Source organism: the organism of the source record quoted next, unplaced genomic scaffold (genome assembly GCF_019419815.1).
Source record: "Pyrus x bretschneideri cultivar Hongxiangsu unplaced genomic scaffold, Pyrus_bretschneideri_v1 Contig81, whole genome shotgun sequence".
Taxonomy (NCBI): domain Eukaryota; kingdom Viridiplantae; phylum Streptophyta; class Magnoliopsida; order Rosales; family Rosaceae; genus Pyrus; species Pyrus x bretschneideri.
The window spans coordinates 86,015-158,103 of NW_025999822.1; the positions used below are offsets into that span (position 1 = coordinate 86,015).

At 38.2% G+C, this 72,089-nt stretch overlaps 3 protein-coding genes across 4 annotated transcripts; 1 reads left to right on the forward strand and 2 right to left on the reverse strand.

Moving 5' to 3' along the window:
• Positions 1 to 1,022: 1,022 nt before the first annotated feature.
• Positions 1,023 to 3,479, reverse strand: LOC125473287 (disease resistance protein RUN1-like). 2 transcript variants are annotated; one of them, XM_048575931.1, is made up of 3 exons: positions 2,213 to 3,479; positions 1,998 to 2,098; positions 1,023 to 1,934 (listed from the first exon to the last, which is right to left on the reverse strand). In XM_048575931.1, the coding sequence occupies exons 1-3, from the start codon at positions 2,455 to 2,457 to the stop codon at positions 1,735 to 1,737; spliced, it is 546 nt and encodes a 181-aa protein (XP_048431888.1). In that variant the 5' UTR covers positions 2,458 to 3,479; the 3' UTR covers positions 1,023 to 1,734. The 2 variants fall into 2 exon arrangements, with proteins under 2 accessions (XP_048431888.1, XP_048431887.1); XM_048575930.1 differs by having other exon boundaries at positions 1,023 to 2,098.
• A 143-nt stretch (positions 3,480 to 3,622) lies between these two features.
• On the reverse strand, positions 3,623 to 4,901 carry LOC103951176 (protein MITOFERRINLIKE 1, chloroplastic). The gene has a single exon (XM_009362491.3). The coding sequence runs from the start codon at positions 4,884 to 4,886 to the stop codon at positions 3,741 to 3,743; it is 1,146 nt and encodes a 381-aa protein (XP_009360766.2). The 5' UTR covers positions 4,887 to 4,901; the 3' UTR covers positions 3,623 to 3,740.
• A 20,720-nt stretch (positions 4,902 to 25,621) lies between these two features.
• On the forward strand, positions 25,622 to 28,748 carry LOC125473282 (TMV resistance protein N-like). The gene is made up of 5 exons (XM_048575890.1): positions 25,622 to 26,023; positions 26,175 to 26,717; positions 27,105 to 27,196; positions 27,903 to 28,200; positions 28,284 to 28,748. Exons 1-5 carry the CDS (start codon positions 25,622 to 25,624, stop codon positions 28,746 to 28,748), a joined length of 1,800 nt encoding a protein of 599 aa, XP_048431847.1.
• The last annotated feature ends 43,341 nt before the right edge of the window (positions 28,749 to 72,089 follow it).

Genomic DNA, 72,089 nt, shown 5'->3' on the forward strand with positions numbered 1-72,089 from the left:
TATGCAGTTGGGCAGTGCCAAATTCTTTGAAGGCAAAGAGAAAGGGAATGATAAGATGCGTACTTTTCGTGAAAACTTTTTCTAGTTTTTTGAGAAGGGAGTTATGTCTTATCTGATTAGGTGTAGTTTATTTTTTCGTTATTAAAAAAATTTCTCTTGTACTGTCGAGATTTCTCAAATAAAAAAAAAAAAAAATCGCCTTTTCTTTGCTGATGTGCATGTAGAGTTTCTGTTACTTTAACCAAGTGAGCTGTAATAATCTAGCAGCCAAATTAACATTACTTTTAGTTGGTGTGCACAATGTCTCGAGCCTTAGACGGATAGTTGGACCTGTCCACGACATTGTGCATGAACTCTCGCATGCATACACGTGTTTGTGATATAAAGAACTTCACAAAAATCATGAGAATTGAAGACGACGGACCTGTTGGGAGGAGAGAACGTCAACAGAGAGAAACGTATGCTTTGATTTTGGCTTTTTATTTTTTTTTGGAGCATTTAGATTTGGGTCTAAAAAATCAACATGATTATTATGTTAAGGTTAGTATTTTTTGTCTTCACTTTTATTTCTTTTATACTCATTTATATATTTTTTTTAAATATTAAAGATAAATTAAAATATTTTAATTTCATCTATTTTCTAATTCCAACAAATCTACTTAATATCTTCCAATAAAAAGAACTAATATACGATCACAAATCGATCCACAAAACTGTTTGGACCTAAATTAAAGGATTTGGGCCAAGTAAGATTATAAGCTCGGCCCATGGTTAGACAGGTTTTGAGTAAGCAACCAGCCCAAAGTAATTTACCCGAGTTTGAATTGATGAGGGACACTTGAGGATCAAGGGTAGATTCAGCTAAGTCCTAATTCAATCAAGAGTCTTCAAAGATTAGGATGACATAAGAATATTCATAATATTCTAAGGTCTGCTAGGAGAGCTTTTTCTAATTTAGTGCTTAAGCTATGTCAATGTTTTGTGTTAATTAGAAAGGAAGAAAAGGGGATGTAAATAGGAAGGAAGAGAATCCTACTCCGACTATGCCTTTGATTGATTTTGTTCCCTGATTAAAAAAGAATATGGGAGAATTAATTCCAGAATCAAAGTCATACATAACATGTTAGGAGAAATAATACCGTTCTCCGTATTCTTCATGAGTACATGAAAAATGTCTTTCCGAAGGAACAACCGACTACACCGACCAAGCTCATCATACGAATCTTGATGAACAATTTCCCATGCCATTTCTTGTATTAAATCATGCATATTTACATTGCTAGATTTGTTTCCATTGAGAGATTTCTCGACGGGAACATCCATCACAATACGACCACAATATCCACAGCTGTTTAATATTTAAATTACTCGATTCTGGTATATCCCCTTGCGGAAACATGCAACGTCGAGAAAAACTCTCTTTTGCAAAGCATCTAATCCATCATAACTTATTTTTAAAGTATAAAAAGTTGTTCTTAGGAATTTTCTTTGGACCATCCAACGCACCATTCTACGCATCTTGGTCTCTTATATACAGAAAAGACCCCAAAGTTTTGAGAGCTAATGGAAGGCCTCCTGCATACCACATAATCTTCTTCAGGCTGATCATTTCTAAAGGCTTTCCAACTAAAAAGTTGAAGAGCGTTTTTCCGCACAACGAAACCAACCTTTCTTTCCAGCCAATGTTTGTAGTTGGTTTAATTGATCTACATCATCTTTGTCATTGTTGTTCTACTATAAACGTCCCAAACTTGTGTAAACTTTTCCTTGTAGGCTGTGGAAAGAAGCTGTTTTTGTAGACGGGGGAGACCATGTGTTGCACAAAACCTCCCTCGCATTACCAAGAAAGCTGCTAACTTCACAATTATGGGATATTCTCTCATAAACTAGTCTAGCAATGGTTGTCTTGCCGATCCTACCCATCGACCATGTACCTATAAAGTGAACATCATTAGCCTCGGTATCTAAAAGCAAATCCAGTTGCTCGAGTGTCATACCAATTCCAATTAGTGTCTCTGTTTGACATAACCATGTGAATCTAGGATACGCTTTGTTCCACACAGCCTCAACGATTTCTTTGATAAGTTCTGTTTCATACCTAAGAGAAGGAAAAAGGAAATTAAAAATCATCGGACTCTATAATAATATGCGTAAATGTACATAACAAGGTAGTTGTGTTATGTTATTGAGAAACAAACATCATTATGCTTACCTATCCTTCGAAGTCCACCCAGCGATATCACCCACTTTTGTTAAAGCAGCTCCCCAGTGTTGCACCTTTGCTAAGTCTTCTCTGAAGTTTTTTTTCGTGCTTGTTGAAGGCTTCTGAAAAAGTCCCCATTTGGTTTCGAACATTGGAGGGATCCACATCATAAAATATTGGCAAAATTTTATTCCTAGCTTCCATGCATTCAACAATTTTTTAAAGTTCATCCAAGCATCAGGCGGATGAAGCATAATTCGCGGAGAGAACAATGATGGCCAACCTTGATTCTTCTATTGCGCGAAAGAGATCTGGAGAAATTTTTACCTCTTTCAAGCTCTAGGTTGTCTCTGAAAGTTTTAATTGCTTTAGTTTTAAATTTGTCATATAAATGATCTGTAAAATTCTTGCGGGTATCTTCACCCCTAAAGCTCAAGAACACGTCGTATTTCCATGGATGATCTGAGGAAGTAGGTGCGGAAGCTCTGCTCAACGCCATTGCAAAGTGATCCTGAGCAATCTGCTTCAAATACTGATCATTACCATCGAATCATTTCTAAACTGGTTCATAGAACAAAAGCTTCAAGACCAAAATAAACAAATAAATAAGAAAGGAAAAGAAAGGGCATTGTATCACCTATTTCCTTTACCACTAACCTAGTCTGGAACATTACATGATATGCAATCTGCTCAAGACAGTCAATTAATACACAAAAAGATGATAAATGACACTAAAACGAAAAGAATCATACCCTGACGGAGTTTTTTGGAACAGAAACAATGGAGAGAGAGAGAGAGAGATCAGATGCAGGGGAAACCTAAGAAGAACAGAGGAAGGGGTGATGCTCTTTGACTTTCATGAGAAAGAGTGTTGGAGCAGGAACCGCATCTACCCTCTCTGCATTAGCTCTGAAGACGCTCTCAACAAGCACCTTTCCTGTGACTTTTGCTTTACGAACAATGAAAATTTAATTTTGGTTTCCAGATGGGGGCACTTGATTTTTTAAAAGTTCTTAAGCTATGTTACCTGGATGGTTTTGTTTTTATAATTATTAAGTACTAGTAACTTGTTTGGATGGCTAATCAGCTTAGATAATGAAAAGTGTGAATGCCAGGCATTTGGAAATTCCTCCTGGCAGAGGATCTAACATTGTCGATCCCAGACCCCGTCTTCTGTACATACATGGTGGGATTGTACAGAGGCGAAGACAGCTTGCACATTGTCTTTTTATGTGGTAGTATGGCGATCTGACATTCATATCATCACCGAGATTTCATGATACATTGTTACTTATCTAGCCTTCAATTCAATATGTTGCTGTCTAGCAGCACTCAACAAACTTATTCTACAGCAACCAAAACCTTCATTATTTTGGCAAGGAAGGAAACATATATATGATTACTGATATCGTATCCAAATTGAACAAAGGAACACGAAAATTTGCATTAAGAATCTAACGTTAAAACGAAACAAAAATTGAAACAAAAAAAAAAGGATAAAGAGGAGAAGATTTCACCAAATGGATACATGAAATCATCAGGTGGAAGCAACACCAACATCGACACCCGACTCTTGTATTTGCTGCAACTCCTTCCTCCTAATATACTGATTCAGAATGGCAAGCCTGGCAGTCTCGAAAGCAAAGTAACCCAAGGCCGAAAAGCAAGCACTGTGAAGAACTCTAGGCCCCACTCCTCTAGTGAACCCCACCCACCCTTCCTCCATTATAATCTGCTTCACCGTCCCCGAAACTCCACCCTGCGCAGCACCCGTCATCAGCCTCGTCTTCACCACATCCAGCGGCGTCGTAATGGAGGCCGAAATCGCACCGGCCAACGCCCCGCACACCACGCTCTGTATCGGCTCCAAATTGGCCTGCTTCGTCTTGCTCAGAACCGCCGATTTCAGGTACTCGAACGAAGAATAGCTCAACACACCCGCAGGCAAGTTCCTCAGCAATGTCGCAGAGTACCCTGCGTACAGACCCAGAACGCCGTCGTTTTCTAGGATCTTCAGCAGCACCTGCCACGACCTCCCCTTGGCCCCGGCCTGCATCCGCTGCGTGATGAGCTCCTTGGGCACCATTATCGCGGAAGACACTATGTTGCCCATGGCTCCGGCCGTGGGAGGGATGAGGACGGGAGGGTAGTTGGGTAATTTGGAGAGAACCGACTTACCCAGTTCGCAGGTGCCGAAGTAGACAGCGGAGGAAGCGCTGGAGCCGACGATGACGGCGGAGATGCCGCTGTAAAACCCGGAAATGCCCTTGGTCTGGAATGTCTTGAGGACTGCATCGAAGGTGTTTGCGTAAATATCTGAGGCGCCTTTGGTCTGGAGCTTGGTCTTGATGGTGTCCAGAGGGTGGAGGCAGAAGTAGGTGAAGGCTCCGGCGATACCACCGCCGCCTGCGCCGATGAGGGCACGCTCGAAGACAGTGAGGTTCTTGAGCAGGACTTGGGTCTTGGGGTGGGTACTGGGTCGGGTAATGGAGGCCCAATTGGGAGTGGAGGAGGTGGACGCAAAGAAAGGGATGTGGTTTTGGGTAGGGGTGAGGGTGAGGGTAGTTTGGGAATTTGGAGTGATGAAATGGGTGAAGAGGTTTTGGAAGTCATTGGGAGACTGAAGGTGGTGGTTTTGATTGGTTGCGGGGAGGCCCAGAGAGGCTGAGAGTCTGCCCTCCATGGCTGGCTTGCTCAGTTGAGGCGTAGGTGAGCTTTTATTATCTACACCGACTAGCAAGAGGAGTGAGCGCCATGGAAAATGACAGAGTGGGAAGTCGGTTTGGATGAACAAGTTAAGTCGGCAGGGATATTTGGAAAATTAGCCAAAATTAGAAACACAGAATTTTAGGAAAACTAATAAAAAAATATGTGAAAATTTTGAGTATTAACGATCATGATAAAATAAAGAGTAAAATAAACAGTATCATAATTAACTTTTTAGTGTAAAAATATGTTTTTTCGTTAAAATGAAAAGTACCGAAAGCTTTTCGATAAAGTTGTCTAAAATTTTAGCCAATTATTATGTTTTAGATAATTCTAACCATATTTTGACATAAAAGTACTTAAACACCCTTAACTAAAAATTTTTAAAGCTAGCAACTTCTGTCGATGAAGAATCACCTAGAATGCCACGACCACCGTCAGAACCTCAACCATCAAGTACATCGCCGCCGCCACCACCACCACCACTGTCATCCCACTCACAAATCAATTAAACCCAATCGAAGCCACCCCACCACCATCTATAACCAATTAAACCACTATCACCATCCAAATCAATAAGGAAGGAGAAAAGCCGGTTTAATTATGAGCTTTCACATAGAAAGAAAATCTCGAAGAGTTATATGGATTTTTCATTTGATAGGTTTCTTCTGGTTTTTTTTTTTTTTTTTTTTTTTTGTCAAAAGGGAAAGATCTATCTGGTGAGCACTGGAGTCTGGAGTACGGAACATCTCGACTTCAAAGGAGCTTCTAAGGAGGTAGTGCATGGGAATGAATTGGCATTGGATTGAGCTGTGGGTGCTGGATAAAGTGCTACTGCAGGTAGTCGGAGTCGTGTGTCCTGTCATGAAGTAACTATGTAATAATAAATAATGCAACACCATGTGTCATTTATCCGGCTTGAGGCTTGTCTCAGCGCATGCGAGGAAAGGGTGGATTACAAGTTTTACAAATTTTGTGACAAGTCTCATTAGTTTTGTGGGACTTCACCATTTTATTCCAATTAGCTCAGAAAGGGTGGATTACAAGTTTTACAAATTGTTGTGGTGGTTGTTTAAGCTGGGTGGGCGTTAGTGCTTAGAGAAAAAAAATTTAAACGAATTCTCCGAGAAGAGGGCTAATAAAAGGGCATTGTAATTATATTGGTTAATAGAGGGTATTGTAGTGTATTTACATGTCAAATTTTGGTTAGAATTATGAATAATTATTTGGTTAAAATTCTATACATGATCCAAATTTGGGTTATTTTTCCAAGTTTCCCAGTCGGTAGGTACCTGTATCCTAATTCCTGAATGTGGAAATGAGAATTACAACTCGCTTGTATTTTAGACTAAACCCAAACTACGTTATCTAATTTTCTTTCTAGATTTTTCAAAAACCATACAATAAATTATACTAAATCATCTTAAACTATCAGGAGGAGATTCGAACTTGAGTGCAGAAAACTAGAGCACATTATGCTAACTTGATTATGCAAATTTCTTTCAAAATTTGTTATGGACCAATATGTTCGTTTTTCGTCTTCTTAGATAAGGGTGGACGATGATCGGTTTGATTTAGTTTGGCACATAAAATACAATAGGACCAACTAGCTAGCATTCAATGGTTGGATTTGGTTCGTTTTGACTAATACCACAATTGAAACCAAACCAAACCAAACCATTGTTAATCGGTTTAATTTGGTCAGTTTAAGACTATTCAACACATAAATAAAAAATGTACAACATTGTCAAGAGTTTTAACCTTCTAAACATCCATACATCTCATGCATTCCAATTCGATTGAAAGATTAAGTTTTTCGGATAAAGTACATCGAGTCAAATAAATTAAGTTTCAATTAAATAAAATCTCATGCTAACAAATGATTTATTAATTACAACCTCACATAAATGTATGATAAGACCTCTAAATCACCTATAATAAGTTGATATGTGTAAAATAAATAAATAATAATTAAAATATACATGATCGGTTCGGTTTGGTTTAGATTGATTTCAAAAGTACTAAAACCAAACCAAACCAAACCAAAAATAAATTGGTTCAGTTGATTTTTAAATTGCTTGACGTTTTTCTTGGTCATAACCAAACCAAGCTGATCGGTTTGGATCAGTTAGTTTGATGCCCACCCCTATTCTTGGGCCATACTTTTAATCTTGTGGTGTGACTTAGACTACATTATTATATTTGTGATCTTGTTCATATAAGTTATACTCTCGAAGTTTAGCTGGTTGTGTTACTTGATGGCTTGTGTCGCTTTGGTACATGTACAATCTTTCATGTAGAGGTGTCACTTTGGTAGTACGTATAGTTGGGCCGCTGAGCATGGCACGAACACTACACCGAGTTGATCGGAGAAATCTTCAAATTAATGTGGAGGAAGTGGAAGCTACATTCACGCTGTTAAATTCCTCACTAAAGTTAGTTGGAACTTCATTGCTTTTTCAGCAACGCTAGGGAACCAACATAGCTAGTTAAATCTTCATTCGTAAACAAAACAATCGAAAGCCGCATTGATATTTCTTGCCCATTCTGCAAAGAACCACATTATTTAAACAGTCACCCAAGTTTTATTAACAAGACCAGGTGCATCAGGTTAGGAATAAAAAAGCCTACAGTGTTGTAGTGAACCCTAGTCTAACAGAAAACCCTAATCACAAGCATACATAAAAGGAACTAGTTTGATACTTGTCAAAGACATTGTTGCAACTCAAGAATTTCTTCTACCCACTAGAACACTTTATTGCTGTTGCAATTCAACTTATAAACCTTCAGAAATCCTTAGTTTGTTTCAGTAGAAATGTGAAACGACCGGACCAGGATACACTAAGCAGTCTTCTGGGTGTGGTACGGGTGGACCGGCATGAAAAATATCTAGGATTACCTACTTTGGTGGGCTGAAATAAGAAAGCTTGATTCAACCATATACAGGAGAGGCTTTGGAAACGCCTCCAAGATTGGAAGAGGCGTATGTTGAGTGCAGCAAGCAATGAGATCTTAATTAAGGTAGTAGGGTAGGCTATACCCATATATGCCATGCAATGTTTCCTCTTACCTAAATACTTATGTGATGGCCTAAGTAAGATGGTAGCCAACTTCTGGTGGAATTGGAGCTAATGATTCCAGAAAGATTCACTGTATGTTGTGGGAAAAATTATGTTTACCAAAAAATAAGGGTGTCTTGGGTTTCAGGAATATGTACGCTTTTAATTTGGGTCTCCTAGCAAAGCAGGGCTGGGGACTTGTTAATGATTTGTCATCGCTAGTGGCCCAAACTTTGAAGGCTAAGTATTTCCCCACTGTATCCTTCTTTGAGGCAAAGGTGAAATCCAACGCTTTGCCCTATTGGAGAAGTATCTATGCCATGAGAACGGTGATTGAGATGGGCTCTCGTTGGCAGATTGGAACGGGTGATTTTGCCAAAATTTGGGATAACCATTGGATACCGTACCCTTCACGGTTCAAGGTTTTCTCACCCAAACCTTCTCACTACGGGCTAGTCTTTGTCAATTAGTTTATTTGTCCTGAATCACATCCATGGAAGGTTTCTTTAATCAGATCCCTCTTTACTGATGTTGAGTTTAATGCCATTGTATCCATGGCATTAAGCTTGCAGTGTCCAACTGATAAGCTCATCTGGCACTATGACAAAGAGGTCGATTCACGGTGAAAAGTGTATATCATGTGGCATGTGGAAGATTTGGGCAGCAAAACTCCTCCTTCTCCTCCTCCTCCTCAAGGTTAAGGTTGGAGTATGGAAAATCTGCCATGACATTATCCCCAACCGTCTGAACCTTATTAAGCGTCATGTCGCTATTGACTCACATTGTGTGCTGTGCAAAGGTTGTAAAACTTAGAACACTAGGGTTTTCAGATTTAGTTGCACACCCATATAATGATGAGTCGCAGTCTATTTATACAAAACTTTCAGATTACAAGTAGGGTTTTGAAAACCCTATTTACATGGAGAACTTTGAATTCAAAAATACAAAATCACAACAGCTTATCTTTGAAGTATTCAAAACTGAAATCTGACCTAGCAATCTTATCCTATGAAGAGTTTGTTACGGAGCTTAGTTTGGGATAAGATTGACTTGGTCTAACAGCCCCCCGCAAGCTGACAGGTCGAGCAACGACGGGAAGCTTGGAAACTAACAAGTTGAAGCGTGAAGAGGAGAGACCCTTTGTGAACAAATCGGCAATCTGGTCTTGGGAACAAATAAAATGAACCAAAAGCTGTCCACGCACCACCTTTTCTCGTACATAATGGTAGTCCACTTCCAAGTGTTTCGTCCGTGCATGGAAAACAGGATTGGAAGCCAAAGCAATGGAGGAAACATTATCACACCATATATGCGGTCGTGGCAGATAGAGATGGAGATCGCGAAACAAACTGCCTAACCATGACAACTCAGCTGCAGTATAGGCAAGCTGCCTATACTCAGCTTCTGTGCTAGATCGTGAGACAGTCTTCTGTTTCTTTGAACTCCAGGAGATCAAATTCGTGCCCAAATAGATACAGAAGCCACCAGTTGAATGGCGTGTGTCCGGATTTCCTGCATAATCAGCATCAGAAAAAGCATTTAACCGAACATCACCAGGTGTGTAGACAAGACCGTGATCATGTGTGGCCTTTAAATACCTCAAAATCCTCTTAATCGCCATCCAATGTGTAGTCCGAGGCATATGCATAAACTGGCAAACCTGGTTCACAGCATAAGACAGATCGGGTCTAGTGATCGTCAAGTATTGTAACGCTCCAACAACCGTGCGATATTCCTCTGGATGAGAATAAGGTTCACCATCATACTGGCTGAGCTTTTGTCCCGCAGGTACAAGAGTGGATACTGGTTTTACAACAGTAAACTTGGTGCGCTCAAGCAGATCCAACGCATACTTGGACTGTGTAAGATGCATATTCTCCCCAGAATAAGTAACCTCGACACCCAAAAAATAACTTAAAGGACCTAAGTCCTTCATAGAAAACAAAGTGCCGAGCTTCTCTATCAACCATTGCATTTGTTTCTCATTATTGCCTGTAAGAAGAATGTCATCCACATAGATAAGTAAGATCAAATAGACCCCTCGTTGATTAAACACGAACAAGGAATAATCACATAATGATTCTTCAAACCCAAGTTGAAGCAGATAATTCGAGAATCTTCGAAACCAGGCTCTGGGAGCCTGTTTTAATCCATACAAACTTCTCTGCAACTTACACACATAATTAGGATACTGTTGATCAAGAAAACCAGGCGGCTGTTTCATGTACACATCCTCATCCAAATAGCCATGCAAGAACGCATTCTGTACATCCAACTGTCGCACCGTCCACTTCTTCGACATGGCAAGACTCAAAACCAATCGAATGGTGCTGTGTTTCACGACTGGACTAAATGTTTCATTATAATCCACTCCGGATTGCTGATGGTAACCGTTAGCCACAAGTCGAGCCTTGTGACGTTCAAGAGAGCCATATGCACGTCGCTTGATTTTAAACACCCATTTGTTTGGCAGCAGGTTCATTCCAGGACAATAAGGAACAAGCGTCCACGTTCCACACCTTTGCAAAGCATTGAACTCTTGTGCCATTGCTGCCCTCCATTGTGGATATTTAATCGCCTGACTAAAACAAGACGGCTCAACAAACGTGGAGTCAGTGATTGCATGCAAAGCGTATTTTGGATTTGGCTTGTGAATCCCAGACTTTGACCGTGTTGTTATTGAGTGGGGAAGATGAGTCTGTCGAATGGAAGATGACGTGGTAGAGAAAATTGATGAAGGAGAAGGATTCTGAGTACTTTGCACGGATGGAATGGGAACCAAGTCTTGCTCATGAGTGGGACCTACTGTGGAACTAGGTTGAGGTGTCCTGGTAGGAATAGGTGCATTAGGATTAAGGTCCAAATCTGAAACAGTTTGTTGCGGAGGAAAAGGTGGCGTGATATGCGGCTGGGCACTAGACTCTAAGTTTGACTCAGGCTGGTGGTTGAGGCTAGGGTGAGATTCGACAAGATTGGGTGAAGATATGGAAGGTACCAAAGTGGGTGAGGGTGTTGTGGTTAAAATCAAGTTAGGGTTGAAAGGTGTACCTATGATAGTGTCGTCTTCCTTGGGAGATGCAAGTTCCTTGAAAGGAAAGGAACCCTCATCAAATAAAACATGGCGAGACACGTAAATGCGTCTCGTGGATAAGTCCAAGCACTTGTAGCCTTCATGATTCAGTGAGTATCCTAAGAAAACACATGGTTTGGATTTTGGTTGAAGTTTATGCCGTGTATAAGGAGTCAACAGAGGAAAACATTTTGAACCAAACACTTTAAATGCCTCATATTTTGGATTCTTTTGAAACAATGTTTCATAGGGAGACACATTAGATAAAACCTTTGTTGGAAGCCTGTTGATAATATAAACAGCTGTGGAACATGCATCAAACCAAAATGTTTGAGGCATATGAGCATGAGAAAGCATTGTAACACTTGTTTCAACTATATGACGATGTTTTCGTTCGGCAAGTCCATTTTGTTCAGGATGTTTTGGACACGAAAAACGTTGGAAGATCCCATGTGTAGCAAGAAAATTTTTTAAAGCATGACTCATGTATTCACCACCTTCGTCACATTGAAGGGCTTTAATAGATTTATTAAACATTTTTTCAACATGGGTTTTAAATGTCACAAAAATTCCAAACACTTCAGATTTATTTTTCATTGGAAAGATCCACGAATAGCGTGAGTAGTCATCTACAAACAACAAGTAATAACGAAAACCTTCTTTAGAAATAATAGGGGAACTCCACACATCAAAATGCAACAGTTCTAAAGGACAAGAAGACACGGACACAGACTTGCTAAAGGGAAGTTTAGTGCTTTTGCCTAATGGACAAGAGTCATAAAACGTTACAGTACTTGTACCAGATGATGGTACTTGGTTATTTGCAATCAAAAATTTAATAATTGACGAAGCAGGGTGACCAAGACGTAAATGCCATTTCTGAGGCGAGACTCTAACACCGACACACACTGAAATAGGATAGTTGGACAATCCACCGCCACTAGGAAATGGATACAATCCATTCTCACATCTCTCGCGGAAAAGCGTCTTCCGTGTTTTGAGGTCCTTAACAAGGAAGAAATAAGGAAATATTAGTATGTAGCAATGGTTATCTAGGGTGAATTTGTGTGCTGAAATGATATTAGTGGATGCGGATGGACAATGTAAAATGTCATGAAGGTTAAATGAGCAAGACTTAGTTGAAATTTGATTCGAACCAGAATGTGCAATGGAAAGTTGAGAACCATTACCTACTCCACCAATGTTTTCATTACCAGTGTATTCTTTTGGATTTGCAATATTCTGAAGGTCTGGGGTGACATGAGCATTGGCACCCGTGTCAAGAAGCCAATTCCCATTAGTAGGCATCACTTGAGAAGATGCTATGGCAGCAAGACGATTGGTGGGAATGCGTCCTTCATACGCTGTATTCATCCGCTGGTAACAGTCCAGAGCCGGATGGCCAGGTTTGCCACAAATTTGGCATTTAATGCGTTCACCAGAAAGGTTGCACCGGTCACCATTACTTGCAGACGCACCACCACGTTGATAGTTGTTGTTGCGAGGAAGACCACCTCTTTGATTGCCATTGTTGATGGCACCACCTCGATTGAACGGAGAGCCTCCACGTCCAATGCCACGAGAGCGACCACCACGGCCTCGTGACGCTACAAAGACATTGATCGGAGCAGTTTCAGTCGGCACAGCTTGCTCCGTCATGCGTCTCTCGGTGGTCAGCAGAAGAGCTTCAAGTGTTGGATAAGTGATTGGAGTATCACGAGCTTGTGCTGCATTCACAGTCATTTCGAACGCAGGACCAAGATTATTTAAAATAATTTGAACCAGTTCATCATCACTTACTGGTTGTCCAACCAAAGCAAGGTTGTCAGCGATCGCATTCATACGATCCAAGTAGTCAGCTACAGAGAGGTCACCCTTCTTCGTCTGCAGCAGTTCTGTACGCAGAAACAATATACGATTCTGGGAAGTTGACGCATACCGTTGTTCCAATGCTTCCCAGGTTGCACGGCACGGCGTTTGCTTGCTACTGTCGACAAAACAGAAACAGTGAGAGAACTGTTGATCCAACTGAGAATCATCTGATCATGTTGAATCCAAGTCACGTAGGTTGGGTTAACGGCAGTGGAGCCAGCCAAATTCTTAGGAGGACACACAATGGAGCCATCAACGTAACCCATCAAGTCACGGCTCTTGAGAGCAGGCAAAATCTGAGCAAGCCAAAGCGGATAATTCGAGCGGTCAAGTTTGATACTAACCACACTAGTCATAGAGGTGATGGAGGGATGAACAGCGGGTAGGGGGGAAGGATTGATGGGAGTGGTGGAGTTGGTGTTGTTGGTGTCAGCCATGGAAGCAACAGTGGGTTGAAAAAAAAAAATTGGATCGTCTGTCGTTAGACTGTAGGGCTCAATACCATGTAAAACTTAGAACACTAGGGTTTTCAGATTTAGTTGCACACCCATATAATGATGAGTCGCAGTCTATTTATACAAAACTTTCAGATTACAAGTAGGGTTTTGAAAACCCTATTTACATGGAGAACTTTGAATTCAAAAATACAAAATCACAACAGCTTATCTTTGAAGTATTCAAAACTGAAATCTGACCTAGCAATCTTATCCTATGAAGAGTTTGTTACGGAGCTTAGTTTGGGATAAGATTGACTTGGTCTAACAAAGGTATGGTGGAATCCACTCTTCATTTAATGAGGGATTGTTACTATGCTTCTTGTGCTTGGCTATCTACATGCATTGGGAAACCTCCAACTGGAAACACTGGAAACTCTATGAAGGATTGGGCTCCCTTCCTTGCATCACTTCTGGGTCTATCTCGGTTTGGGCTTTGTCCTATGGTCTGGTGGGCATTATGGGGAGCCCAAAATGAGATGCTCTGGAATGATAAGTGTGAGGGACCTGATTTGCTTGTTGCTCGAGCTCTTAGCTGGTGGCAGTTGGCTAAGCTTAGGGGTTTACAAAATTTTATCCGTAAGTCTGATTCACTCCAGATCACATCAGCATTAAATTCGATCTTCCTTGACATGTCTTTTATTGAGCATATCGTCAAAGATTCGAAAGCTATGTTGACCGAGATCATTGGAGCTTCTATTGCCCATGCTTGTTGGCAACGAAACAAGGCTGCTCACCGTCTTGCACGCTCTGCTCTCTAATCCTCATGTGATCGTGCTTGGTTCGAGGAGCCACCGGACATTATTCTTGATGTCTTGCTATCTGAAGGCAGTAACTAGTGGTTTTTGTACTGGTTTCATTTTTCCAGCCTTTTAATTTGGTTTGGTCTCACTGCTGGTGTTAATTCCCAGCTCTTGTACTGGTTTCCATGGACTTTGTCCTCTTGAAATATATACCGCAGCTTTCCCCAAAAAAAAAAAAAAGCAAAGGCAGCCAACTTTCAAGAATCAAACACTCATGCATAATTATGAAAGAGAATTTACAAAAGTATTTCAATCCTTCATGCATAATCTTTCTTTAACATTCATTTAAGCATGCACGATAGATGCACAAAACGATAACAAAGAGGTCAAATGGTATGAATCAATTAGACAATGACCGGATCGATACTAAAAATTAGTTCTCGTTACCTTCAAACTCTTTAAAAAGACGAACATGTAACCATCCAATGAAACCGTATGCAAGAGCAAAATATTAAACATGTATTCATTGTAAAAGGAAAATTTAAGACATATGCCTTCATCAGATTTTGCCAAGTGAAACACATTTTTACGCCTTTCCCAATAACTTTCCAGGGGTTTCGCCTACAGACTGTAAGGAACGGGATGATGCAAAAATGAAACAGTGCAAGGGGACTCCTGATCAGTATGGAAACCACCGGTCTCTTAAGATTGAGTCATTAAAACATCATTGGTGGTGGATAATGAACAGTGTGGGATGGATGAAGGAGACCAAGGATCACAATGGTCATATTCTTTTCATAGAGGAGGACCATTATATTTATCCCAATACATATCGTAACTTGCAGATACAGAATTGAAACCTAAAAATGCCCTCATCGCTATGCTGCCAATTTAGCACCATGTGATGTGAAGCAAGAGGAGAAGGTTGAGATAATTTCATTGCAGAGAGAACGGGAAACGTGGGATATACATTAAACCAGACTGTTCGGAGGAAAATTCACAAAAAACTTCAGTTCGCTTTCAACTCGATTATGACAACACAAAGAACAACTCCCACAATCTTTTAGAACTCAATATATGTCAAACACGTTAATGAGAGTGAAGCTCAAAAATTTCCTATACTTATTCTCCCACATGGGTAAAGCACTCGTTAATTTATTGTTTCACCAAAATTATGCATGAAAATTGCTTAAAATTTTAAACACCATAGATTATAAGTCCAAAACAAGAGTGAGTCCCAATTACTTCAGGATTTTACTATAATTAAATTTATTAAATTGACTGATCCAAGCATGAAACTCACCATGTGTAGCTTAACATTGATTATAACCTTTATGGGTCCAAAATATGTGCATCAACGTATCTCATGAAGAGAAATATAAAAAGAAAAAAAGAAAAATATACCATAACCAAAACATGTAACACCTTTGGAGTAAATCAATTTTCCTTATAGGCATTTTTATTGTTTATGCATCCTATTACCACTTCAGAATAGATCAAGTTTCAACTTAAATCATGTCATTGGACCAGAACATAAAGTTGTGTTAGTGATATGTCCAGGATCTTTGTGTTGCTGCTTACATTAAAGATGGTTGGTGGGATCTAAACAAATTAAGGAATGATCTTTCCTAAGAGTTGGTCCAAATAATAGCTAGTCACCCTGTTGGTGCTTTGTGTGTTGGGATGGATAAGCAAATATGGAGACAAAGTTCGAATGGTCAATTCAATGTCAAAACAGCTTATGAGCTCCTTTTCTATGGAGATGAATGACCTGATTCTCCATGGTATTTTTATATGGAAATTGAAGTGCCATCCAAAAATTAAGATCTTTCTTGGTTAATTACCATAGGCTCTTAACAAACGAGCGAAATGCCAAGAGAAACTCGACTCTTGATTCCTCTTGTACTTTATGCTCTTGGCCTTCAGAGACCATTCTTCATATACTTAGGACTACTCAAGAGCAAGGAGTATTTGGGAATTAATGGGAATGCCTCGACATGTATGGTTGTCCTTTAACCTTGATGTTGAAGCCTGCCTACTAGCTAATTTGAAATCGAAGGCAGTATGGTGTAAACAAATTGGTTGGGGTAGTATATTTATTTTCACGTGCTGGTATTTATGGAAATGGAGGAATAAAGAATTTTTTTAAGATAACTTTGTTATGCCGCATCTCCAAAAAAATATTATTTTTAAGGCCGTGAACGTGTGGGATGAAGCCTCTTATACTGTATGCATTAGTGGTCCTACAGTGCAGCTGTCTCTAGATTGGGGCACGACTCTTGAAGGGAAGGTTAAGCTTAATGTTGATGGCTCTCGGCTCAACAGTTCTGGAAATATAGGTGCTGGAGGAGTATTACAAGAAAATAATTGTGATTGGTTGGGTGGGTTTTCGGTCAACTTGGGTGAAGGGCAAGTGGTTGATGCTGAAATTTGGGGGCCTTATTTTGGAGTACAACTTGCAATAAACAAAAGTATTTCAAGCTTTTGCGGGGAGCTATATTCAACTTGCAATAAATAAATTGCATTTTTCCAATTTTTATCTTCAGTTTTGTGGGAATAATGGCCGGCCTTACCACACATCGTGCCATCCAAGATGTTATGTTTGCAAGGATTTTCTCCAATGGAATTCAGTCGCTTGTATTTGTGAGTTCGGGATTAATCTTCACCATCCGGGGCGACAAAAATACTACCCGTTTGATGAGTGTGATGGAACTCGTAAGTGGTGTTGCAGGAAAATGCAGCCAAGACGAAGAGACACTACTTATCTTTGATCCCAGTGGGAGATTTTGTGAGGAGTGCCTTACTAATAACCAGCTCGCAGCTATGATTTTTCAGACCTACTACAATTCTTAGAATAAAACTTAAATTTTAGGTTTCAAACTTATCCCAACTTGCTCCAACTCTTGCAGCAAATATGAGTTAAAACTCAAAACTCATTTCTGGGTCAAATTTAGCCCGGGATTCCCCATAGTTTAGTTGGGTTGTCCCATCATATATGTATATTTTTTTTTAATTTTATATTTATAAATTCATTAAATTCAACGGTTAAGATATAATTGGATGAAATCCAACGGTAAAAAAAATCCAACGGTCCAAAATTAAATCCAAGGCTAAAGTAATTAAATTTTTTCCGTCTACAACTGCTTCATCTGCAACTGCAACGTCGTCTCCATCTTCTCCGTCTACAACTTCTCCGTCGTCTCCTCTGTCTCTGTCCGCAACTCTTGGTGAGTGGTGAGCCTTCGTTTTCACTTTGTTAATAGTAAAACTGTGAAACCCATCTCTGATTCCCCGAGGACATCACAAAATCCATCTCTGAAACTGAAACTAAAAGCTTAATCTGATTATAAAGCCTTTTGCTTTTCTGAAAGTTGAAACTAATATTATTATATCCATACCACTACCCACAATAATATATTATAATACCCATACCGCTACCCCATAGTCTATTATGAATCCTGTTGCTTTTCTGTTTTTAACTTTTTGTATTATTATAATATTATTGTATTTTACATATTATATATATATATATTTTTAATTGCCGTATTCCTGACGTATAATATTCTTATTTTTAAAAATTTGATGTATTTCCATGTTGTATCGTGTCGTATCTCCGTATCTGTGTCCGTGTCCATGCATCATAGCAGAGAATCAAACACGCATGAACTCCTTGAACTGGTTAGAGAGGTCCGTCTAACCAACAAGAAGAGGGATCGGAGGCTAGTTGGCGAGTATCCGACCCAAACCCGGATCATCTTCACATCATCTCTGTACTCAATCCAAGCAGCAATTTCCCTCCCACTTGTCAAATCAATTCCTCTTGAAACAACATCAACACAAGCAACAGACAACTAATTTTTTGCATTATGAGTTCGTACAGGTCTTACTTTGTATATGCTTACATTTTTAGTGGTTTTTTTAACCGCCTAATTATAGACAGCGATTTGTTTTAATTTTATCTGCCTATAGTTGGAAATGGCTCCACCTTTTCACGGATTCCATAACATAGGCAGATCCGCATCATTGAGGAAATGGGTTGTATAGTGTCTGCAGGGATCAATGGCGACACGGCTGCTAACACTTCGACTTGTTGATTTTAAGCAGTTTGTTTTAGAACTTGTTATTATATATAGGGGCCAAGTTGCCTCATCTTGAATATGCAGCAGTTACAAGCTGATGAAATTAATGTGCAGAGCTTAAGATTGTTGTTGAATATTCTGTTTGTTAATTAGAAAATTGGTTCTTTTCCCACATGTGAGCTAAGTAGTAGAACTTAGGATAACTACCCAATTTTTAATGGTGATTTCAAATTGATCTCAACCTGTTAAAGCATTCCTAATAGCTACCTAATGTTTTGAAAATTAGATGTATATTAGATCACTAACGTTAAGTAATGGCGTAGACAAATATTGAAGTGTTTTTTACCTCTCATGTCATCTAAGCTTTGGATCCCAAAATCGACTCCTTTGAGCAACACAAATTCAGGTTTTAACTTAGTTGAAACGGGTCGATTTAAGTATTTAGAGCTCCAAAGACAACGATAGCTTCAGTATTTGTCCACGTTATCACTTAATGTTGGTGACGACATAATTTAACATTGGTGGTCTAATGGATGTCTAATTTTAAAATTTTAAGTAGTTATTTGGAATGTTTTGAAAGGTTGAGACTAATTTAGAATGAATGTTAAAGGTTAAGCAGATATCCGCATTTAACTCCATGTCATTGTTCAAAGATCAAAACACACATAAAATATTATTAAATCACACTTAAGTATAAATCTTTGATTTATTTGTGCGTGATTCTTGGCTGCTGACCGCAGAAAATATAGCCGAGTCCTTGGAACCCGAAGCTTGTATCACAATTGACTAGCTCCCACCACATGCAACATGGTAATTGCTGGAACTTCACGTGACAGCAGGTATGAACAATTTATTTTATATCCTGATCCATTTTTAATATAATTCTAAGAGTAAAATTTAAAATCGAGAACAAGCGACAAATTAGTTTCGTCCATGTTTCTCTTAAAGACAATGAAAGCTTTTTTGTATGTTAAATAGGAACAGAGAGATATCTTGAATTCGGGACGCAGGAGTTAAATAGGAAAAGAGAGAGATCTTCCTTGCAATTTTGTTACTATTAATCAAGTCTCCTTTCACGTAATGGTGGGTCACATACAAGGCTGTTGTGGGAATGTTGAATGAAATTAACCCATGTATCTTAAATTAACATACCTATAGTTAGTGTAGTAGGATATTTTATGTCAAATATGTAATCCTGCTAGCATAAATTTAAGGTAGCTCTCCCGGTTTTAAATTTCTGGTTTCGCCTTTGCTTTCACGCTGTATTGGCGGTCAAGTTTTGTCTTTTCACTCTGGTCTTTTGCCGGTTTCAGCTCTTTCTTGGTTATTTTCTCGTTACTTTAAGGTGGAAATTGTTTTGGCACCACATGCAACTGTTAATATATTTATCCAGATTTAATAAACTTGGGCAAATCAAGATTCGAGATCTAAGCAGTGAGGTCAGAGACAAATAATTAAAATTGGTGCAATTTTAAACAGATGCTCTAAGCAGTAAGGTCAGAGACAATCAATCATCAAATATTTAATCTTTTATTTACTTGCGCACTTTGACATAAACGAAAACAAGAAAAAACCTCTCTTCGTAGTCTGCTATAATTTCACTTTGCTTCATTAAATTCTTGCAGATCGTGTGGAGTCACTTTTCAATGGCGTTGAGCACCCACAGGGCCTCTGCACCTCTTCTTTCATCTGAATCACCTCCTCGATGGAAGTACGATGTATTTTTGAGCTTCAGGGGTGCAGACACCCGCAAGGGTTTCGTCTCCCATTTATACCACGAATTGCAACGACATGGGATTACAACTTTCTTTGATGATCGAGAGCTTGAAGGAGGAGCAAGTATTCCTCTGGGGCTCCCATGTGCGATTATATTAAGTTTAATATTTGGTTGTGTTATTGATTTACTGCTGTAATGGCAGTTGGTTGTATTATATACATCTTACACACATGCATGCATTTAAACAATTGCATGCAATAAACAAATGTTGTAAAGGTGGCGTGCTTGCTGCCCATGTGCAGTATTCCTTCTGTAAAGGTGGCGTGCTTGTTGCCCATGCTGCAACACATCAGAGCACAGGAGCTGAAACCATGTGGTAGTCTGCTGACAAGGAATATTGTACCCACGTTCAGTATTCCTTCTGTCCAGGTTAGTGGGGCAAGTTCTCTCAACACTCCCCCTCAAGTTTGGAATGAATGTTGATTATTCCTAACTTGCAAAGCAAAGTCATAAATTGGTATAAGCTCAGTGGCTTTGTGAAGATGTCGGCTGGTTGTTTCATGGTTGAGATGTGAGATGTCTCGATCATTCCACTTTGAACCCTTTCTCGTACAAGATGGCAGTCAATTTCTATGTGTTTGGTTCTTTCGTGAAAGACCGGATTCGAAGCGATGTGAAGTGCCACTTGATTATCACAATATAACTTGACTGGACGTTTATGTTTGATACCCAAGTCTTGTAGAACAGATTTCAACCAAGTGACTTCACAACAAGTTGCTGCCATTGAACGATACTCCGCCTCTGCACTAGAACGTGACACAGTATTTTGTTTCTTGCTTTTCCAGGAGATCAAGGATTCTCCAAGAAATACACAGTATCCGGTGGTAGAACATCGTGTGTCTCGACATCTGGCCCAATCCGCATCACAAAAAGCATTCAATTGAATTGGACTTCTTGCAGAAAGAAAAATACCTTGCCCTGGTGTGTGCTTAACGTATCGTAAGACTCGCTGGGCTGCCTCCAAGTGTGGAGTTCGAGGCTTCTCCATAAATTGACTAAGAATATGGACAGCATACACCAAATTAGGGCGCGTGATTGTCAGGTAGATTAGTCTCCCAACAAGTCGTTGATAAGAGGAAGGATCAGTAACCCATTGTCCTTCGTCCTTTCTGAGTGATAAGTTTTGCTCCATAGGAGAGGTGGCTGCTTTTGCGCCAAGATGACCTGCATCCTCAAGTATTTCAAGGGCATATTTTCGCTGTGAGAGGGTGATCCCCTTGCTAGAGCGAGCAATTTCAATGCCCAAGAAATATCTTAATTGGCCAAGGTCTTTCAACTTGAATTGCTTCATAAGAAAAGACTTGGTATCTTCAATTTCTTGTATGTTATTTCCTGCCAAGATAATATCATCAACATAGACAAGGAGGGTAGTGAATTTACCATCATGGTTTCGGACGAACAATGAATAATCTGCCTTGGATTGTTGATAACCGGCCTTTCTAAGAGCACAAGAGAGTTTGATAAACCATTGACGAGAGGCTTGCTTAAGCCCATACAAAGATTTATGAAGTTTACAAACTCGTGTCTCCCCCTTTCGTCCGAAACCAGGAGGCAAGGACATGTAGACATCTTCTTCAAGATCACCATGGAGGAAAGCGTTATTAACATCAAGCTGGTGGAGGTGCCATTGTTGGACCGAGGCAACAACAAGGAGTAGACGAACTGTAGTCAATTTTGCAACCGGAGCAAAGGTCTCTCGATAGTCTAAGCCTTCAATTTGGCTATAACCTTTGGCAACCAAGCGTGCTTTATATCTCTCAATGGATCCATCGGATCGAAATTTGATTTTGTAAACCCATTTACATCCAACCGGCTTCTTGCCAGGGGGCAATGGTTGCAGAGACCATGTCCTATTCGTAGCAAGGGCTGCCAGTTCTTCTTCCATAGCGAAACGCCAGTGAGGGTCGCGTATAGCCTGTGAGAATGAGCTGGGTTCTATGGCAGCTGAAATGGAAGTGGTGAAAGCACGATGTCGAGCAGATAAACGATCGTATGTGAGGACATCAGACAAAGGGTAAGGAGTACCTGGTACTTTGGTCAGCGCCGAGTGAGATGAAGGGACGAACCGAGAAGGGAGGTTGATGTCGATGTGATATTGTTGAAGATAACCAGGTGCATGAGTGGGTCGTTTAAGACGAGGTGGTGAGGTGGAAAGAAAAGGAGATGAAACCGAAACAAGACTCACCGGCGAAGAAGAGGATGGATCGACGGAATCCTGCTCCAGTAGAATGGACAGATGAATGATGGGATCATCACAGGCAGTATCTTGAGTATGTGGAAACACAAGTGATGAAACTGCAGCAGAAGATGAAAAAGGGAACACATGTTCATGGAAAATAACATCACGGGAGATAAAGATTTTACCCGTGTGAAGGTCGTAAACTCGATATCCCTTTGTGCCATATGGATACCCAAGAAAAAGACACCGTGTGGCTTTTGCATCAAATTTTGTGGGACGATGGTGGTGGGTGGAAGAAAAACATAAGCAACCAAACACTCGCAAATGTGCATACGCTGGTTGTTTGTGGTGAAGTATTTCATAGGGTGATTTGCCTTGAAGAAGAGGAGTGGGAGTCCGATTTATGAGATAAGTGGCAGTGAGGATTGCATCACCCCAAAATTTCTTAGGAAGATGAGATTGAAAAAGTAAGGCTCTAGCAACATTGAGTAAGTGGCGGTGTTTGCGCTCTGCTACCCCGTTTTGTTGGGGAGTAGAGACACAACTTGTTTGATGGAGAATCCCCTTATTTGAAAAAAATTGTGTCATAAAAAATTATGGACCGTTATCACTACGAAGAACCTTGACTCGTGTGGAAAATTGTGTTTCAACAAGGTGGATGAAAGTGATGAGATAAGATCGTGCATCTGATTTGTGATTCATTAAATAAACCCATGTGCATCTTGAGAAATCATCCACAATAGTTAAGAAATATTGTGCCCCTGTGATAGTGGGAACATGGTAACCTCCCCAAATGTCAACATGAATTAACTCAAAAGGAGCCTTTGTGGTGATAGAACTCAAAGGAAAAGGAGCACGTGTTTGTTTGGCTAATGGACAGATCAAACAATCATCAATGCTATAAAAATTCAAATTTTTAATGCAAGTAGAGAGATGCCGTAAGGTCTTGTTGGAAAGATGGCCAAGGCGTTGATGCCAAAGCTGAGAAGAAGAAGAGGCAACAATTGACGCTGAATTGCACCTGGTTTTCATCACATTATCAAGGTAGTAGAGTCCTTCTCGTTCAGTTCCCGTCCCAATCATCTTCCCCGATCGTTGGCCCTGAAGTAGACACATTTTATCAGTGAAGATGACAAAGCAAGATGAGGTATTAGTGAGTTTGCTGACAGAAATTAAATTCAGTTTAAATGATGGAACACAAAGCACGTTGTGAAGGGTGAGATCATTCGAGAGATGAACTGTGCCAATATGTGTGACATCGGCAAGTGCATGATTGGGTAAGTGCACTTGTTGATTGTATACGGGAACACTTGTGGTCATTAAGCTTGGTGAGCAGACCATGTGGTCTGTGGCGCCTGTATCGAAAATCCAGTCCCTTCCCTTATTGAGAGCAGAAGCACAAAAAACTCTACCTGACAAGTTATTCATAGTAGAGGTGGTACCGACATGATTAGATATGGAGTTGGATTGACTCTTATCAAGGAGTGCAAGCAGATTGTGATATTGCTCGGAAGTGAGGCTGTAGGACGAAGGAGATGTTGCTGGAGGCGTTGGCTGGGTATCAACATGATTAGCCTTGGAATTGGAACCCCTGCGATCCTGATAATCTCCCTTATTGCTTTTGTCTTTCGCCTTTTTCAATTTGCGGCATTGATCAATGGTGTGACCTCTCCAATTACAGTAGTCGCACTTGAGGTGTGCACGACAGGTATCTGAAGTGTGTCCAGTTGCATCACAATGACCACATTTTAGATGGGAATTTCTTGGAGAAAAATTCCTACCAGAGTTTCGCATGTTATCCCGCATGGCCAAAGCTGCGGTATCGGTGACTGAGGACCTTCCAGGAGCATGTATTGAAACTGTTCTTTGCTTCTCATCTTGAATAATAAGTGAGAAAGCTTTGTTGACAACAGGGAGGGGATCCATAAGTAAAAGTTGCCCACGAACCGCAGCGTAGGATTCATTGAGGCCCATGAGAAACTTCATGGTTTTCTGACTTTGCTGAAACTGCATTAATTCTTTTGCAGCTCCACATGTACAGGTTGGGAGAGTGCACATGGCATCACGTTCATCCCAAAAACTTTTCAGTTTGGTATAATATGCACCAATGTTCAAATTTCCTTGAACACTTCCATGTATCTCTTGTTCAATATGGAAGAGATGTACACTGTTTGTGTGAGAGAAACGTGCCTTCAACTCATTCCAAATATCAGCTGCAACATTGTTGTAGATGACACTTGCTCCGATACCTTTCGAGACAGAGTTGAGCAGCCAGGATTTCACGAGGTTGTTACAACGAGTCCATTGTTGGAATTCACTTGTGGATGCAGACTCGGGCCTTTTAATGGATCCATTGATGAATCCTTCCTTTTTCTTGGCATTGAGGGCCATGGCCATGGCTCGGCTCCAAGTGGAGTAATTTTCGTCATTCAAAGGGTGTGTGACGAGGATCGCTGGGATCTTCGTATTTGGTGTGTTTGCTGGAAGAGTCAGTTGCCATGTCGGCAGGCAGTGTGCAATGGCTGTGACAGGTAGAGCAGCGACGATGGCTGTGTAGCAGCTTTGCGACGGCAAGGCAGCGAGTGTGCAGCTTGCAGTGCACTGGTTGCTGCAGTAACAGATGTCGCTGTTCACAGTATAGCAGCGGAAAAGTGAAGGCAGAGCAGAGCAAAGGATTGCCTGAGCTCTGATACCATATTAAGTTTAATATGTGGTTGTGTTATTGATTTACTGCTGTAATGGCAGTTGGTTGTATTATATACATCTTACACACACGCATGCATTTAAACAATTACATGCAATAAACAAATGTTGTAAAGGTGGCGTGCTTGCTGCCCATGTGCAGTATTCCTTCTGTAAAGGTGGCGTGCTTGCTGCCCATGCTGCAACACATCAGAGCACAGAAGCTGAAACCATGTGGTAGTCTGCTGACAAGGAATATTGTACCCACGTGCAGTATTCCTTCTGTCCAGGTTAGTGGGGCAAGTTCTCTCAACAGATTAAAGAATCACATACGCCAATCGTTGTTCTCTCGCCAAACTATGCTTCTTCCAAATGGTGTTTGGACGAACTTACAAATATTGTTCAATGCATGAAAGCCACCAACTCAATTCTCCCAGTCTTTTGTGATGTGAACCCCTCTGACGTAGGAAATCAAAGGGGGTCCTTTACCGAAGCCTTTCCTGAGCATGACAAAAAGTTCATTAGTACTGAAGACAAAACGAAGGTGACCTAGTGGAAAGCTGATCTAAAACTAGTGTCCAAACTTTTTGGGTGGCATTTGAGGAACTTTAAGTAAGCATGCATGAACGACTTCCCCATGTCTTATTTAAGTCATACTTGATTGCTGATTATAATCCTGTTTGGTTGTTCTACTTTTCTTCCTTCCAAGTGTGAAAGAGAGCTGATTGAAGACATCCTAAAATGTGTTTGGAGGAAAATGCAAGCTCCATTCACGATATCAGATTGCTCGCGGAGGTTGGTCGGAACTGACTCTGCACTTGAGCAACTGAGTTTGCCATTAGCTTATGATGCAAATGAGGTTCGCTTTATTGGGGTAAAAGGGATGGGTGGGATAGGCAAGACAACACTTGCTAAGCTAACTTTTGATAACCTTTTCCATCATTTTGAAGTTCACTGTTTTCTTGACAATGTTAGAGAGGTTTATGCAAGAGATCATACTCTAGTTGGTCTTCAAAAGAAACTTCTTTTCCCGATCTTAAGGGAAAAGATTGCAGAAATTTGGGATGAAGGGTGCGGAAGCATTTTCACTAAGAAGTGCTTGTGCAATAAGAAGGTTCTTCTTGTACTTGATGATGTGGATCAATTAAACCAACTAGAAGTATTGGATGGAAATCGAGATTGGTTTGGTATGGGAAGTAGAATTATTATTACAACTAGGAATGAACGTTTGTTAGTCCAGAATTATTATTACAACTAAGAATGAATGTTTGCTAGTCTAACATGGTATATCAACATTATATAAGATGCAGGGATTGAATTATGTTGAAGCTCTTAAGCTCTTTAGTCTCAATGCCTTTAGAAAAGAACAACCCGAGGAAGATTTTTGGGAACTCTTTGAGCATTTCCTAAAATTTGCCAAAGGCCTTCCATTAGCTCTTAAAACGTTGGGTTCTTTTTTGTACACGAGAGGTCAAGATTCATGGAAGAGTGAGTTGGATAATCTTCATAAAATTACTAAGCCAACAGTTTTCAATTCACTCAAAATCAGTTATGAAGGACTAGAGGCGATGGAGAAGAGAATTTTTCTCGATGTTGCATGTTTCCACAAAGGGAAGCGCATCACGGATGTAATACGAATACTAGACAGTTCTTTTGGAATTTCTAGTTGTATTATGATATATATGCTAATTGAGAGATCCTTCATAGACAAGGATTGCGAAAACAAGATAGGGATGCATGATTTGATACAGGAAATGGCATGGACAATTGTTGGTCAAGAGTCTAAAAATCCTGGTCTACGCAGTAGGTTGTGGCTTCCCAATGACATTTTTCATGTTTTCATGAGTAATACGGTAAGGATGTCTGTAAAATTACCAAATTCGTACAAAGATATGAGAGCAATTTTAGCAATATCCTTACACTTGCCCCGGCCCAAAATTGAAGTTCGCCAGTGGAATTGTGAAACCTTCTCTAAGATGCATGGACTAAGGTTTTTGGAATTCGATAATTTGATCATTTCATCATGCCCCAAGTTTCTTCCATGTTCCTTGAGAGTTATGCATTGGAGTTGGTATCCTTCCAAATTTCTTCCAACAAGCTTTCACCCGTGTTTTCTTACTGAGCTTAAGATGCCTAGTAGCAAAATCGTTCGACTTTGGGAGGGAAAAAAAGGTAAGAATAGTACTATAGAATAAATGTTATTTTATAGAATTTTTTCTAACTTTATCAGTGCTGTGCAGGATTTGCCCAACTTGAAATATATTGATCTTACCTTCTCCTATAAATTGATGAGCACCCCAGATTTCAGTGGTATTCTAAATCTTGAGAAGTTGTATCTTTGAGGTTGTAAGAATTTAGTTGAGATACACTCGTCTATTGCAGTCCTTAAGAGACTTAAAGTTTTGTGTTTTCATGGCTGCGAAAGCATTAAGAAACTCCCAAGTAAGGTAGAAATTGATTCTCTTGAATCCTTCAATCTTTCTTACTGCTCAAATGTGAAAAAGATTCCAGATTTTGGGGAGTAGATGAAGAATTTGTCCCAACTTTATGTAGGTGGGACTGTAATTGAGACAATACCTTCATCAATTGAACATTTGGTAGGCCTTACTGAATTAGACCTAAGGAGTTGCAAAAATCTCTTGAATCTTCCAAGTTCGATTTGTAATTTAAAGTCTCTTAGATGTCTCAATATGACTAAATGCTCAAAACTTGACCGATTCCCAGGGGACATGGAGTACTTAAAGACAATTTATTTAGGAATCACTATGAGAGAGCCACTTGTTGGTATGAAAAATCTCGAATATCTAGAAGTTGAAGGAGCAAAATCGAATGCTAGATCAAGGGAAGGGTGGGGCCTTCTTCGCTTTTTAGGATTTGGAAAGAGTCGTCCTGATCTTCCTTGTTGGGGTTTGGTGTTGTCTTCTCTAAGTGGTTTATGCTCTTTGATAGAATTGGACCTAAGAGATTGTAATCTCTGTGAGGGAGATATCCCCAATGATATTGGCTGCTTGTCCGTTTTGAAAAAAATTGTACATCAGGGGAAACAATTTCGTCAGCCTTCCCGAAAGCATTAGAGGCCTTTCTAAGCTTCAATTTCTTAGGTTGGAGAGGTGCAAAAGCCTTCTAGTATTGCCACATCTTCCATCAAATATCAAATTACATATAGATGTAGACAACTGTGCTTCCTTAAAAAGGTTGTGTGATCCATCCAAGTTGAGCATCTGTTTCGCCAATTTGTATGATTTTACTTTCAATTCTGTGAATTGCATTACATTGGTTCAAGATGAAGGCTGGATTAATACAATCCTTTCAAGGATTCTTAAATTTGCTGCCGAGGTACTATCTTTCTCTTTCTCTCTATATATATGTATATATATTTATCTGTCTCTATCTCTCTAAACATTATACGTATGTTACAGGGACCCTATCCAAGTTATGACAAAAAGTTCACACAGATTGTAAGCCCTAGAAGTGAAATTCCAGAGTGGTTCAGTAATCAAAGTGTGGGGCATTCAGTAAATGTGGAGCTACCACCACCATCATGCAACAACTGGTTGGGGATTGCGTTTTGTGTTGTTTTTGAAGATCCTAAGCAAAACTTGGCAAATCCAGCTGCCCTTATTTGTCCTTATACTCTTCGCCAATATGATGAATTCCATATTGGAGTTTTACCCTGTTTTCCCAATGTCACAAGTCAGCGCTGTAAAATAGGGAGTCTTGTGTTGGAACACCTGTGGGTATTTTATTTGCCATCCAAACTATGTCAAGCTGAGCAGATTTCATTCACAACATTTTATGATTATGAATGCAAACCAGGCTTAAATGTAGTGAAGAAGTGTGGGGCCCATTTGGTGTACGAGCAAGATTTGGAAGAGCTCACATGAGCACTAAAAATTTTGAAGCGAACATATGAATATTGTGACGAGGTGGCTCCAAGTGGACATGAAAATAGTAGCTTTGACCACATAAAACAAATCCACAAAAGGCAGAAGGCAAGCTAATTGTTAGTAAGTCATCATCTATATCCCAGTTGCACTTGCATAATAGCAAACGTTCAGTTCATTTTTCTGGGCTTCTTTCAATCTTTACATTCTTCTTGGTTGGCCATGTGGGCATCATAAACTTATGAATGTAAGATTATCGATTTATCTCATACTTGTTAATGATCTCCCTGTCTTATGTGCTCATCTTAACTATCTTGTTTGCTTTGCCCTCTTAGTGAAAAGAATCAATCTCATGAGCTTAAACAGCAATCTGTGGTGTGCAAAATGAAAATATGTCTGAAGATTAATAGTTACTATTAGTAAGTTAACTTCTTAAGGCCCCTTCCACAAACCAAACAAACCCATAAATCGTTATACATTATGTTAGAGAATTTGAGAACATGTCAAATTGTCAATCCTATTTAGGTTCTGTAGAAGGGCCATGAATACCCTGCTCTTGATGACTGTATATATATCCTAAAAAAGGAGTACAATAATTTCATGTTTCAAATGCTACCTAGGCTTCACTTTCATACGAAAATCGGAAACCCGTATCAATTGTGCACTTCTGATTTTAAACTCATTAACGCTTTCTTCTATGTTGGTGAACATAGAAGGTGCCCATGGATAATGATAATGTCGAGATGGTGCCAATCATAAGGAAAATCATGCCTTTAAAACACATTCCTGAGGGATTCCACAAGATTTCGTCAATAACAATCTCTTAGCCTCTGTTACAAAGTGCACTGAAAAACCTACTCATAAATTTTGAGGTTACTTGTATGAGCTACTAGACCTTGCCAAAGTGGATTTTCGGAGTCAGATATTGTACATCATCAAGTTCAAGACTTGGCCGAACACCACACCCAAACGGGATTTCTTCAGAGTCATCAGGAAAGACAGGCCGAAGGCACCCTTGGTTTTCTTGCAAGCAGCAGAGGAAGAGGTGTTTCACCTTTTAAGAATTCTTGCAGCTTCCTTCGCCATTGCCTCTTCATATGGTTTGGGTGCACACAAGCAAGTCTAGTGACCATATCAAACTTCTTTCAGTTCCGGAAGGTATAGTTGCCTTGCCTCTATGGCTATGATAAACCTATGCTTGTATACCTGGACTAACTCATACCCTCGCAACATTGCCCATGAAGTTAAATTGTGTCGCAAACAATCCATCATAGTTGCAAACCATATGGGAAAAGGATTACACAGACTACCAATCCCATCAGCCCTCTTAAACATTTCCTTTGTAAACCTTAACTGATGCCCCTTCCTTGACAATCCTATTTCGGTCAATTCCTCCCACTTGTCAAATCGATTCCACTTGAAACAACATCAACACAAGCAACAGAGACTGTTAGTGTGCATGTGTGAGTTGGATATGCTCGATGGAGACTTGGTACAAATCTGGAAAAATACCAGAGAGTGATAGAGAATTGCAGAGAATGATGATGAAATTAATTTCTAGAATTCTTCACACAACGCATGAGTGGTTTGTTACCGTTATACATGGAAGAGGAAGGGAGATCCTTCACTCATTAAACTGAAATATAATCTCAACCCTTAATTGCTATCACCCTATGAGATGATGTCACTTGTCTTAATCTATCGCTTAAGCTAGATACAACAAACAGCTGCCACATGGACTATGATCCAATGGTCTAGATTTAAACTAAAACAACTATTAAAATAAATCATTTGAATTGTTTCTTTGGCTTCAAGTTTCTGCTGAATGGGTTACACATCAACACTCCCCTTTAACCTTTTAGCTGATTTAACTCCCAGAAGCTCCCTTAGGTTAACAAATCGATCTTTAGGCAAGACTTTAGTAAGGATGTCTACAATTTGCTCCTCAGTTTTGCAATACACTAATTCAATCTCCTTGCTTGAATTGCTTTTCGGATAAAATGAAATTTTCTGCTAATGTGTCTTGTCTTTTGGCGAAAGACAGGATTCTTTGCCATAGCAATGGCTGATGTATTATCACACATAATCTGAGTTCCTTCTACTTGGTCCTCTCCAAAATCTTCGAGCACAAATCTTAGCCATTTTGCTTGAGAAGTAGCTTCTGCAGGACTTACATATTTTGCTTCTGATGTGGACAGTGCCACTGTGCTTTGCTTGATCGATGCCCATGAGAACACACTAAATCCCAGTGTAAATGCATTCCCTGAAGTACTCCTCATATCATCCTCACTACCTACCTAGTCACTATTACATCAACCAATTAGGGTAGTTGCCTTCCTCTTCTCAAAGTTAACTCCAAAATCAATTGTCCCTTGAATGTATCTCAGTACCCTCTTTGCTGTTCCCCTGTGTTTCTTGTGGGAATATGCATGAACCTTGCCAACAAACTCGTTGCAAACATTATATCAGGTCTGGTTGCTGTTAAATAGAGTAAGCTCTCCATAAGTTGTCTATATTCTCCCTCATTTGCAGCTTCACTTCCATCAATCTGTCTTAATTTTTCATTCACTGCAAGTGGAGTAGCCACAGTTTTGCAGTCTTTTAACCCAAACTTCTCAATTAACTTCTGTGCATACTTCTTTTGGGGTATAAAGATGCTTTTCTCAGTTTGTAGTACCCCCATTCCAAGAAAATGGTGTAGCAAACACAAATATGTCATCTCATGGTGCTTTTTTATGTCACTTTTAAATTCTTCAAGCATTTGTGGACTGCTGCCAGTGTATACAATATCATTTACCTATAAGGAGACAATAATGATACATGAATCCTCCCTTGTTTTAACATACAAGGTTGCTTCACTTGAGCTCTTCTTGAAACCTACACTGTTGAAATAGGCATCAATCTCATCATACCAGGCCCTTGGTGCCTGTTTCAATCCATACAATGCCTGTTTAGTTTATACACCTTAGTCTCCTCATTCTCCTTCACAAAACCTTGTGGTTGCTCAGCATACACTTCTTCCTTCAACACTCTATTGAGAAATGCGAACTTCACTTCCAGTTGATACAAACTCCATTTCTTCTGTGTAGCAAGTGCAATCAAAGTTCTTATGGTAGCCAACCTTGCCACTGGGGCAAAGGTTTCATTGTAGTCAATTCTAGGGTTATGTGAATAGTTTTTAGCCACCAATCTAGCCTTATTTTTCTGCATAGTGTGTAAGCCTTAGTCAATTGTCTTTGAATTCCTAGCTCACTGCAATACTTGTCAAATTCTGCAGAAAGGAATTCTCCCCCTCTATCACTTTTTAGACACTTCACCTTATAGCCACATTGTAATTCAGTCATTGCCTTGAACTTCTTAAAATACTCAAATGCATCAGACTTATATCTCAGAAAATACACCCATGTCATTCTAGTGCAGTCATCTATGAATAACAAGAAATACTTATTTCCAGAGTGAGATTCAACTTGCATTGGACCACAAATGTCTGTGTGGATTAATTCGAATGGATTCTTGGCTTTCCAAGTTAACTTAAAGGGAAATGAATCCCTATGTTGTTTTCCCATCATGCAATCCTTACATACATTTATGGACATTTCCAAGTGGGGCAATCCATGCACCATCTCTTGTTCTTCAAGCATTTTGAGACTTTTCTCATTCAAGTGCCCTGACCTTTTATGCCAAATCTGAGAGTAATGTGTAACCCTTGCCCTTAGTGCAAGTTGATTTGCAGGCATCATTGTCAAAGGAAAACACCTGTTACTTGTCATCTGCACTCTAACTACCAAATTGTTAAAGGACCAGTCATAAAAAATGTTCACTGCATTTCATCTAAACACTATGTAATAGCCATGCTCAATCATCTGTCCAACACTGAGAAGATTCTCTTCAAGTCCAGGAACAAGCATCATTTCTTGTAAGTGTTTTCTTCCCAATTTGGTCTCTATTACCAGAGTTCCCTTTCCAGCTACCTGAACAATTTCTCCAGTCCCCATCTTCACTTTAGAAGTCGAATTTCTTTGGATATTGACTAACAACCTCTCATCACTTGTCATGTGGTTACTACACTGTTAATATACCAAGAATTGTTTACTTTCACATCAATCACTGCATTGCAAGCATAGAATAAAGATTCTGTTTCTCTCATTTTCCTTGCATAATTAACCTTTTGCACTGCTTTATTCTCATGACAATCTTTCACAGCACAACTTGGTTTGCCACAACCTATGCATTTTGGTTTACCTTCATACCAACACTTCCCATATTGAAACCTGTTACACCATTTGCAATCTCCCTGAGTGCTATTTTGCTTCTGAGTATAATTAGGCATGTGATCCCAATTTCTCTGAGCATTGTTTTGTCAGCGGACAAAGTTAGGCTTGTGATCCTAACCTTTCCTTCTTGGCTTCACCACTTTTAGGCTTTTGAAATTTTTGATTTCTAGAGAATCCACCACTTTTAGAACCCTTAGTTGCAACATTTAAGCTTGCAAATGCTCTCTCAGTGGAGGTTTCATCATGTAAATCAAGCCTCTGCTCAAATCCCTTGAGTGGAGCAACAACTTCTTGGACCTTAAGAGTTTTGAGATCTTTAGAATGCTCAATCACAAAACAAATTGCATCCTATGTTTTTGGAAGGCTAATTAGTAATTTCTGCACAATTCTCTCCCTAGATGGCGAAGGAAGATTTGTGAAAAACATGTTCATTTAAGCAACATCAATAGCATGCAATTAACAATTAAAGGCGGAATCATGCTTGTATGCACTTAAAAACAAAACATTTACCCATGAAATTCAAAGCCTAGTAGATAGGTGAACCAAGACTCAACTCAAAACAAAGTGAGTTGAGAAATCAATACCTTTGTAGATTCCTCTTTGCATAAGCAAAGGCTAATCACCCAAAGAGAGGGCCTTCATTCCTTGCATCTTAGATCCATGGATTTGGGTGGATGAAAAGGTTTCTCCAAGTTCCCAAAATTGAGAACCTCTAATGATTCATCACCAAGGCATAATGAAGAATAAATGAGTGACCTTGGAGGAGTTTGATTGCTAGATGATCCCTCCAAGGTGGCCTAAATTTTAGAGAGAAAGGAGAGCTTGTGTTCTCATCCTTTCCCCAAAAATTACCATATGTAAATTTTAGGCTATAAAGTCCTTTATATAGTCCCTTCAAATAAGTGACCTAATGGACCAAAAGCCCTATTCTTCTAACATGGCAAGCCTATAGGGTTTATTGGGCTTTCAAGCCCTTTGTTTATTCAAGTTGTCATACAACTTGAGTTAATGGGCTTGACATTCAAATCCTATTGGGCCTTGCGGCCCAAAACTAACTCGAGGTCTTTAACGAACTTATTCGTTTGATTAATTAACATATTAATTAATCCTAGCCTTAGATAAATAATTAAACCATTTAATTATTCTTACTCATCTCCGTTGTTTCTTCAAACTCTACCTTACTCGGTGAACGATCCATTAGGTTCCTTTTAGCGAGGCAGTGGGCGATTAAAACTCTTTCTAATCGATTGTGAATTGAAACTTACTTTCAATTCTCCCGTTAGTGATAATACACTTTTAGGGCTTCCACAAACCATGGTTGACGCCTAGCAGCATGTCATGGTTACCCAAGCTAATCAGAAGAGGTGGAGAACCTATTCAGTTTTAGGATTACAAATGCAATACGGTCTTTCTCTAATACAATACTCTTGACCACATTGTTTGGTTTGATAGTTTATTCATGTCTACTATCCAATGTGAGTCTTGTGCTTATATGATTACCTTGAATGTGATTTGGAACACATTCCTAAATCTCATTCATACTTTGGCCAAAGATTCTTAATCATATCATAGAGTATTCTCCCTCAAACAGTTTGAAGGTTAGAGATCCCTTGTTGCGCATTCACTTGCCTCCATGGCTAAGTGGCTTAACCCCAACGATGCCATGGACACCCTCCTGATGGAGTGACTTTGACATAATCAAAGATTAAGGACCTAACCACAAGACAACTGTGATGCCTCAGGTCAAAAGACTAATTTGCATTATCCCAACCATGAGTTCTCATGTGACATGAATATGAGAACTCTTCGTTGATCGTGTTCAGTGAACTCATTCTCTATTGAACACCTACGTACTTGTCTTGATGTCACACACACCAATGACTCGAGACTAGTCACTCTCCCTGAGAGAAAACATAGCACGTACTGATCTTAACGGACTGTCAATGCCCAATTGACAATCCTATGATCAGGAACGTTTAGGATGTGTCAACGAAAGAATGGTCTCATGAATCTAACTTCTTTAGATCGCATTCTTCCAATCACATATTCCTTGGACTTATCGTTTAAGCATATAACATTTATATGAGACGGCTCAAACAATAATCTTTGCCCTTTACATTTAAACTACATTAGTTTGAAATGTCCGTAAAGTATCATCATATGATTGGTTTTAGGGCACATTTCCAACAATCTCCCACTTGCACTAGAGCCAATCAGCTTAGTCATCATTGATGATACCTCTTCTGTAATTCATTTCATAAATGGCTGAGTAGTAGGCCTAAACAATGGATATCTATATGTTATCCATAGAAGCAACCTTGAGAATAACGACGTCACCATTATACATGATTCTCAATCATGTGGTTCAGTCTCTCATTTGAGTTCGGACCTTGATGAGACCTTGATTCCCTGGCTTGAGCTATCGCCCCATTAGTGTCATACACTTTCTGGTTGGAACCGAATGGAGAGTTCATGAATGAACTTTCCCATCCAAACAACAATGTTGTAAGCTTCTATATGGCAATATATTTTGCATACATGATGGAACACATTAAAGTCATTTACTTTTAACGTTTCCACCCAAATATCTCTTTAGTCATAATAAAGAGATATCTCATTATCACTTCATTCATAATGAAGAGATATTCTATGATGGATTAGATTCATAATCTAATACATTTACGCTTCCATTACGTTACTCTAATTCTTCCTCATTCTTGAGGAATCCATCCTTAGTATTTCTTAAATACCTAAGGATTCACTTGACAGTTGCCATGGTTCTGATCCTGGGCTTGCACTGATATCATCTTGTACCGTTCTAGGTACAACTTATATCAATGTTTTCATACAATATGAAATACATAAATCACCTTTCTGCGTATGCATAAAGGATTCTATTTACGCATTATTTCTTTGGGAGTCAAAGGGTACATTCCCTTTGAGAAGAACAACTTCCTAGTCTCACTAGAATTGTCATTCTAATTGAAGTTTATCATCATATGAGAAACTTCCTAGCATCTTATTGTCTATTTTAGGGATTGATATAATCCAATTATATCTTGAAATCTATCGTTATAGATTTCCATCCCATGTATATAGACTATGTCTCCCATATACATTCTATCATTATAGAATGTTTAAAGTCATAACTTTAACGATGAAGAATTCCTTTTATTTTCAAAATTAATATATATCATGTATATATATTCAAATTTAGGAATATGATCAACTCCCACTAATCTTTTGTAAACCTAGTAAATAAAAGATTCATTTACATCTTTATGAGAAATCAAACAATTGATCTTTTCTCATAAGACGCTCATAGCTCCCACTAGCTTGCTAAGATCCATGATGGATGGATCTCTACAACTAACCTGTCTTGTGATTTATAGTTTTAGACATATATTATCAAGACTATCTTAATAATGGTTTCGGAAACCCATATTATATCCAAACCATTCAACTGAGACGGTTTATAAATCCTTCTGGACTACCTTGGAGCTTGTGGTATAGGAACTAGGTTGTCTTAGAAGTATATATCATATATATATTGGTAATTGATAATGTCCAACGAACTAAATCTTATTTATGTTCATTCTTCTCCTAATGGAGAAATTCATTATCTTACGATGCTACTTTCCTTGATATTTTTCAAGGAAATTAATCTAAAGTGTTACTTTTTCCTTGGATCAAATCTAAGGAGGTAAATACTTTAGACGTCTTACTCATCTACTTACATTTCTTGAATTCTTTGAAACCTTTTGCAAAGTATTCAGACTTGTGTTTATTCAAAATAAACTATAGTCCAACCGAGAGTGATCTTCGGTGAATGTCATACATCATGAGTAGTATTATGTTGTGGACAAGTGCCACTAACATCTAAGTGAATCAACCTCAACAACTTTGTGATTCTTTCTTCTTTCCAAAAGAATAAAGATTCGAACATTTCGCCTCTATACAATTTTAACAAGAAGGTATTGGATCCGAATCTAACGATCCAAAGCATCCATCTATGACCAACTCGTAACTTATGTTTTAGAGGTATTACAACTCAGTTGGGATTAGTCACTACCTTGCAACCTTTTGGGTTTTAAGCATCGTCATATTCTTAAACAGTTAACACTACCACATCATCTCTACTACAGAGACAATTAATTAGATTACCATAATCTAATCATTGATTAATAAAGAACAATGTTTTGTCAAACAAAACATTCATCCATCTCTACTATAGTGACGGATTTAAGTTCCTTAAAATTGGAATGTAAAGACAATCTTTAGTATTTTCCAATTTCTTTGGTAGTTCATATGAGGAAGTAAGTACAATCCGCTTTTGCAGAGATCTATATTTGATTCACGTTTCGAATGTGAAGTACTTTCTCTTCTCTCATTTATCTTCTACTTCTTATTAGCCACACTTTTACAACGATTGTAAAACATAGTTGCTAATACAGAATCATGTATTCAAGTAGAAGAACCAACTGTTTTGAATTATTCAAAAACATTTTACAACACCTTCGAAAGGTGTGTTCTTGACACTTGCAAGACATTTCTTGCAAATACCCCTTCCAATGTCCATCCTTTCATAAAGAAAGTTTGTTCCCTTGGAGTTATTTTGCCTTCTTCATTTGACTTCCCTTTTGATTACAATAGTCATGGTCCCTAAACTCCCACTATCTCTCTTGAAACTCATTTCAAATGTGTTATACACATCAAACGATTTGGAGAGCGTGCGGTTATTGTTCACTATATAGTTTACAATAAACTTAGTGAACCATTAGGATAGGGACACAAAGGTGAAGTCCTTGCCTAGTTTCCGTCTCGTTAAGTGGTTTAACACTTCAACACTCAATGATTCAAAATCATCATAAGTCCATATAAATGGACTATTTTTGTCAACCAACCATTATGTTCTAAACATAATAACAAACTTTCAAGAGTTGTTCAAGGCAACTCTCATTTCTTCATACAACAATTTGTAAGTGAAGAATCATGGCACATAAAGTGTCCATGCCCTTGTGCTTACTTCTCAAGTTCCTTGTTCGTGTAACAAAGAGACAAGCACTAAAGTTTGTGTTGATTAAGGGTTGTTCAAAGCAACTCTTATTTCTTCATACAACAATTTGTATTTGAAGAATTATGACATTTAAAAGTGTTGTCTTTCTCATGTTAGACTTATCTAACATATTCTTCCAATGATACATTATCAATAGGAAGATTGTGAGGATGAGACTACTCAGTTACATCTACAAGCCATTAAAGACAATCTATGGGATTGTAGAACTAAGTCCGGAAATTAAAGCATTCGGCTTTTCTTTGTCAAGTTTTGGATAGCGTTTGCAAATATATTGGTAAACAAATACATAACGAATATAAATTGATTGATTTTAAGCCATTTGATTCGGGTCTTTAAATCAAATAGCACCACCCTCTATTTTTGGCAAATTCCATATCCCTCATCGGAATTCGAGAGTTTTGTTGAACTCTTAGCGGGGTATGGGAGACTCACCATTACCAAGCCCACCTCAGAATTATATCATTTTGGTTAGCAAAAATAATGATGAGAGAATAACACTTTAGTCATTTACAACTCTTGTAATTACCCATCTAGTTTGGCCTCTAGAGAATGAATGCCTCAGAATTATATCATGTTGGCACCATTGCACTTAGTTAAGTTATTCCCACCATGCTTAGTTTATGTAGAGGTTCAAGCACAACCTCAGAATTATATCATGTTGGTCATACTCGTTGTCTACACTCACCTCATCATATGCGTATAGACTCCTCCTGAATGTAAGCATGCACTTTGTACTCCCCCATTATAGGGTGAAGCCGGTGTACAAGTCACAAACGATTGGAGCCTACCACGGTGGAAGGCCACGAAGAGATATTCAAAGCATCTCTCGCTTATCAACTTAATATTGATTTGGTTGAGGGTTTTTAGGTCTCATCACATATAAACATACATTTTAATCTAATTAAAACATTTTGGTCCTATTACAACTATTGGTCCATTTGATTGATTTAGTTGTATATAATACTCCCACTAAGCTTTTAAAACGATTTTTAAAGCAAGAGTATATGATACTACTAGCATAAGGTTTGCATTCATTGATGGACTATATAGTTGCCTTAGGGCCTTAGGATGACTATGAACCTTTCATTCGATTCAACACGAGCCTAGTGTTGAATCTCGGTCTAGGGATGGAGATTGATTTTAGTTACGCGTTTAATCACATTAAGGCGTGTTGTCTTATTGGGCGTTGGACCCAACTACTCCAATTTCATGCATATCGAATAAAACAAGAAAGGAGTACTTCAAAGTAAATAAGAGCTTATGCTCTTTTACAACAATTGATCAAATCAAATTACTTTAAAGTAAAGAAGAGCTTATGCTCTTTTACAACAATTGATCATATCAAATTACAACCAAAATTTAATCTACACATTCCCATGGTTCAAACAAATTTGAAACGGCCTTTCACATAGCTCAATTATCGTAGGCTAAGGTTCATAATCACCCTTTCTTTAATTAATTAACGCTTTAACTAATTAAACTTGAATGCAACATTTTCATTTGGTTTTTGTATCCATAGAATTGATTTAAATGGAGCTAAATGAAATGAAAATCCAATTCTCATTTAAAGAGACAAAACAATTTTGTTCTCTACCTAATTTGGGCCAAAATGCTATGACCTCAACTTGTTTGGGCCATAGTGCAATTAACCTCAACTTTTGGGCTATTTTGCAAAAACTTAAACTTTTGGGGTCACTTTGTAAAAACACAAAAGTCCACTACTTCATGTAATTACAACTAGAACCCAAAAATTTCCACAAAAAATAAAACTTCATTAAAGGAGCAAAACAATTTGTCCTTTTAGTGATTTTGGACCTTTACGTAAAAACGTAAACTTTTGGGTCAAAATGCAAATACACAAAAGTATCAAAACTTTATATAATTGCACAAAAGCCCCACAAGGACCCTAATTGAGTAGGGTGGCTGATTTTGAAGCAAAGTAATAAAAAAAATTTCAAAGTTTTTTGTAAGTGGGGTGTGTGTAATGGAATAAATCATTACATACCTACCCACTAAAATTTCTTTAATTTTTCAAAACAAATATCTAATATATTTAAACATTAGAAATATTTCAAAACAAAAACTTTATGAAATAAATCAAAACTTTGAATCAAAACACCAAACCTTTTGTTCTTGGCAAGAACATATCAAGAACAATGAAGAACATCCATGAAAACCCATAAGAGCTCCATGAACATTCTTCACCCAAAAACATACCAAAACCACTCAAACTTAAGGGAAATAACATACAACCATACTAGGGTACATAGGGGTTCCAAAAGTCACTTTAAAACACTTTTAACAAGTCAAACAAGAACCCAAAAATCCACCCTTTGGATTTGGCCGAATTTCCCCAAAAACATGGCACCAAATTTTAGCTCCAAAATTCATGCTCATATGAACTACATCTACAACATTTGAGATGGCAAATTTTCTAACAAAATTTACATTCAAAGAAGCAAGAATAAAGCTTGTAACAATTACAACATTCAAATCACAAACTATGAACTACAAAAGCCAAAAGGATTCACCAACTACTAGACTTAGGCTCTTGATACCACTTGAAGGAAGATTTGTGAAAAACATGTTCATTTAAGCAACATCAATAGCATGCAATTAACAATTAAAGGCGGAATCATGCTTGTATGCACTTAAAAACAAAACATTTACCCATGAAATTCAAAGCCTAGTAGATAGGTGAACCAAGACTCAACTCAAAACAAAGTGAGTTGAGAAATCAATACCTTTGTAGATTCCTCTTTGCATAAGCAAAGGCTAATCACCCAAAGAGAGGGCCTTCATTCCTTGCATCTTAGATCCATGGATTTGGGTGGATGAAAAGGTTTCTCCAAGTTCCCAAAATTGAGAACCTCTAATGATTCATCACCAAGGCATAATGAAGAAGAAATGAGTGACCTTGGAGGAGTTTGATTGCTAGATGATCCCTCCAAGGTGGCCTAAATTTTAGAGAGAAAGGAGAGCTTGTGTTCTCATCCTTTCCCCAAAAATTACCATATGTAAATTTTAGGCTATAAAGTCCTTTATATAGTCCCTTCAAATAAGTGACCTAATGGACCAAAAGCCCTATTCTTCTAACATGGCAAGCCTATAGGGTTTATTGGGCTTTCAAGCCCTTTGTTTATTCAAGTTGTCATACAACTTGAGTTAATGGGCTTGACATTCAAATCCTATTGGGCCTTGCGGCCCAAAACTAACCCGAGGTCTTTAACGAACTTATTCGTTTGATTAATTAACATATTAATTAATCCTAGCCTTAGATAAATAATTAAATCATTTAATTATTCTTACTCATCTCCGTTGTTTCTTCAAACTCTACCTTACTCGGTGAACGATCCATTAGGTTCCTTTTAGCGAGGCAGTGGGCGATTAAAACTCTTTCTAATCGATTGTGAATTGAAACTTACTTTCAATTCTCCCGTTAGTGATAATACACTTTTAGGGCTTCCACAAACCATGGTTGACGCCTAGCAGCATGTCATGATTACCCAAGCTAATCAGAAGAGGTGGAGAACCTATTCAGTTTTAGGATTACAAATGCAATACGGTCTTTCTCTAATACAATACTCTTGACCACATTGTTTGGTTTGATAGTTTATTCATGTCTACTATCCAATGTGAGTCTTGTGCTTATATGATTACCTTGAATGTGATTTGGAACACATTCCTAAATCTCATTCATACTTTGGCCAAAGATTCTTAATCATATCATAGAGTATTCTCCCTCAAACAGTTTGAAGGTTAGAGATCCCTTGTTGCGCATTCACTTGCCTCCATGGCTAAGTGGCTTAACCCCAACGATGCCATGGACACCCTCTTGATGGAGTGACTTTGACATAATCAAAGATTAAGGACCTAACCACAAGACAACTGTGATGCCTCAGGTCAAAAGACTAATTTGCATTATCCCAACCATGAGTTCTCATGTGACATGAATATGAGAACTCTTCGTTGATCGTGTTCAGTGAACTCATTCTCTATTGAGCACCTACGTACTTGTCTTGATGTCACACACACCAATGACTCGAGACTAGTCACTCTCCCTGAGAGAAAACATAGCACGTACTGATCTTAACGGACTGTCAATGCCCAATTGACAATCCTATGATCAGGAACGTTTAGGATGTGTCAACGAAAGAATGGTCTCATGAATCTAACTTCTTTAGATCGCATTCTTCCAATCACATATTCCTTGGACTTATCGTTTAAGCATATAACATTTATATGAGACGGCTCAAACAATAATCTTTGCCCTTTACATTTAAACTACATTAGTTTGAAATGTCCGTAAAGTATCATCATATGATTGGTTTTAGGGCACATTTCCAACAAATGGTTCTTCTCCATAACTTTTCATTTGATTGATGATATCAAATAATCTGGTGAGATACACAGATAAAGATTCATTATCCTTCATACAAGTATACTCATAATCTCTACGTAACCATTACAATTTTACACTTCTTACTTTGTTATCTCCTCGGAATTCACCTTTCAAAACATCCCAAGCTCCTTTGGACATTTCTTCATTCAAGTTTCTGGGGAAGATTTGATCCATGACAGCTCACTGGATTATCCAAGCGCTTGAGCATCTCTCATCAAGATTTCACTGAAAGATACCTCCTCCATCGTCTCATTCTTCTTCTCATCAATCGCAGTCTTCTTATCTTTCAAATCTAGAGGTTCAAACCCATTTTCGACCAACTCCTAGAGACCATACAATTTCAGTATAGTCGTCATGAGAATCCTCCAAAACTCGTAGTTATCTTTATTGAAAATGGGAGCTCTAAGCTCAGCAGTACTTGATCTAGCCATTTTAGACTTGGATTCAAGAAATCATAGTTTCCAAATTCGATTTAAGCTCAAAATGTAGCTCAATTGCACTCACAAATTTCACATCTAGTTTAGATGATGAAACCTGGCTTTGAGGCCATGTTAGTGTGTGTGTGTGAGTTGGATATACTTCGATGGAAACTTGGTACAAATCTGGAAAAATACAAGAGAGTGACAGAGAATTGTAGAGAATGATGATGGAATTAATTTATGGAATTCCTCACACAAAGCATGAGTGGTTTGTTACCGTTATACATGGAAGAGGAAGGGAGATCCTTCGCTCATCAAACTAAAATACAATCTCAGCCCTTAAATGCTATCACCCTATAAGATGATGCCACTTGTCTTAATCTATCACTTAAGCTAGATACAAGAGAGAGCTGCCACATGGACTATGATCCAATGGTCTAGATTTAAACTAAAGCAACTACTAAAATAAAGCATCTGAATTGTGTCTTTTGCTCCAAGTTTCGGTTGAAGGGGAGACAACTAATTTGTTGCATTACAAATTCTACAGGTTTTACTTGTTGAGTACGCTTATATTTTCATGTACGTCTGATGTTTTAGTGCCCATGCATACAAAACGACAAGGAGACATGAATGATGAATTAACAGCAACATACGCGATGTTTGTGCAATGTGGTGGGAGTAAGGTGGTTCTATTTCATGTTTGAGATTTCTTTTGCTTAACTGTAAATATTTACCCTCTCATTATTAGTGTACATGTACAACAATTTCGGTATTTCTTTCATTATTAGCACAAGGATCAAATTGACTTAATTTTTTTCGCTACCCCTTGTAGAACTGAACTATAGGGAAATTTATGGATGTGTATAGAATGCTTAAATTCCTGACAATATTTTTAGCTTGCTAACGTTTTTGTTCTCAAGTCACGGTTATTGATTATTTTCAAAGTAGTTATTTTGGAAATGTTTGCAGATTAGTCCTAGCACAAAATTTGAGACTCGCTTTCTCAGCTCCATAACTCGTAACAATCCATTTAATCGAGTAGAAAGGAAGCATTCATACATCAAGGGTTGAGATAGAACACAGAGCTTAAGGGAGGTATTAATCAACTTTAAGACTTGGACTGACGTTTTTTAGTAATTTTAAAAGGGTGATAGGAATTGCTTCCTATTCAAGGAAGAAAAAAAAACATGAAGTTCTTTTCTCATAAGAAAATGGCTTATTGGTCAAAATGCCCTCTGACCTATCATTGAGTATTAGTTTATCCCCTGAAACTAGTTTTGTCTCACTTTGCCTCTTGAAATTTTCAACGTTTTGTCTCACTTTCCCCATTTTTGTTAATGGACTGTTAAATTTAAGAGTATTTTAGACATTTCAGTTTTTACACATTTATTTACCTCTTGCTTACACACTAAACAAGTCTCAATTTTATTTTTGACAACTCTAATTCAAGAGCATAAATTTTGGGCATTTTTAAAAATAAATTATTCAATCAACAGAAAAATTCCGAGCAACAAAATCATTGTATCAAACAAAATAAAGGTTGCAAGACATCTATGTCTTGGCTTGAAACATTGCAATTGAACAATGTTCATTACAACAAAATTATTATACCATTAAGCTATCATCTCCAAATTAAATACTTTCCAAACAAAAAAAAAAACAAATAATTTAAAGTAAACGTGCATGGCTTGAAACAAAAAAAAAAAAAAAAAATAGTGGCAACCATTGTTAAAAATACGCACAAGGAGTTAGTAAAATTAGATACAGAACATTTAAGCATTCATAAAACAACATGAATAAACAGAGGAAAAATTAACAACTCATCCCATAGAAATTAATCAAACATTGTAAGCTTGCAATGGACAAAACAAACAGTGAAAATTTAAAAAAAAAAAAAAAATCAAACATGCAAAAATTCATAGAAACAATAGAGAGAAAAACTCAAAATCGTAGTAAAATTAAGAACAAAAATCACTAATCACACAACCAAAATCTTAGTTAGGAAATGTGGTTATAGTTAGTTACCGTTGTAACTTCCTGTGTAAGAAACAAATGAATAGCAATTGTACAAATGATAGTCTATGTACTGTGATGATCAATCAATGAAATACAATCTTCTCAACTGAATTCTCTCTCTCTATTCCTCTTCTTCCTTTCTCTCTCTAGCTTGTAATATACACTGGTTTACAAACCTATCATCATAAGATTAGGATGAAACACTTGATTTAGTTTCTCAATTCAATGCGAACTTGATGTAATTTTCATATTTGTGTTCTTGAATCTTCAAACGTAATTTATTATTGATTATTTATGGTTTGATGCTTAGCTACCATTATTCTATAGATATAATTGTGTTTGTTTGTGTTGAGTGATTATCTTGCCTTACATATAAGCACAACGATTTAGAGATTCCATATGCATATGAGCTAGAACTAGACTTGTAGGGTGTGTATGTTTATCATTTCCAAAGAGCTTAACAAATTGTTGTATGTTAAATTAGACCTTGACCTTAGGCTAGTTGCATATGAAAATACTTGCTTCTTGCCATGACCATTGGGAGAAATTATATTTAAGGGAAACAATTGCAAAATTGAGTTGGAACAAGACCTTTTTGTAGATAAACTTCAAGAATTAAATTTAGAATTGTATGAATGCATAGATTTGAGAAACGTATGATTGAGTGTAGATTCCAAAACCTTAGGCTCACCATCCATAGATTACAATCCTAATTCATTACAATCATTCATTCACTATCGTGTTTTATTTCTTTCTTTTACTACCTTGTTTCGTCGGTTTTCTTGTTTGCTTATCAATCAACCAAATTGTGATTTTTAGTTTAATGCTTTAGTGTTTAGTTGGGTCATAATACGAAGAAAAAAAAGAGAGTCATTGTTTGTACTTTTGACTTGATGGTTATTATTTTTGTTTAAATTATTCTCGTCTTTGTGGAATCGACTCTAACTTATCGTTATACTATCTTTTTCAATTCGTATACTTGCGAGGTTTAAATTTGTGTTTAGATTTGTTATTTGTTAACAGTCTAATTATTCACATCAAACACCAGGGAGTTGAATTCAAAATTTTATATAAATGAAGAATTGGCCTATTTTAGTCTGCTTTTGTAACTAATGGAAACTAAGCATTTCATTAACGTTAACACTGAGCATTTCATTTCTATAAGACATCAAACACAATCTTAGACTACAAAATCTACAAATGAACTAAAGCAACTGAGGGATTCCTCAAGTTCCCCAGTCAATAACGAGCTCCTAGTTTTTTTATTACAAACTGCACTGAAATCATACTAATTGTGTGGTTATTTGATCTATTACGAGCAACTAATGCTTCCAAAGTGGCTTTTCCGAGTCAAATATTGTACATTATCAAGTTCAAGACTTGGCCTAACACCATAGCACAACGGGATTTCTTCAGTCATTAGGAAAAACAAGACCAAGGCTCACGTTTGGTTTTCTTGAAGGCAGTAGAGGAAAAGGTGTTTCGCCTTTAAGAATCCTTGGAGCTTTGTTCACCGTTGGCCTCTTCACATGGTTTGGATGCAGACAAGTAAGTCTAATCACCAACATCCTCTTTATCTCTAACACATCAATTATCAAACTTCCCTATCAACCTCAAATCAGTAGCTTCGATCAGTTTCCCCTTTTCCCACATGCTCTAAACCCAATCAACCACCACTGTTCCATCATTCTCCACTGGCTTTCTCCCCATCGCCACCTCTAACACCATTACCACCATAGTAAAACTGTAAACATCAGTTTTAACAGTTGGAACATCTGAATAAACGTATTCTGGAGCAAGATATCCCATTGTTCTAGCTGATATAGTTGCTTCTCTTAAATGATAGAACTATGCATATACACTCCCTCTATACCAAATCCCCAAGTTTGGCGTTAAAATCTGCATTGAGCATTATTTTTCAAGTTTAAACATCTTTGTGAATTATTTGCCTCTCACACTCCTCATGAAGATATGCAAGATCAGAAGCAGACCCCGAGAGTTATATTAAGTATTTGCTTCTAAGATAGAAAAATTGCTGAATTGAAGCTTTTCTGGATAACTTTGTTAAGGCTTCCATTGGGCATGTACTCGTAAACAAGGACTAACTCATTACCCTCAGATCATACCCCTTGAAGTTGAATTAGATTCTTGTTTTACAAACAACCCACTATAGTTATAAACTCCATGGTAAAAAGATTACGTAGACTACCAATCCTATTAGCCCTCTCAAGTTTTTTCATTGCCACTTCTCTACCAGAAGGCAGAGACCCTTATAAACCTTAGCTGATGCCCCCTCCATAAGTTTTGCCCTTTCTGTTCTTCTTGTAGTGAACTTTCCTTTCTTCACACATAAAATGACGAAAAGAAATGCGAATATGGAGAGGACAGGCACATATAAACCTCCTAACCAAAGCCATCTCCACTACCCTTGTTTTTCTGAGAACGATTTTCCGGACTGCTTTTGGTACTTAAATCTTCTGGTGAAGAGTACATGAAGCAATCCCCTTCTTCAAACAGATCAGTAGAAATCCTAGGTGGAAGAAACCCGATAGTCTTGACTCTCTACCTGTCAATAATGCAAATTGAAAAACCCTGCCATTCGAGGTAGAGAAACCAAAGTACCAGTTGGAAATTTGTCAGTCGAGCTAGTAACCGTTTCCCGTAAGTGAGACGAACTTAGAAAGGAATAAGGGTGACATTATTGTTCATCACATGAAAGAATAACGAGTGATATCATTGCAAGGCATTAAAGGGTGATGTTACTGTAAACGCAATTGCAAAAACTTTCTCGGGAAAGTGAAAGGCATAAACTTTCTTGGAAAAATTATAGAGAAACAGTGATAAAGTAGTACATGTTGTAGGCATAATTTACTAAACAATTATGGAGGAGAAAGGGGTGTGGCATAGAGAGAGATGTGTAATTTTGAGGCATGTTCTATTCCACCCCATTATGCCTTTATTTATAGTAGTAAGGAAGGTAAATTCCTTACCCTAATAGGATTACAACTTTAATAGGATAATATCTAACCCTAGAAAATATTCCAAGATACACTAGGATTTACACAATCACATTCCTAATCTAGTAAGACTGCAACACTCCCATTGGAGTATGTAAATACTCAACTAAATGGCGCATCAGGTCTTCAGCGATTAGCTATGTACAGTTGGTGAAGTCGTTAGCATAATGAGCAAATGCGAGTCTCAAAACAATGGAAGAATGCATAAAAAGGTAAAACTAATAAAACCTCGCTATGGTAAAACCCAAGGTGGGAGAAAAACTTATAGACTAAGGAGAAAAGTGAGAAGTTGCATTAAGTCAAAACTATACGTCTTCTGGACATAAGTAGAAGAGCTCATAAGGGTATGACAAGCTCATGATGGGTGCATTGTCAAAACCTAGTTTGGTAGCAAAAACCCAGTGGAAAAAATGCTCCTAATCGTAGGGAAAAATAGTACATTAAGATCAAGTGATATACTTCTGGATACTCCCCTGAGTTTGACAGAACTTCCAAATAAGAACTACAAGCATTGCATATGAATAGTTAGGCATACCAATTCCTCGGACAAGCTTCTGGAAGGTTGACTTCGGCAGTGATGTCATGTAAAGGTCAGCAAGGTTGTCTGGGATTAGCTTGTGTGACTTCAATCTCTTGATCCTTTGCTGATGTGATATAGACATAATATGTCTTGATGTTGACTTCGTTGATGTATCATGTCCTGGTCAGGTCGATACATGCAGCATATTCTTCATGGATCGTCGTTGGGACTCAATGATGAATAAAAATAGCAAGTACTTCAAATATGCTCAACAAGAGCTCTCAACCATCACATGTGGTGTAGTGAAGTAAGGTGAGTCGTGGAACGTTTTGAAGATTTCGCAGCTAAGGTCGTATCGTGGACCTCCACGATATTGCGATATCCTTAATAGTAAAGACATAACCATTCGGGGATTTGCCTTGTGCATGTTTGATAAGTAACAAGCGTCGGCATAACAAAGAAGGTAAGCATCATTCCAAAGATCAAGGGGGTCATATCCGTTCAAGATGCTTTGGGATTTGCTCAAATCTGTAGTACCTTTCAAGGTAGTGGGAAAACATCTTTAATACCAATTTAGTGGTTGTGTGTAGGTGTAGTGCTGCATCTTTACCAATAAATCAACAGCGAATGAGATGCCCTTTCTAATTGCAATGAGCTAAGTATAACAAGAGCAAACTTTAAACTCAGATATGGAACTTTGGGTTTCATAACCTCTTCCAGGGTCTCATTTGCATATAACGTATGGAAGATTATAGGTATACTCAAAGGTAACACCTTCGGGGTGTAGTTTGACTAGTAGACCAAAGTACTGTCGGAACAACACTTCAACTTCAGGTCAAGGTACAAATGAGTTTTCCCAAGATCCTTCATCTCAAATTTCATCTTCAGGTGCGAGACAGTTTTCTCAAGCTCTTTTAGAGTCTTGGTGAGATTTATGTCAACGACATAAACTACAACTCTAGCAATTCAGAACATGACTTCATAGTTTAACATGCAAGGGCATACTTCTTATCCCTAACTAATTAAACAATCATTTAGACGAGTATACCACATTAACTAGATTGGCTTAATCCATAAGTAAATGCCTCAAACAAGTTGTGAGGGTGTTCCATGGTTTAGAACTATTTGAACCAGTCCATGTAATTCTTCGGGAACTTACATGTAGATCTCCCTATCAATATCCCTATGGAGAAACACTAACCACATTTCACAATGCTGCTGTCAATCGTATGTCGTTTAAGAGAAACTTTACGTCATAAGGCGTGCATCATATCGCACTATTTTATTCACCTCATTACACTTCTTTTCCCATTTGTAACAGAACAGGGTTACCTTAAGCACTGTAGGAACAATAGGTCCAAAACACACTTTGGTAAGGAATTTAAACCTGGATTTTAATTTTAGTTGTCCAATCAGTTCTACTTTGTCACTAATCAACGAAATATTGTTCGATATCATTGCTTTGTAGCTACCATATAAGTGAAAATATCATCGATGATAATCTCATTCCAATTCCATTAACTTATCCAAACTAGTATATTGGACCAAGAACATCAAGTCTCGAGAGTAATCTGGATTAATCTTATGAGATGGAAATGATTGAGACAGTGATCGAGTATGGATTCATTGTTGTGCTGTGATCTTACTTTTCTAAGGAAGTGAATCCTATGAACCAAATGATCTATTGTGCTTCAAACCAAGATAGATTGATTGGTTATCCGTCGATGTACCAGACCGTCTAGTAGGGGCGGCCAAACAGTCCAACAGGGATGACACATTCTTTGGGGATGTTGACTCGACGTCCATTAAGTATGTCTATCCTTGTAGGCATGTTTGTAGCTGGTATATATGATATCATCACTTTAGCTAGATCAGAGGAATGAGTGGTAAAGAGATCACTTACAAGGGCTCTAAAGAGCTAGTGTAAAGAAGAATCATAATCAACGAAGATACACATCTTTCTTTGAGGACCTATGTTGGTACGTTGCGGCGGGGCAACTTGGCACATGGAATACACACCCAAATGCATAAATACAAAATGTCAGGTTTGTACCCAGTAACCAATTGTAACGTCGAAATGGTTAGGTGGCAATGAGCCTTAAGGTGGAGTAACATAGTTGTGTACAAGATTGCATAACCCTAGGCAGAAACCAAAAACTTGGTGCATTTACCAAGGTCCATGCGACCAATGAAATTGTGCTTTATGCTCACTATGTGATGCTGTTTTAGAGTGAACATGGGAATTCAATGTCCAATTATAAATCCAAAAGACATGTAATACTTTATCAAAAACCGTCGATATAAACTTTTTGATATTATCCATTCTTCCAAACTTTATGGGATAAGTAGGGTGGTGAAACCTTAAAATTGATTATGAGGTTTAGCAACAATGTGTGTGGACAAACATGTGACCAGTTTATTGATTCATCAACCAAAACCATAAATATTTATATAGTCTGCATTTTGGTTGGATTAGTCTACATATATTCCCTTGAATCCACTGTGAAAAGAGGGTCATTTCGTATCTTTGCTAGGGATGATATAGAAAATAAATTTTTTCAATGAGTAGGCTTGGCAAATTATGCTTGAAAACACAAGATCCTTACTTCGAGCAAGGAGATGCATCGTGGCATCATTGTTTGGCCTAAATGTCCTAAATGGTCATGCTAAGGCAAGTAAACTGCTCGAATCACCGAGCTCTAAGCCGGCCACTTGTGGTGTATCCCAATTAGGAGGTGGCCCATTAGCTGTAAAATGAAGCTTCAGGCTCATTTGTTGAGGTGGTGCAAAAATCTTTCACTTTATTTTCCATCAATGGTTTCATTTATAATCATTGTCATCTCGGATATCCTTAATACTCAATGACGTTCTTTTAGAAGAAAGAGAATATAAGGTCTTTGAAATAGTAATTTAGTACTATTCATACAACGAGAAGCGTACCAATGCTCTTAATCAGGTTAGATAGACCTGGAGTGGTTGCTAGAGATGTGATTTAGGTGTAAAGTTAGTGTGCGTAGTGTCACATTCTTCCAAACAACTAACTTTCCCACATTCATACCTAATCATGTGTTTAATTGAATTCGGTCACATGTATACAAGAAACATGATTCAATTAACTCATATTCAAGGACAATATCAATAAGATTATCCATAACTAAAACAAACACCAAATGTGAATCCAAGAACATAGAAAAATGTTCACAAAGTAAATGGTTTACTAAGGGGATTTGGCCAACATGGTCATTTATGTCAAAATTCTGCTTTTCCAACGGTATTTGGTGAAGCAAATTTAGTCTCTCATATTGACTACTTGAAAGGTACTCCTCAAAAGCATTGGTAGGGGCACAAACAGGTGCATAACCAATGATCTATTCCATTGAGACGTAAGTAAATTCTGCAAGGTTGAGATTTGGGCACAACATCCTTTATTCTTGAAGTTTTAGGTCTTAGGTGCCAAGGATCATGCTTCTGGCATGATGCCACACCTTGGCAGACCCTAATTCTACTATATGTTGTAAAAACAAACTCGAAATTGGATTGTGAGAGAGACAAACCCATACTTGGGTTCGGTAGGCTCTAGCCAAAGATGGAATGGTTTGCTCGATAGGCCTCTGCTGAAGCAAAGTAATATAGTTTGGTGCATCTTTGCCGAAGTAGAGCATGCCCTTCAGTGCATCCCTGCCGAAGCAGGACATAACCATTCAGTAAACTTTGACCGAATTGGGTTGAGTCATTTGGTAGACTCCAGCCAAACGGGTTTATATTGTTTTCTCACATTTATGGTAGTAATTAGATCTGAGAATTTGGAAAACTTCTGTTCTCTACACTGCTACTTCAAGAGTGAGTTAAAAACTTGGAAGGACGAGAAAAATATTCTTTAGTCAAAATTCGATCTGATTTATAAACTTCAGAATCTCATTCATGGATGTAATCATGGTGTGCTTCAGACAATATATTTCATGATTGAACAGTCCATAGAAGAAAACCAAAGAGCCATGAAATCCTCGTTCGGGAGGTATTTACAAAATGGAGGGAACAAGATTGTGAATAGTGCTATAAGAAATAAAATATCCATAAGCATCAAAGTTAGAACATTTAGATTCTAAGACATGGTTTACATGAAAAAAGTCAGGTTTTCATGGGTGTATTGTTTTAAGAAAACTTCAGGTTTCGAACATGCTTAATTTAGTATATGAGCGTTTAGTTCATAAAAGAGAGGTTCCTGTAAGAACACAGAATACAATGTATTGATTTAAGTGCAGTGGGTTTGAGTAGCTTCGGGACTACGAAAAGATGTTAATAGTTCAAAGAAGAAAAATAAATTATTGAATTTTTAATGTTCAAAAGTGAGCTTCAGGCCAATAATTTTGGATTAATTATCAGATTAATGGACTGATGGTTATTTTTAACTAATTCAATAGATTGGGACCAAACAGGGTCGATTGTGGAAGCAAAATAATGACAGAGGATCATACTAGCATAAATCAAAGTACAATAAAAAAAAAATAGTTGGACATGATTTAGAATGCGGGGATTCCAAAAAATTGGCATCGGGTCGAAAAAAGTATGCAGCCCAGCATGTAATTACTGGTTACAATAGATCACGGCCTTACAGCAAGCTGCAGGCCTTTAGGCTCCATTATATGGTTGCACATCAACCTAACTTGACTGCAGGTCTACGGGTTAAGGAAAGACGGCAAAGCCCAGCAGCAATAGGCTTGCTGGCTTTCGGTAATGGCGCCAAGAAAGCCCATCTTTTGTTGGCTAATTGGGCCGAGTGCGTAGACAAGGCCAACATGGGCTGGCACTGGTTAGACCATGAGAAGGCCCATCAAACAAATGCTGGTATGCTGCTTGAAAGGGTTGCGAACCCAACAAATTTCAAAAACTCAGGTTGTGGCTTAGTTGAAAATTTTCCCATAAATTTTAAGTTCTTTTTCGAAATTTCTTGGGTTTGAAAAACCCTAATTGCTTCTAATTTATTTCGATGCTTTGGCTCACAAATTTCACATAGCAAAAATTGTGTAATGCATGAAACGTTTATAGATATATTGACAAATATATGAAACATATATATATATATATATGTATGTATGTATGTCTGAAGGAAAATATAAATGTAGGGGGTTCATGCATCATGGGGAATATTTTCATGCTTCATGGTCGTTTCAAATATCTTCCTTTATTTTAAGTGTACCTGATGGACAGAAAACAATAAAAGCCTTTGAATTTTGTAGAAGATCCTTCTCAGAAAGTTGGAATTGCATCTCCAATGCGTTGTATCACGTTCAACACAGAAAAATTAAATTGAATCAATAACATGTAGATCAATTTAATAAAGTAATAAATTAATCATAAAAAGAATGATTAAAACGTAATACTCTCCTGATTGAAGATCAAACTCTCTTAGCCCAGCCTTAAGAGCGTGTTGATAACATGTTGTAAGCATAATTTACTAAACTATTATGGAGGCCAGAAAGAGAGATGGGGTGCAGCATAGAGACAAAAGAGATAGATGTGTAATTGTGATGTATGTTATATTCCACCCTATTGTGCCTTTATTTATAGTAGTAGGGAAGGTAAATTCCTTATCCCAATAGGTTTACAACTGTAATAGGATAATATCAAACCCTAGAGAATATTCTAAGATAGTCCTAGATACACTAGGATTTACACAATCACATTTCTAATCTAATGGGACTGCAAAAGTACCAGGGTCTTCTGTTATGATACTTGCTAGGTGGCATAATCTTGCAATGACAGATGTATGGTAGATGTGTTAGAGTTAGTTAGTTAGTTAATTCGTTGGAAATATCCTACAAATAGCAAATTGTAAGAGAAGCTTAACACTATATTTGGATGAAAAAATTTAAGATTACTAAGGAATTTTAACATGACGAAAATTGCAATGACAAGATTGTATTTTCTAGAATTTGTGAATTTCTTGTTTGGTTAACCTAAAAAAAGCCAATGCAATTGAATACGGACTTTGTTATTTTTAAACTCTCAATCATAGAAATTGAGAAATGACACCTATTTATATAGAATTTAAACTTGGGAATTGGAGGTCTCAAATTCCAAGTTTTTTTTTTCCACATGGAAATTCTAAATTTCTGTGTTTATGAATCCAAACAAAGTAATTGATGCATGTCAATTTATAAATTCTAATTTTTATCCAAATTCTAAGTTTATTTTCCTCACCAAAATATAGTGTAATAGTCAATGAATTAGTATTGATCTTCTCTATTCTCATTCTGTGCAGTTATAGAAGATGTCGAGCTAGATTCTAACATTGGTATCAGTTAGTGTTTCGATCCACTCAATCCTTCTTTGTCGTATGACGTGCCAAGCGTTGTGAAAAAACATGGAAACCCGAGTCTCAAATATGGAAACAAAATTCAATGAATTCAAAGCTTCACAAGATGAATTACAATCGGAATTCATGTCTTTGCATGAACTGATTCTCCTACATTGCAGTCGCTCATGTCACGTTGCAATGGGGGTTATGTAGGGGAATCTTTAGAGGCAACTCCACAAAATCCATAGGTGCAAGAAGGGGCATTCTTAATTGGGTTCCCAATTTCAAGAACCAAGATTATGGCCATCAATACCAGTAACAATCAAGACCTGCCATTCTTGAAGATGGACTTTCCTCGATTCAATGACGGCGTTGATCCAATGTGGTGGCTTTATAAAGCTGAGCATTACTTTGAATTTTTCAACATTGAAGATTCGAAGAAGGTAAAGTTGCATCTTTTCACATGCTCTGCAGTGGTTTCAATAGGGGCAATGCCTAATCAACTACCCTAGTTGGGAAGAATTTACAAAGGTTCTGTGCCAAGAATTCGGTCCTTCCAGATTAGATGATTCAACAGAAACTTCGGTTAAGCTCCGTCAAGTGGGTACCTTTCGAGATTATGTGATCGAGTTCAGACACTTAGCAAACTGTACCAGCGATGTCAATCCTTCATTACTGAATTTTTGCTTCATTGGGGGATTAAAACTAGAACTCATGCCTGATTTGAGGCTTCTGAAACCAAGGGATGTTCTTGAAGCTTCAGCTTTTGCACAACAAATTGATTCCAAGCTTTCTGATCTCAAGGTGAAATTTTCCTTTAAATCTCATGTGATTCAACCTAATTTTAGATCACCTCTACAATATGAAAATACTACGAATATGGTTGAGAATAGATCAAGATTCAATAACGTGAGAAGATTAATACTAGAAGAGATAGATCATTGTAGGAAAAATGGTCTTTGTTTCCATTGTAAAGAGAAGTATGTTCGAGGTCATAGCTGTGAAAAGAAACAATTCTTATTGCTTGATGTGCAAGATTATGTTGATGGTAAAGAGAATAAGGTAGAGAATGATTCGGAAGAGATAGAACCTGAAATTACTCATTGTGCTCTGTTTGGAACCCCAACACCTCCATCTATAAATACTATGAAGGTTCCAAGGTTTGTCAAGAATTGTCGAGTTACAATCTTAATAGATTCAGGCAATTCACACAATTTTATTGATTTGGGTTTGGTTAAAAGAATCAAGAGTCATTTGAACATTGGTCATGTGTTTAATGTCAAAGTTGCAGATGGTGGTAAAGTGTCTATAAAAGGTACTGACACACCCCGACCCGGAATGTCCACTAGGACCCCAAATCGAGCTATGTTGGCCGACACATGGAAGGTGACGAAGCCATAAAATGTGATAGTGTAAAAAATGTGAATAAATTTGAACCTAAAAGTGTCTAAATACCAGAGTGCGCTACGAGTGTGAGCGAACCCATTTCACATGTGATGTCAGAGTATAAGTAAAGTACAATAGTGTGGGTAAGAATCATACCCTTAAACGTAGCCACCAATACTAAGATTAGCGATATATCCTCGTCGATACGAACTCAGCAGTTAAAACCTGAAGGGGTACAAAACAGAAAGTGTGAGTAAGCAGTAAAACCAAGTTTCCCAAAACTATTACCTTTCTATCAGTAATAACCCCTCATTGAAATGCCCTTACCAGTTTTCTATAGGACAGTACTACACACACATATATGTGTGTGTGTGTGTGTGTGTGTATATATATCTATATATCCACCCATGCTCAAAAATGGCCAAAACCACGGGTGTCCATAGACTCTATAATGCATTAACAAGTAGGCCAAATGAACTTAATCAATATAAAATGATACATCAGCCAGAATCACCTAACGTGACCCGTACGACTGTACTCATATCTCATCAATCAATGCTAGCATATAAGTCGGGAGTCATCTCTAGTGACCTGTACGACTTATCCATTTCTTATCAAGCATCCCTGCACACGAGTCGGAACGACCTCTAGTGGTCTGTACGACAGGACTGGGTGTAAATAAGTACGCTCAAGTGCTACGATCACATGAAGACTGGGCGAATAATTGCGGGTCACATACGAGTCGAAACCACCTATAGTGGTTTGTACGACAGCCCTGTGCACCTACCTTGAGTCCAAGGTGAGCGTAAGGTGCGAGAGGTGAACATCACGTGAAGGATTATGCCCTGACCACAGGCAGGAGCACTAACACCAAGGTGCAGGTATCCATATCTCATCAATCAATACTAGCATACAAGTCGGGAATCACCCATAGTGACCTGTACGACTTAATCTATAGCTCATCAAACATCCCTGCACATGAGTCGGAACCACCTTTAGTGGTTTGTACGACAAGACTGGGTGTAAATAAGTACGCTCAAGTGTTACAATCACGTTGTAAACACGAAAAATTCCTGAAAAAAGAAACAAGAATACGTGTACAAAATAATATTTTTGTGTTTAATGACGATCTCTTTGTAATTTGATCCTCTAATTCTATCTTTGTAGGGTGTAGGTTTGTGGATGAGTTGTTGATCCAAAGGGCCGTCGGGGCTTGATCTAAGGATGAACAGTTGATGAATGGATCTTCAAGGGGCGTTGGGCTTGATCTTGAAGAATGGGTGTATGGGTTTGTTGAGGTTGTTGATCCAAAGGGCGGTTGGGGCTTGATCTTAGGATGAACGGATGATGAATGATGAACACTTTCTTCAAGGGGCCGTCGAGGCTTGATCTTGAAGGTTGATGGATGAGCGGATCTTCAAGAGCTTTTGGGCTTGATCTTGAAGAACGGTTAGATGTGTGGATTTGTTGATGTTGTTGATCCAAAGAGCCGTTGGGGCTTGATCTTAGGATGAACGGATGATGAACAATGAACACTTTCTTCAAGGGCCGTCGAGGCTTGATCTTGAGTTGGTGGAAGTTCTTCAAGGGTCGTTGGGGCTTGATCTTGAAGGAGGATTTGACGAAGAACAAAGAGTGCTTTCTTGATCATTCGGGATTTTCTTGAGAGCTTTAGAACTTTAAGGCTTCAAGGTTTTGGTGTGTGTCTACTCCTCTTGATGGAGAAGCCTATTTATAGGCTTTGAGAGTGAATCACCACCATTCATTTTTTTGGTGAAGTGAGTGGATGTTGTAGGTGAAGTAAATGGAGTTGGTAGGTGAAGTAAGTGTGTGAGGTTGGTGAAGTAAGTGGATGTTGTAGGTGAAGTAAATGGAGTTGGTAGGTGAAGTAAGTGGGTGAGGTTGGTGAAGTAAGTGGAAGTTGTAGGTGAAATGAGTGTGTGATGTAGGTGAAATAAGTGGAAGTTGTAGGTGAAATGAGTGTGTGATGTAGGTGAAATAAATAAATGTTGTAATTTTAATACATTGGTTAACATTTATTTCACTGAAATTTCGATGTCTACACACGTGAAGACTGGGTGAATAATTGCGGGTCACCTACGAGTCGGAACCACCTATAGTGGTCTGTACGACAAGCCTGTACACCTACCTTGAGTCCAAGGTGAGCATAAGGTGCGGGAGGTGAACATCATATGAAGGACTATGCCCTGGCCACGGGCGGGAGCACTAACACCGGGTTGCAGGTTTATGAGCTCTCAATGCATCTCAATATAACATGTACAACTCATGGCAACCAGGATGACAGTATCGAGTTGCCTAACACATAAATGTAGTTATGCTATAACTCCATCGATTCAACTAATACCATAAACTTACCTGAACTTACCTGGGTGTCCTGCGTTCACCTTTGCACTTGAAAGCATTCCCAATAATTATGTGTAAGTAATCTACTTATGGATATACCATGATGCAATCTAATACTCAACCATATCGTAGCATTTTCAATTATATACAATACGGTGTGAAATGTACAATCAATAACGTCCTACTCCCGAACTACTTATTTTCAGGGATAATTATCCATTACAACCCAATTAACACTAATTAACTAACTAATTCACAAAACTGAAACTTGCCTTTACTAATTTCCTTCACATTACTTAATTTCCCAAATAAGGCTTTTGTCTCAAATATATTATGGCTGCATCTAACGTCTCATTAGACTGCCTATGTACCCTAAACAGGGATCAAGCCATTCGTAGTTCATATTAGTACTTCAAGCATTCGTAGTTCAATAATATGTACGATAAAAAGGAAAAGATCCACTCACTTGGAGTCCACGCTATGATTCTCTAACGCACGCATCAAGGCGTCTTGAATGATTGGTGCCTATGACCAATTATCGAATCACATCTCATAACTCTTATTAGTAGAATACATAATTCACATAAAACACAACCTTAAGGGCATTCTAAAATAGTTTGAGACCTATTGACCACAAGTCAACAATTGATCAAAAATCGACGGTAGGGTCTACAACCCTGTATAACTCAACCCAGAAGATCCGCATATCAGATTTCCAATCTGCAACTTCCAACAATCCACAATATGTTTCTAGAATAACATATTAAAATTTCATTACGATCCAACGGTCGAATCTCCATCAATTGCCCAAAACCAAGTGGCGGTTAACATTTATTTTACTAACTTACAAATCCAATTCAGGAAGATCCGTACGTTGGATTCCCGATCTATAAATTCCTACGATCTTTAAATATTACGTATTATAATGTATCCAAGTTTGGTGGCGATCCCACGGTTGGATCGTCGATTCATATTTTTATCAAGTAACGTATCGTAACGAATTTAGATTCCTACGATCAGCCTACGTCATTCAAATAATAAAACTAAATTCAAGACATTCGACATAGCCTAAAAATAGCATTGGCGGCCTACTAACCACGCGCCGCCGCGGGTGGCGGTCGGCCGCCCCAACTTGTCAGAAAATCTAACTATTTCCAAAAATTCTCAAACTTCAGAGAAATAAAGATCTCAGTGAGTGGAGCAACTTTCATACAGCCACGAAGTCCAAAAGTGGACGGAAGATGGTCAATTTTGCCCACAAAGCCGGCGGGTGCCTAAAACTTCCCGGTGTCGATTCGTCTTCTACAGTGGTCCAACGGGGTCAAGGTTGGTTGGGTTTTGCTCCTGGGATGATGGGCTACAAAGCCCAAGTGGTGGCATCGGCCATCACTTTGCCGATTTGCCGGAAAATCAAAAAGGGTGCCCGGAGCACCGTGAGAACCGCCAACTTTCGTGGCCTCAAACCGCCACATGTCGTGGTTAATCAAGGTGGTTCTTCGGTGGGTTTTGTAGAGGGGAATGAGAGCTTCAAGATGGTGGTGGTGGTGTATAAAAAATCCATCGGAGTTGGCCGGAATAGGCCTTGGAAAATGGGTGGTCGCGAGGGGAAAAATGCACGGGAAAGCTAAGAGCTTTCTCTTTTTTTTTTTTTTTTTTTTTTTTTGTATTCTCCTTTCTTTCTGATTGGCTGAAGGCTTTCCTCCTCTCCTCTAATTGGTTCCTTGTCCCTTTAATTTAATTGGTCCACTATTCCCACAAGGTGGGAATTCAAATAATTTATAACTAAACTTTAAATAACTATTTTTAAACGTCCATAACTATACCGTTATAATCCAGACTCGCAAACGGCTTTTCGCCTATGCGTTCACACCAACGAGTACTACGAGAATATGTTAAAAGAATAAGTCATACGTCTCTCTAGACGATGCTCAACATAAGTCAAAATCTTTGTCTTTATGGCATTTTCGTAAATTCACGCTTTTAAAATAAAATAAAAACGTAAAATTTGGAACGGGTTGTCACAGGTACATTGTTGTAAGCTGCAATCAAAATCCATGAGTATAGAGGCGTTTCAGATCTTATACTATTACATTAGGTGGTTTTGATAAACTGTATATGCAATTCACCAAAGATGCAAGGACCTTTTCATCATTGACACTACATCTCAAGGGGCTCTTATTGAACATATATTAACTCTACAAATGCAGAGGTTAATAACTCAAGAAACAACAATGGGAGTCGTTTTATTTCAAGTTGAAATTGCAACAATTGAAAACCAGCTTGTCAATTTTGAGACAATGGATCAAAGTTCTCAACACCTTTCTATTGAACAACAGCAAGCTTTACAATCGTTATTGAAAGAACTTGAAATGATATTATGCACTCTAAGCACCTTTTCCTTGAAGGATCCATGGTCACAACATTCCACTGATTACAGGCAGCAAACCTCCCAATACTAGACCCTCCCTAACCTCGATATCCCCACATACCAGGGTAGACACATGCTGGCCGACACCCAAGGGTGATGAAGCTATTTTAACATGCATACAAATCAAAGATATGTAATTAGAAAGATTATGCCACTGCAGGAACGTGTTCAGAGCATAAAATTAATCAAGAATAATATGAAAGAATTACTATAAAAATGTATGAACAAAGGAATGAGACCTACACTAAGAAGACTCGAGGATACCTATGCGGAAGTACCCTGATGCCGGGATTGAATGCCTCGATTCTAACTTTTGACGGGGCGCAAAAACCAAAGGTGAGTGGACCAACTTTTATCATAATAATACTGATAATAGGAAAACATTTTATTTCTAAACATAATAACCTCCTGTTTTGAAAACACATATACTACATAAGAGGTTTTCTGAAAACCCTAGCATGCCATGAAAACCATTTATAAAGCAAGTACGTAAAATCCAGTGCTCGGTAATGGAAATATTGTCGCCCAGAGGCAAATCTGTAAATCTCATCGATGATGTACTCAACTAGTTGTATCATAGACACTCGAATGCAGTACCTCTCCATCACCGAAAGGTGAAACTGTACGATTTGGGTTACGTTAGTGGAGAAACATGGTAGGCCCCATCACCTGAAGGTGATATTATACGACTCTGGGTTGCGCAAGAGAAGAAACATATGCATGTACATCTCACATTGACACTAGCTGTGGCTGATGAAGCTGTCCGACACTAGTTTCGCCAGTGAAGCTGGGGATATGGCATAAATATCTCACCCCTCATTCGCCCAAAGGCAGTACTTGTCTATCACCCAAAGGTGAAGCTGTACGACACCGAGTTTCACCAGTAAAGAAACATGGTAGGCCCAATCACCCGAAGGTGGAGCTATACGATTTTGGGTTAAGCAGAGAAGAAATATATTCATAAATATCCTCAACTGCGTCCTATGGCCATGGACGTCTACATACCCGTGTTGTGTGCATGTGTTGTATGATAACCCACTAGATAAGTACCAAAAACGTACCTCAAAATCTCATATCAAATCCGGAGCTCAAAAGCTCAAGTCTCATCACATAATTCCATAAAATAAATCATATTCGTAAATCCGTAATATAGATCATATTCGAAATCAATAGAAATCCATATATGCAACTCCAATAATTCACAACCGTTCGTAAACGTAATTTCGATAAAATCATAAATATCGAAATCCGTAAAGCATAACATATAACATACTCAAATCATGAATTATGAAATGCATGCTAGGCTAATATTTTATAAAAACATGCAAGTTAAGAAGGGGTTCACTCACATATATTTTATTGCCCGAGAGTCGCTCGAACTAGTGAGGATGGTGCCACCTCCCACCGACACACCTAAACACAAATGGAGTGTATTTATTAAAACTCAACCCAAAAGTCAACGTTGACCGGTCAATGATCAACAGAAGTTAATAGGTCAAGTCAACAGATCGGGTTGAATCTGAGCTTGGGTCTAGTGGATTGGATCGGGTTATTATGCTAGGCCAGGGTAGTGGGTTTTGGATTTCTAGGCTGGGGCTAATGGGTTATGGACTTGGGCCCATTCTAGGGTTTGGGCCGGCTTACTAGGTCTGTTAGGTTGGGTTTTAGGTATGTGGCTCGCGTTTGACCCGTTTGGGTTTGCCAGTTGCCGGACCCAACGAAGAATAACATTGGAAATTTTGAAGATTTACGCCGGGAAACTTCCCTGGCTCTAACCAATTTCAAACCTCAACTAAAATTCACCATTTAAAAGCTAGAATGATGCTAAGATAATAAACATTTGTTTTATACCATTTTGGTTCACAGTCGTGGTCGGAAGATGGCTAGAAAACGCCTGCAACCTCACGGTCCTTCGTCGGAAATTGAAAAGTTTATTCCTTTATAGCTTGTGTGTCAAACCTATTCAAATTAGAAACTTAACACCCTAATATTTTTTCTAACTCACAAAGGAAAAACGGCAGTGGTAATCTGAAGTTTACCTTGATCATCGAATTAGAAGTCTCACCAGAGTTCACGAGATTGGTGGCGGTGGTGTTGTGCATTAGTGAATAGAGAGGGAATGAGAGAGAATAGACGAGAAGAAGAGTTTGTGAGGGAAGATGGCGAGGTGAAGGACAAGTTGATAGATTGAGTTAGGATGGTAGAGCTTGTCGGAGTGGCGAGTTGGTGACAAAGGTGGTTCATGGGTGTGCTCGGGGGAAAGAGGGAAATTGGAGAGAGGGAAGGAGATAAGAGAGGGAAAGAGAGAGAGAAAGAGTTTTAGAGAAAAAGATAGAAAAGTCACGGGAGAGAAAGAAGAATGAGAGATTTCTAGAAGATTGGGAACCAATCTGTAGGTCACAACACACAACCCTAATATAACATGTGTTTCAAATGAAAATTTACAAAAATACCCTTGCTATTTCAAGTTTCGTAAAATCTTCATTTTAGCTCCAAATTCAAATCCGTTTATGCCCACATATTCGTAGCGATGAATGCTACAAGGTTACGCCAAGGAAATGAATCTCACATGACATAACAAGGCAATCAACAAAAGTCAATGTTTTTGCCTCGAAGGGCATATTCATAATTTCACACTTTAAAATTATAAAACCAAAATATTTGGGGACAGGTCGTTACACTTCAGATATGGTCCTATCCAAAAAGCTGAAATAGAGAAGAGTGTACAAGAGCTTTTACAAGCTGGGTTCATCCAAGTTAGTAACAGTCATTACTCTTCACTAGTGATATTGGTCATAAAAAAGGAAGGCACGTGGTGAATGTGCATGGACTATAGAGGGCTCAATGATATCACTATCAAGGATAACTTTCCTATTCTTCTTATTGGTGAACTCCAGATGAGTTGTTTGGAGCATAATATTTCTCCAAATTAGATTTAAGGGCAGATTATCACCAAATTCGAATACATGATGACGATGTGGGGAAGACTGCATTTCGAACACATGATGGTCATTACAAATTTCTGGTAATGCTACTTGGGTTGACAAATGCCCCTTGCCACTTTCTAGTGTTTAGTGAATGAAACATTTAGACCACATGTCAAAAAATTTATCGTAGTTTTCTTTGATGATAAAATGGTCTATAGTGCTTCTTGGTCTTTACATTTGAAGCATTTGAGGTTGGTTTTTGACACCTTGAAGGAACACACATTATTTATAAAACAGTCTAAATGCGCTTTTGGTAAATCCCAGGTTGAATACCTTAGTCACATAGTTTCAAAAGATGATGTTGTTGCAAACCCTACAAAGTTGGATTCCATTTCTAAATGCTTATTCCTACAATTGTGAAAGCTCTCAGAGGCTTCTTGGGATTAACATGATACTTTAGAAAGTTTATTCCCCATTTTGGCAAGATTAAGTCCCTTGATTGCCGTTATAAAGAATGACAATTTTAAATGGAGTTCATAAGCTACATAAGCATTTATCACACTGAAACAAGCTATGCTATCTTCATAGGTGCTTGCTCTACCAAATTTTGATAAGCCATTTATTATAGGGATAAATGCTTCAAGACTTGGGATTGGTGCAATTTTGCAGCAAGAGGGAAGACTAATAGTCTTCACTAGTCAAGCCTTATGTCCACGAAATCAGGTACTATCAGCATATGAACGAGAGATGTTGGCAATTTTACATGCTATACATAAATGGCAATTATATTTGGCTGGGAATCACTTTATAATTTAAACAAATGACCACATCCTCAAATATTTCCTACAAGGTAGGGCTCACACTCATTTTTAGCAAAAATAGGTGACTAAATTGCTTGGTTTCAACTATGAGATTCAATTTAAACAAGGCTGCAATAATCAAGCAGTAGATGCTTTGTCAAGATCTCCATTAACACTTGATTCTTCTCTGCATTCCTTGGAAGAATTGCAATTGTTAGCTATCACCTACCCTTATTCTCAATAAATGGATGATTTGCACATGCATATTGAAAAAGATTCATGGATCATTGCCAAAACTCAGAGTGTATTAACTAAAGATAAAGATGCTGCTCTTATTGCCAATTTGAGATTTTAAGTGGATAATGGATTCTTGAAATACAAGAATAGAATTGTGTTGAGCCCCATAAGTGCTTGGAAGGATAAAATCTTTGCTGAGCACCATGCTACCCCAACTGTGGGACATAAAGGTTTTTTGAAGACTTACAAAAGAATATCAAGGTGTTTTTACTGGGAAGGTATGAAAAAGAGTATTAAGGAATTAATGGCTTGTTGTACTACTTGTTAGCAAAGTAAATATGAGGCTCTTTTACCACCAGGCATTTTCCAACCTTTTCCAATTCCAACAAAGGTTTGGTCTAACATCTCCATGGATTTTATAGTGGGACTTCCTTCTTGCAAGGGTAAAACTGTGATATGGGTGGTAGTTGATAGGCTCTCTAAATACTCTTATTTAATAGCACTTGGACATCCCTATTCTGCTTACTTGGTGGCTCAACTCTTTAAGGATAACATCTTCAAATTGAATGGAATGTCAAACTCAATCATTAGTGATAGAGATTCAGTTTTTCTAAGTAAATTCTGGAAAGAGTTTTTCAACTTGCAAGGTTGTTCATTATGCTATAGTTCTGGGTACCATCCTCAAACTGATGGGCAAATAGAAGTTGTAAATAGGTTTTTTGAAACCTATTTGAGGTGTTTCTGTAGCCTTCAACCAAAGAAATGGGCATCATGGTTGTCTTCAGTAGAATGAAGTTCTAACATAAGCTATCATACTGCCACAATTTGGCTCCCTTTGAGATACTGTATGGTCAAGCTCCACCAACTATACAAGCCTATGATAGTGGAACTACAAAGGTGGATGCAGTGATCAGAGTTTGAAAGAAAGGGTCAAGGTCCTCTCACTACTCAAAAGTAACCTGGAAGTTGCTCAATGTAGAATATGAGTACAAGCTGATAAGCATCGGACTTAGAGGGTTTTTGAAGTTGGTGATTGGATTTATTTGGGGTTGGTACCTTACCAACACATGTCTTTGGCTTCACATCCCTTCATAAACTCCAACCTCGATTTTATGGTCCTTTCCAAATTCTAGCTAAAGTGGGACCGATGGCATACAAACTGCAACTTCCAGTGCAATCCAAATTACATCTTGTGTTCCATGTTTCTTTTTTGAAGAAACATTTAGGCACAAATGTACAAACTACTACACCATTACCTGTGATAACAGATGTTGGCATCCTTTAAGATGTTCCCATAGCTATTTTGGACAGAAGGTTGATCAAAAGAGGTCATGCAACTGCTATTAAATTATTGGTTCAATGGAAAAGCCACTTGAAAAAAGATGCTACTTGGGAATTATATCAAGAGTTGAAGCTTAAGTTCCCTGAAGTTGCTAATTTGTGATTTTCTTGTTGTAGTGTTGAAATATTGTGATGTTTTTTTTTCTTTTGTTGTGTTGTACTATTTGTGTTCTTTCATTGTACAAGTTGTGTTTCAAGGGGGTATTGTTAGGATACTTGCTAAGTGGCATAATCTTGCAATGACAAATGCATGGTAGATGTGTGAGAGTTAGTTAGTTAGTTAGTTGGAAATATCCTACAAATAGCAAATTGTAAGGGAAGCTTAACAGTGAATGAATTAGTATTGTTCTTCTGTATTCTCTCTCTGTGTGTAGCCATAGAAGATGTCGAGCTAGGTTTCAACATTTTATTCCCCTCTAAAATTTTGTAGATGCTTCTGTCGATCTTGATACTTGAGAGATTTAACTAGTTGAATATATGAGAGAGAGGGAGAAAGGAGTGAGGTAAAATTGAGAAATTTTATTTGAACCCATATAACCTCTCTACACTCAACTTAAATTTTAGTTATGAACTGTCATTTACCCTATTGCATAATTACCATCAAGTACAAGATAAAATTAACAATAAAATTAGAATTTATCAATAAACCCACCCAATAATTAAACGCTATAATCACATCAAATCATACTATCATGCAATCTTTATCATCCGTTCATTCTAACTAACACTTTAATCTCTCTTATAGAGAAAAACAAGTTCTTTTGACCTATAGATGGTGATATTGTGGTTCGTGAAGATGGTTAAAATTGCTTTGATAGATATGTGGAGATTTTCTTTTCTTTGAAAATATTTGTCAATTGTTTTGTCTTTTTACATTTGCAGATACGTCTCCACTTGTATCTTGCTTTGAACGCCAAGGAATTACAATTTAAGTGGTAATATATTGTTTGAGATTGGTCAATTGTAACTTCTTCGAGAACTAGATCTTCACCAGTATTCTTGAGCACGAGGGTGTTAAGGGTTTATACAGGGGGTTAGGGCTGAGCTACATTAAGTGGGTGCTTGCATCAAGGGTTTCATTCATGTGCTACGAAGCATGAATGAGGATACTGGTAAAAGAAGAAAAAATGGAAGGGTAGAATATTTTCAAGAGAAATAAATTATATTAAATAACAAATCTAGGAACAAATTTGAATCTTTTGGTAGAGGAGAATTGTATTCTACAACAATCCCTAAAAGAAATTTTATCACAGATAAGCAAATGCTACAAGAAAGGCGAATCCAAGAATCTAAGAACAAAAGTTAGACAGCCACAATTTTTAAAGAAACCGAAAACTGCTCTCTTTTATGCTTTGAATGAGTTGTAGAATACTGCTTTTGAATTTTTATTGTTTAAATGGGTGAAAATATGAATTATATATTGAATTGAGTTTGTGAGGATAATTTAGGTAGTAAGTTTAAGTTTAAAGAGATATTGATAGTTTAGTTAAAAGTAATATGGGTGTAGAAAGAAAGTTGAGTGTAGAAAGATGTTATATAGGTTCAAATAAATTTTCTTAGGAAAATTTCCCCATTGGATTGATCGAGAAAAACCAATTTTGGGTCCCAGTTAGAGCAATTCCACTTATTGCCAAAGGGCAAAGGCAAGAGCAAGGGCTTCTCAATTGCCCTTTAACCTCAAAAACCACCTCTAGTAGTCCAACGGGCCAAAACAATGAGAGCAATTGGTGAGCCACACCAAGCCTACCTAATCACCCATGCAATTTAAGTCCGACCTTGCATCACCATGTATGTCTAACATCAATCAAGTTCAGTTTTCTTTTTTTTTTTTTCCTTTCTTTTTTTTTCTTTTTTAGGTATGTGTAATACACACGGCTGCAGCCTTGTGGTGCAACAACTTTTGTTGTGTGGGATCCACGGCAACAGCTCCAATTGAAGAGCCCAACGACTCTATGACGTAGCGTGATGATAGTCGTTGGATTTCCAATGGAGTGATACTTTTGTGGACCTGACCCGCCCCACTAATTTTGTGGAACCGACCTACTCCGCCCTGTTTTGTCCTTAGAATTTTTGGACCCATTATGAACCGCATGAACCTGCCCTTGACCTGTGGGTCCAAGAGCCGTATGCCTACCTCTAGTTTAGAGACCTAAATCGAAAGCATAAACAAACAACATACCTAAATTGTAAAGGCATTACAATTTTGTTATTTGAAAGCATAAACAAGCAAACCGACCTAAATTGTAAAGTCATTACAATTTAGTTATTTAAATGCTACAAACAAGCAAACGGACCTAAATTGTATCTTCCACTACAAATAAACCAAGAAGAGATCTTATCTTGTCTAATTTCGAACAATGTGCCAATTAGAGAAATAAATCAACAGATGAGATTGATATAAGATCCAAGCTAGTGGTTGTTATGAAATGAAATCTTATTTTGTTTGATTTCGGCGAATGTATTATCAGACAAATAAATCAACGGATGATATTGTGATAATATAATCAAATCCAATGATTGTTATGAAATAAAATCTTATATTGTCTGATTTCATAGAAACAAACAACAGATGAGATCGAGGCAAGAGAATCAAACTCAATGGTGCATAAGTGATGAAATCTAATTTTGTCAGAAAGTAAGACAAAATTTAAGATATCGCGTTCAAAAATCAACTTAAAAAAAATTAAGACAAAAATAAATTTACCACGTAATTAAATTACTATATAAATAAATTTATAGAGTCGGAAAGTTATATAGTCTCTTCATAGATCCGCATCAGGATGGACGTAGCCCCATTCTTTGATCAATTGAAACTGAAAACTTTCATTTAAATTACAAATATAGTAACCTCAAAAGAGGATAAAGTCCCATTAAAAATGCTCTCGTTAGAGACGCTCTAGTGCCATGAAGGTCTTTCTCCTCGATAGGGAATTGAATTACCCTCGGGTTTGTGAATGCAAAGTGAGCCCGGGACAGCAATGTTCTGCATTGTCAAGTAGGTAACACGTGTACTCAAGTTCTCATGCCACGTGGCGTCTCACACAAACGACTTCTTCCCCTGCGTGTGCACACACGACTCAAACGACATGCTGTATTGCAGTTTAACTTCCAGTCCACCGCTATTTTCCGTTGCTTCCCAATTACACCAGTTTTTCCCCTTTTTTTTTTTTTTTTGTTTTTAGGAAAAATAATGAAAATGATTTGAAAATTTTGACTTTTTAGTATAAAAATATAATTTTTCGTTAAAGTGAACAGTATCACAGACTCTCTGTGAACACGAAAAATTCCTGAAAACAAGACACAAGAATAACGTGTACAAAATAATATTTTTGGGAATTTGATGATTTTGGGGTTATGATCTCTCAAATTTGGTCCTCTGATTCGATCTCCGTAAGATGTAGATTTGTTGATCCAAGGGCCGTCGAAGCTTGATCTTGGATGAACAGTTGTAAGTTTCTTCAAGGGCCTTCGTGGCTTTGATCTTGAAAGTTGATGGAAGTGTCCTCAAGGGCCTTCAGGGCTTGATCTTGAATGTTGATGGATGAGCGGATCTTCAAGGGCTTTTGGGCTTAATCTTGAAGAACGGTGGATGAGCGGATCTTCAAGGGCTTTTGGGCTTAATTTTGAAGAACGATTGGATGTGTGAATTTGTTGAGGTTGTTGATCCAAAGGGCCGTTGAGGCTTGATCTTCGGATGAACAGATGATGAACAATGAACACTTTCTTCAAGGGCCGTCGGGGCTTAATCTTGAGTTGGTGGAAGTTCTTCAAGGGCCGTTGGGGCTTGATCTTGAAGAATGATTTGACGAAGAACGAAGAGTGCTTTCTTGATCCTTCGGGATTTTCTTGAGAGCTTTAGAACTTTAAGGCTTCAAGGTTTTGGTGTGTCTTTGTTGAGGTTGTTGATCCAAAGGGCCGTTGGGGCTTGATCTTAGGATGAACGGATGATGAATGATGAACACTTTCTTCAAGGGGGCCGTCGGGGCTTGATCTTGAGTTGGTAGGAGTTCTTCAAGGGCCGTTGGGGCTTGATCTTGAAGGAGGATTTGACGAAGAACGAAGAGTGCTTTCTTGATCATTCGGGATTTTCTTGAGAGCTTTAGAACTTAAAGGCTTCAAGGTTTTGGTGTGTGTGTCGTGGATGAGTTGTTGATCCAAAGGGCCGTCGGGGCTTGATCTAAGGATGAACAGTTGATGAATGGATCTTCAAGGGGCGTTGGGCTTGATCTTGAAGAATGGGTGTATGGGTTTATTGAGGTTGTTGATTCAAAGGGCCGTTGGGGCTTGATCTTAGGATGAACGGATGATGAATGATGAACACTTTCTTCAAGGGCCGTCGAGGCTTGATCTTGAGTTGGTGAGAGTTCTTCAAGGGCCGTTGGGGCTTGATCTTGAAGGAGAGTTTGACGAAGAACGAATAGTGTTTTCTTGATCCTTCGGGATTTTCTTGAGAGCTTTAGAACTTTAAGGCTTCAAGGCTTTTTGGTGTATGTTCTTCAAGGGCCGTTGGGGCTTGATCTTGAAGAGGATTTGACGAAAAACGAAGAGTGCTTTCTTGATCCTTCGGGATTTTCTTGAGAGCTTTAGAACTTTAAGGCTTCAAGGTTTTGGTGTGTTGTGGATGAGTTGTTGATCCAAAGGGCCGTTGGGGCTTGATCTAAGGATGAACAGTTGATGAATGGATCTTCAAGGATCTTCAAGGGCTTTTGTGGGCTTGATCTTGAAGAATAGATGTGTGGATTTATTTGTGCTGTTGATCCAAAGGGCCGTTGGGGCTTGATCTTAGGATGAACGATGAACACTTTCTTCAAAGGGCCGTCGGGGCTTGATCTTGAGTTGAACGGAGTTCTTCAAGAGCCATTGGGGCTTGATCTTGATGGTTGATGGATGAGCGGATCTTCAAGGGATTTTGGGCTTGATCTTGAAGAACGGTTGGTTTTCTTCAAGGGCCGTCGAGGCTTGATCTTGAATGAACAGTTGGTTTTCTTCAAGGGCTTTTGGGCTTGATCTTGAAGAATAGATGTGTGGATTTGTTTGTGCTGTTGATCCAAAGGGCCGTTGGGGCTTGATCTTAGGATGAACGATGAACACTTTCTTCAAGGGCTGTCGGGGCTTGATCTTGAGTTGGTGAAAGTTCTTCAAGGGCCGTCGGGGCTTGATTTTGAAGGAGGATTTGACGAAGAATGAAGAGTGCTTTCTCCATTCTTCGGGATTCTTGGGAATTTGGGGGTTGGATGCTTGAGAGCTTTAGAGTTTCAAAGCTTCAAGGATTTTGGATGTGTGGGGAGTATTCTCTTCCATTTTGGGAGTAGAGAAATGTATTTGTGAATTGGTGTCCCTTCCTCTTGATGGAGAAGCCTATTTATAGGCTTTGAGAGTGAATCACCACCATCCATTTTTTTGGTGAAGTGAGTGGATGTTGTAGGTGAAGTAAATGGAGTTGGTACGTGAAGTAAGTGTGTGAGGTTGGTGAAGTAAATGGAGTTGGTGGGTGAAGTAAGTGGATGTTGTAGGTGAAGTAAATGGAGTTGGTAGGTGAAGTAAGTGTGTGAGGTTGGTGAAGTAAATGAAAGTTGTTGGTGAAATGAGTGTGTGATGTAAGTGAAATAAATAAATGTTGTAATTTTAATACCTTGGTTAACATTTATTTCACTGAAATTTCGATGTTTACACTCTCTCTCTCCTTCTTTTTTTTTTTTTTTTTTCGTCCTTTTCCTTCTTTTTTTTTTTAATTTTCCCACAAAATAAATATTTCTAATTTTAAAATAGCAAGATCTTCGGGTTCCACATTTTACTCCGTTTTCACCTTTTCTTCAGATTTTCCCTAATATCTTT

What these genes read in the sequence shown, in the direction of transcription:
- LOC125473287 (XM_048575930.1), bottom strand. Translation starts at nt 2,457, where the DNA reads ATGCTTCATCCGCCTGATGCTTGGATGAACTTTAAAAAATTGTTGAAT. An exon ending in GGGTGGACTTCGAAGGATAG is followed by an intron (nt 2,099 to 2,212) that starts GTAAGCATAATG and finishes TCCTTCTCTTAG; the next exon opens with GTATGAAACAGAACTTATCA.
- LOC103951176 (XM_009362491.3), bottom strand. Translation starts at nt 4,886, where the DNA reads ATGGAGGGCAGACTCTCAGCCTCTCTGGGCCTCCCCGCAACCAATCAA.
- LOC125473282 (XM_048575890.1), top strand. Translation starts at nt 25,622, where the DNA reads ATGCAAGCTCCATTCACGATATCAGATTGCTCGCGGAGGTTGGTCGGA. An exon ending in ATCAATTAAACCAACTAGAA is followed by an intron (nt 26,024 to 26,174) that starts GTATTGGATGGA and finishes TATAAGATGCAG; the next exon opens with GGATTGAATTATGTTGAAGC. An exon ending in ATTCTAAATCTTGAGAAGTT is followed by an intron (nt 27,197 to 27,902) that starts GTATCTTTGAGG and finishes ATTGTACATCAG; the next exon opens with GGGAAACAATTTCGTCAGCC.